A 72,089-nucleotide genomic window follows, 5' to 3' on the forward strand; every position below is an offset into this window, starting at 1 on the left:
GTTGAGCTGCACGGACGGGATGGACTGGTGAAACAGGTCGCTGACGGAAGCGTTGAACACAAACGTTCCATTCTGCAGGCGTGCGAGGGACATATCGGGATTGGATGACTGCCCTTCTTCAAGATGAATATAGAGGATCTCGGCTTCGGGCTGAGAGGGTATGGGCATGACCGGCTTGGGTTGGTCTGATGAGGTTATATGGTCGGTGGGGTTGAATATAGTGGAGTTAGGGTTGATATAAGTGGAGCTGAGGGATATTTGGTTGATGCGGGGAGCAGCATTGTGCTTTGGCAGGGAGTTGGAAAGGATGTTTGGCTTTTGGGTTGGTGGAGGTGGAGCGTGGAAAGTCCCTTCATCTATGAGATCCTGAATCGCATGTCGGAGACGGAAACAGGAGTCCGTAAGATGTCCAGCCCCTTGGTGGTAGGCACAATAAAGATTGGCTTTGAAGTTAGGTGTAGACACCCCAATCTGGGCTTCCAGATTAGTTTACTTACGGTTTTTGATTCCCCGATGAGGAAATGGATCAAGAACACCCCGGGAATGATAGTGTGTTTGAGCTTTGAGTGTTTGCAAAACCCTTGAACCTAACCTAGCCTAAGCCACTTCAAAAACCAAAAACCCCGCTGATGCGCGCCAGGGCGCAACCATCCCGCGCCAGGGCGCACCATCGCTCGCCCGACTCATTCCATCACGCGATAGTCAAACTGCCAGGTGGTGGTCAACAGTCAAAGCTTGATCGTTGACCATCGCGCGCCAGACTGACTCCATCGCGCGATGGTCAAAGCTGTCCCCATCACCTTTATCAGCTGGGATGCTTAGCCACCAAGCAAACCTCAGCCAGCCTCGTGGACTGGCTGAGCTCCACTCCTTGCACCAACCGGATTTATCACCATCCATCCCTATAAATACTCCCATTCTTCTTCCATTAAAGGGGTTCAAAAAAATTGATACATGAAGGGCTAGAAGATCCATACACCTTGGGTTCCAAAAATTGAAAGGCTAAGCACAAACTCTAGTGCTTTTCTTCCAAACTAACAACCCTCCATTTTCACACTTCAACCATCCAAGAACAAAGCTTGTTCTTTGCTTCTACCACTCAAACTCCTCAATCAAGCCTTCAAACATCAAAGTTCAAACACCTTTCAAACTCAAAACCGAAGGTATAGCTTACCTTTGTTCTGTTTTCTGTTCTGATCCCTGAGGGGGGCTGACAGGGCCAAGGCTGGTAATCAATACCAGTTCTGGTCCTAAAGCTGACAAGGTTTCAAAAACCGTCGTGGTACGAATCAGCGCGCGACGGACCCACTCACGCGCGCGACTGTTCTAGTCTGTGCTCGCTAGTCCGCGTGGGGATTGGTTCCTACTGTTTTGTGCTTTATTATGTTATAGATCACTGTTAAGCATGATAAAAATCAGTTTACTGCTTTCCTTAGTATAAACTGTTAGTCTTAGTTCAATATGAGTTTTTGCTGTTTTGGAGAACCCAGAAAAGTGTAAACCAAGCACTGGTCTGGTTGCGCCAGGGCGCACCATCGCGCGCCAGACTGGCTCAGTCGCGCGACAGTGCGCCAGGGCGCATCCTCGCGCGCCAGACTGGCTCCGTCGCGCGATAGTATGCCTCTGACCAGTGAGTGGCCTTGCACGGGTAGCTTAGTTTTAGGTCATTATTTTGTTCCCACACTGTTTATGGGGTGCTTTATTAATTTGTAAGGCTTTACAGCTTTTAAACTGTATATTATGCTGCTATATGAACTGCGTGGTTTGTCCTGGGTGTGCACTGGTCCTTCCAGAGCCCAGATGGTTTGAGAATAAGAGCTGTGGGTTTGAGCTCACCGGCGCGCGCGTGTCTTGGAGTTGTGCGCGCATGAGTGAACAGCATGCAGTGACTTGTTCAGTGCATGCTGGTTTCTTCCTGCGCACGTCACTCCAAAACAGGGGCCTCCCAGTTTGTTTAAACTCCCACACCAATCTGTTCTCATCCTATACTAACTGCTCATGCATGCTATCCATCACATCTTGCAAACATGTTACAGTTTTAATCCCCGATTAACTGTTCCCCCACCCTAATTGGCTAAAAAATTGATTAATCAAACAGAATCGCAAACAAACATTTTTGCAAATGCCTAAGTAGAGACCGATCTCCGGATTGGGCGAGAGGGGTGCCATAAAACCCTTCCCCTCTCGTAACCTGCTCCCGAACCCAGATATGGTTATGACGGACTGGTTCCTTAACTTTTTCAAAATAAACAGCGCAGCAAGTGCTTCGAAATACGGTTCCTTGGGTGTCGGACCTTCAAACCCGAGTGGCGACTCTGTATTTTGCGAGCGCTTGCTTCCCCGCTTGCGCTCCCTCGATCTGGGCCCTTGCGTTTTCGGAATCCGGAAATTCCGAAGGGCATGCTGCCCACATTAGGTGAAGGGTTCTTAGGCAGAGGAGTTGGGTCGAGAGGTTTCAGATGCCCTGACTGGATCAACTTCTCCATAACAGACGATAATGGAGCTTCAAATGCAGAGAAACTGCGGGGCTGATTGCGGGGCCGGTTATTTTGAGGGGCTTGCACCTGGTTAATCTCAGCGATGCGATTGGTTGCATTGGAAGAGGAGGCGTTAGTGCCGCTGGCCGCTGTGCTGGAAGATGTCCCACTGCCAAACAACGCTTTGGTGTTCCCTGAGTAGACCCGAGGCTTTGATTTCGGAGGGTTAGAGGACTCCCCTCTCGACAGAATCCCACTTTGTAACGCATCCTCGATAGCCATACCGGATTCGAAGAAAGTATCAAAGTTCGAGGAGGCTTGGACAAGAACCAAATGCCTAGCATAATCGGGCTGAAGATTGCGGGAGATGATTCGGAGTTGATCTCTTTCGCTCGGGCGATCGGTCATCTGAGCAGCCTTCGTCCTCCATCTTTTGACAAAGTCCGCGAAGGATTCCTTAGCTTCCATTTTTGTGGACTTAAGCTCTCGGGTTGTCATCTTGAGTTGGGAGTTGTAACTATACTGCGAAATAAACGCAGCACCGATGTCTTCCCACGTCCTCCTTTTAGCGATGTCAAGCGACAAAAACCAGTGAAAAGCGGGTCCCGAGAGAGTCTGAGGGAACAGCTGGGACATGGCCTCGGGCTCAATAGCCAAGAGTTTCATGGCAGCATGGTAGCCATAGAGATGAGTCTTCGGGTCACCACTCCCATCAAACTTGGTGAGATCAGGCATTTTGAACTTGTCGGGGAGCTTAGCATTGGGATACAAGCAGAGGCGATCTAAATCAATTCCCCCGGCGCTGATCTTTTCGGATTTGGACACAGATTCCTCCAGCTTGACGATCTTTGCCATGAGAGCAGTCATGTTAGGATCCAGAACAGGTCTTGCCACAGCGAGATTCAGATTCGCTGCCTCTGGGTGAGCCTCTCTCGGGTTGGGCTGAATTATGATCCGCCCTGCATGGTTGGGGTCTTCAACAAAGATTGGCTCCGCATGGTCGTCCTCATCGACCTCGCCTCCCACTTCTGCAGCGGCGGAAGACGAGTGTTGATAAGGTCATTGAGCCTAGTGAGATTTGCATCATTCTGAGCACCCCTTTGCTGCATGGTGGCGATGCTGTTCTGGATGTTCATGAGTATGGTTTCGAGACTCAGTGGTTGCGGATGATCTGCCATAATGGAGGTTCCGGATGAACTTGACGAGGACGAAGAGGTTGGTGACGCCGGAGATTCAATTTCTTGGATAATTGACGGTGATCCTGACTGTAAAGCGGCCAACAAGGAGCACGGAGAGTCTTCCGTTGTGACTGACTGAGGTGGCAACCTGACTAGCCTTTGAACCGAATTCCGATGCAAACATTCCCAAGTGGGTTTGGCTTTCTGCCTCGATACTTTCCTTGGTGGCGCAATGGTTCAGAATCTTGCTTTGCTTGGCTGTAAAAAAGGTTCGATAAGGGCCCTGCAGCAACCTTACTCTAAACAAAAGACTTTAAAGTGATAACACAGCCATCGTCGTCGGTGTCGCCCCTAGACTCTAAGACTACAGACGAGTCTATCTCATGATGTTCGGACACTGCCAAAATCCTTGGATTTCTTTTCGAGAGTGTATCCTTGTTTGAATCGAATAACACTAAAAGATGTCAAAAATAGTCTAAGCCTTTGACTTTTCCGTTCTTTGAAGTTTCAACTTTGAACTCGGAATAACTCGGGGTGGATGACGTGATACCTTAACCGGGGCGGCGTAGGCGACACAGTGCCATAGCCTGAGCGGTGTACGTGCTACGCACGATAACCAGGGTGGTATAAGCATCACGACGTTCTCTCCGTCGTTCCTTGTTTTCTATTTGAAACTTCAATTGGGATATGGACAAGGACTTAGAAAGTTTTGATTTCCCAAAGTCTTGCTGATCCTAGGACTTTTGAAAATTTGATAACACGCACCGTCAAGATGCATGACTCTTCATCGGGCCTAGCAGTGTCCTAATAAGCATAAGACAGACTCGAAAGAGAAAGACAACCTAGAAGCCGCCCTAAACATGCCCCTACGCAAAACGGTATGTATGTACAGTGCATGCGATAGGGAAAGCAGTAACACATAGACAGTATATGGGGGTTAGATGCAAGTAATCTTACCCTGTAGGTACCTATCCTAGTTTGGAGAGTTCTAATGCTTTGTACATGCAAAGGCTGGTTTTGGCTTGTAACGCCTCGGACTAAGGCCAAAGATATACCTCCCGTTGCCCGCGTAATCGCAGAGCAACAGTCGAACGGTAGAATGACCTATCATCGTCGGAGGTTGTTGGTCATTCGGGGTCCCCGGGCTCCGGTAAACCGTGCCGGATTGCCAAAACGATCCAACGAGGCTTATCCCACATCGATGCAAATGAGAATGCTAAAAATTGATTTAATGGAACAGAATCACAAATTCGCAAATGTCTTTTCAAATTTGGCTCACTTTATTTAGTCAATGTTTAGAAGAAACTACACAAGAGAACGATCGGAAAAGCCCCAGATTGGATTGGCCGGACACAAGGTCCTGTTAAATCACCATTCCAACCTTCGGCAGGGCGAAGCTCACCGTTTCGACAAGCTTTTGTGGGATTGTTCTTCAAGTGTATTAAAATCTAAATATAGACCAATATTGGTTTGATCCCCAGCAGAGTCGCCACTGTGGGCAGCGTGCCCTTCGAAATTTCCGAATTTCGAAACGCAAGGGCCCGGATCGAGGGAGCGCGAGCGGGGAAGCAAGCACTCGCAAAAATACAGAGTCGCCACTCGGGTTTTGAAGGTCCGACACCCAAGGAACCGTATTTCGAAGCACTTGTCGCGCTGTTTGATTTGAAAAAGTTAAGGAACCAGTCCGTCATAACCATATCTGGGTTCGGGAGCCAGGTTACGAGAGGGAAAGGGTTTTATGGCACCCTTCTCGCCCAATCCGGAGATCGGTCTCTACTTAGGCATTTGCGAAAGATGTTTGTTTGCGATTCTGTTTCATTAATCAATTTTTAGCCAATTAGGGCGGGGGAACAGTTAATCGGGGATTAAAACTGTAACAGTTTGCAGGATGTGAAAAGATTTGGCATGGATGGGTGAGATAACAAGTAATAAACAGAATAAAGTTCAAAACATCGATCATACATCAAGGCAGTGGTGTGTATGATTTTGGCACGAACAAACAGCCAGCTTGCATGCGTGAATCCATCTGCATGCAAGCAAACCGTCGCGCGACAATACCATACACTCGCGCGAGTGTTGATGCTTCACCAATGGTTTGAATTTCACCCCTTTCTGGGCTCTGGAAGGACCAGTGCTCACCCAGGTGCAAACCAAGCAGTTTATAAGTACTTGAAAGTAAACAATATTACAACGGACAGATGGAAATATTATGGAAACACGACCCCTAAACAGTGGGGGTGTCTAAACAGAGGCCAAAGCCAAGTTGCTCATGCAAGGGCAGTCCCTGGAAAACACAGAACCGTCACGCGAGGGAGTGATACACGCGCACGATTGTTCAGACTGGACTTCCAGGAATTGCTTTGCAGGCTTAGGGCTCTAAGACATATTCCAGAGCATCCCAAGAGCATTCCGAACGAAGAGAAGTTATAAACTAAGCTAAACTGTGATTTTTAGCATACAAAGCAGCGAGCTAATACTTTTAAAAGACTTGAAAGTGACTATGAACACAACAAGAAACTTAAAGACCAGCATCCCTTCCCCACGTGGTCCAATCTCACGCAGACAGACCTGTCGCGCGAGTGTGTGGGACCATCGCGCGAAAGATTGCTTGGTAACGGCTCTTGAAACCTTGCTAGCTTTAGGGCCAGAACTGGTATTGATTACCAGCCTTGACCCTGCCAGCCCCCTTCAGGGGTTCGAACAGTGAACAGAAAAGTATTATACCTTTGCTTGAGTGTCTTGGAGATGGCTTGAATGAGGTGGTGAGGCTTGGAGGGTGATTATATGGGAGTGAGTGTGGTATGGGATGTTTGTGCTTGAGCTTTCCTTCTTCTTTCTTGGAGAGAAATTGGTAACCCCTTGAAATGAAGCATGGGGGGGTTTTTTTTATAGAAGAATGGGTTGATTGGTGGCTAGACAAGGCCATGTAACCAGCCAACAAGGCTGGTCACAATTGCTTGGTGGAGAACTGGGGTGGCAAAGGTGATGGGAGAATGGGGGTTGAGGTGGTGCAAGGGGAGCCCCCCAGAACGCTGTTCAGTCGACGAAACGGGGTCACATAGGCCTGTAGCCCCCTGACCACCACGCAATCCGGGTGAAAATGACAGGTGTTGACCATCGCGCGAGACAGTGAGACCATCGCGCGAGGGTCAAGCTAACCCCGCGAGGGTCAATAGTCAAAACTTTGACTTTGACCACCACCTGGCAAATGAATCATCGTGCAAGGGTCCCAGTGTGTCGCGCGACTATCAAACCCAAGGTCCAGGTTTTGATTCAAGGGTTTTAGGGCTAAGGATGGGTTCTGCGTACACCAAACTCAAGCCATTCCAAGTTCTCGAGACTGTTTTTGACCTGATTCATCCTCGGGGAAACAAGAAACCGAAGAACAAAGTAAAACGATCGGGAAATCAGATTGGGGTGTCTACAAATGCCATTTTTTCCATTCGAATAAGCCCGTAGGAAGTCCAAATTCATTTTTAAGCAACTTTTGGTCGTTCAGGCACCTCGTGCAGGTCATGTTACGTATTTATGACTGTGTGGAAGTGTCAGTTTCACCGGTTCACTTAAATTTGAATTTTTGGTACCAAAAGTGTCATTTTTCCCATCAAATGCCTCCGTGACTTGTCCGAATTCAATTCAACCAAGCTTTTAGTCATTCGAGAAGTTCATACAGGTCATGTTATGCATTTGTGGCTGAACGGGAACGTTGGTTTCGTTAAAACGACAAATTTCAAGATTTTAGGCACAAAATTCGCCGAAATCTCAATTAGAAAGGTGTCATTCCATTCTCCTACTTATTTTCTTTCAAGCTAGACTTTGATGGGCAATTTGTTCTAGGTCTCGGAAGCATTGTCAATGCAAACTATCAAAGGACTACTCGTAATCTATGAGTTACGCTATATAGCAAGCAAATAATCAAATAAAGTGTAATTTTCATATCCCTCCTTTGAAACCCATGAGCCAAGGTGCGAAATTACATGTCCAAATGAAGTACGCTAACTACCGGGGCATGAAGGCCCAACGTCAAAGTCTAAAAAGGGGCAAAACAAGCGCCCAAAAATCAAAAGAGGGCATGCAAGCCCAGCTAGTACCCCCTGCTCCTATGATCTACGAGGGTACGGAAACCCAATATCAAAGGAAAAGACAGTAAAGCAAAAGAAACTTAAGTCAAGGCTTCTTCCTTGCTGGAGGCTCATCGTCATCATCGTCACCGTCATTGTCATCGTCTCCATCCTCTCCATAAAGAGACCCCAAGCGTGATGGGTCTGGCACAACCGCCAAAGAGCTGGAAGTGTCCATGCTTTCGCCATCATCCTCCTCACTCTCCTCATCTTCTTCGCTACCCCATGTCTCCTCAACCGAATGCCCTGCAGCCCTCTGACTCATCGATGAGGTGATCGCTCTCTGAGAGCTCCTTGAAGATGCCGCCAGAGTGTCTTTCGCCCTCTTGCTCTGCCTCTCGCGACCGGCAAGCCCACTAGCCTAAGGAGGAGGGCCCTGCATGAATACATAATAATAGTTTTAGAAATAATAATTTAGAAAATAAAAAGAAAGAGGGGGAAAGAAAGCAACGCTAATAATAAATAATACCTGAGTCGAAGGGGGCTCATTCGGTCGTCTCATAGGCAGAGGGTGACTTGTAAAGATTCATTGCAACATGTTCACCATAGCAAGCATTCGACGATGCGCCATATCCACTCACTCCACCAACACCTGAAAATTGCAAGTTTAGGAAAAAGAAATGCGTGGACCTAAATAATTCAGCCGTGATCTGAGTTATACCTGACAAGTAATTGGCTCGAACGGCTCCCTGACTGGGGCAAGTTGATCACTCTCTGAGCCCCCGAAGGTGCCATCACCTCAATCTCCCATAACAACTTGAGAAGACCTCCAATCACTTTGGCATCACTTCTGCAACCTCGAGCTCTCTTTGTGGCATCGCCCTGACCCTTCTTCTTTCTCTCCACTACGGCAGCATTGAACCTGACCTACCGAAACTCTCCAAGCCTAAGAGGACCGGCCAGATTCCTCTCTCTCCAAGCGGCATAGTCCTCAGTAGGACGTAAGTATGGGGAAAGATCAGTCTCCAGCACTGTAAATCTCTCTAACTCTATAGCAGTGTACACCCAAGGCCATGGCAAGTAGGTCTGCGGTGGAGCAGGCACCTGGAATGTCGGCAAACAAATCGACTGCCGAGTCTCCCTCTCTCCAAAGTACCATTGCCACCCATAGGGTGACTCTAGCAACACTCACCCTCGAGTGACCGTGCTAGGTAGGGCTCATCAAGCCCGTCCCAGAGGTCCTAGTGCACCCCTGACAAGGAAACCAATTAAATGCTAGTGATCAAGTTTCAAACCCCTTTTTTTCTTACATCAATTTCAAACAAAGTCAATAAAGCATTCTTAACTTACCAACACGCCCGTCATCCTATCCAAGAAAGCTCGGTAGGCATGTAGCTTAGCATCTTTGTGCTTCTTCAATTTGTTTGGAAGGCAGTAGCGCAAAGCTCGAGGCATTGGATGCTGATTGGGTCCCCTAACCTCCGGAGGGTACATTCCCAATACCACGTAGGCCCAAAGCTGCAAATTTTCAATAAAGAATATCAATACAAAATCAATCAAATGGCGAAAGTTGCAAAACCAAATAAGAATGCTAAGTCAATTACCTCCCAAACTCTCCAATACCTGCTAGTTGTGGTATAGACGCCTTGGGAAACATCTCCCATAAAGTTATAGCAAGCCGAAAGCGCGCTACCGCCCCAATCAAAACGGCTAGCCATCTGCAAATGCCGCAAGGCGTGTAAAAAGGACACTTGTATTCGGCTACGTCTGTTTGGAAATAAGCACGCACCGAAAAGGTACAGCAAGTAAGCCCTGCCATTTGCTCGGCTTCCTCATCACTGGCTGGATCATGGTTCCATCGCCATCTCAAACTTGTATAGATGATTTAGCCATTCTCCACTTTGGGCACAAAACCCAAGAACCACTACAGCGCCACGTCGTCATCAGCAAGGCTCGTGTCAAAAGGGATCGGGTCACTACCTACCTTCAAACCTGTAATTGCCGCAAAGTCATGCGGCGTGACCGTCATCTCCCCATGTGGAAGGTGGAAGGTATTGGTGGTATCCCACCACCGCTCCGCTAAGGCTGTAAGCAACCCGTGGTCATTCCGAACAGGTGTTGTCAAAATTTGAATGAATGTCTCAAATCCCGCAGCATACACCAACCCTTGAACCACGGTAGGGAGCTCATTATAGAACTCCAAGGACTGAACTGACCCTCCAAAGCTGGACAATGTTGCTCTTTGCATTAAAACGAATAAGTTGTCAATCTCAACTGCTTTTGAGCATGCAAAACTATTGGTCTTACAGGAGGCATGATAAGTGTTATTAAACTTGGAAAGATCATGCAAAGGCAACCCTTTTGAATGATCTTTTTAGGATAATGACGTTTATCGCTCTTCATTAATTTGATTATTTCTTTTTAACAAGCGTATTGTATGTAAATTGAACGCATGCTTCGATTAATATACAATAACTTGATAAATTGAAATTGACAAAGTAAGATCAAAGGAAGTACCTCCAAACAGCCCTCCCTCAAGTGAAAGGTCTGGTCTCGTAAGACCAAATTTTTGTCAAAAATATTCTGAGTCGGCTTATAAGGATCCAGCATTTGGGGAACAAAAAAGTGTGCTCTCGGTGCACACGTTGCTGGATTAAAAGCCACCCTCACGGCCTTTTGTGCCTCTTGCATTATTGACACCCTCGGCACAATTTCGGCCCTTGTGGCCTCCTGCTCAAACTCCTTCAACACCTCGTTTCCCTCCGGCTCCGTACGCCGTAACAACTCTTCTCGCTTTGCTTCCCGTGCACGAGCCTCAAACACCATCGCCGCAATCCCTGGCTCCTCAAGCTCAGCCTAAAAAACGTCCTCGTCTTCTACAAACTCCTTGTAATCCAAAGGAGTGACTCGCCGAGTTGACTTCGCTCCCAAATCCCCAGCTGGCCTGTCAAAAATGGGGACCGGCGTCTCAGCATCCTCCATAACCATCGGGGCTTTCCCCGTTTCCTCTCGGGTCTGCCCCAACATCCGTATTACCTCAACGACATCAACCTCAATCTCGGCCACCAGCTCGTCGCCACTTTCGTCGGTAATTATCTTCTCTGTATCACCACCACCAACACCGTTGTCACTCTCTCGCATTGCAATTTCATCCAAAATATTCCCAATCGAGATTCTGAGAGAATTGATCACAAGATGCCACGGAGGCCACTTACCGTCAACGAAACCGGACCCAACCGCTGTGCTCAGCGGGACCTTGGTGTAAACACCTCCCAAATGGGGCATCGCCATACAAATATCCTCTATTTCCTCAATTCCACTTCATAAACCAAGATCGTGGATATTCCCATGGCTACGAATATCTTCACAAAATAGCTGTCATCATTAAAATAGAGTTGCCATCTAGTTTATAAAAACTAGGAAAAATAGGTAGAGATTCGGGGTACGGGAGCCAAGAGTATGATAAGGGGAAGGTGTTAGGCACCCCTCTTCACGTAGTCATGAGACTGGCCCATAATCGTTCGACATATGATTAATGCTTGCTTTATTTAATTCTAAACATGTAAACTGGTTTTAATCCTTTAAATAGTTAATGGTGAGCCAAGATAGCAATGAAAGCATGCAATATAATAAAAAGGAAAACGATAGGCTGTCCCAGAGAATGGATCCCATGGCCGGTGAATGGATGTCACGGTCGCAAGATCCCATTAGATTGATGTACCGGCTGTGGGAACAATGTCCCAGCCGATTTTCTTCCTCACACCAGAATACGAACAATTTAACAGGAAATCAATACACTACGATTAAAGTACAGAAATAGAAAATGAATCAAACCATAGGCCCCTAAGCCTCACCACCTTGATCCCTCAATAGCTTGATTACTTCAGATTGGGGGTGATTGACTGATTTGCTTCTCAAAACCCTAGGGTTAGGGTCTGTTCTTCGGGGTTTGATTGCTTGGGATGCGGTTACTCACGAGGAATTAGAGCTTTTGTAGAGAGGGTATGAGAGAGTATTTTTGCATAGTTTCGTGACTAGAGAGGGTGTATTGTGTGTTTTATATAGGCACCAGATGACATCACTCTAACCAATCACAATGCACTAATTAAATGGGAAGTATATAACCAAAAGATCTCTTCTCAAAATCTCTTTTCGTAGCCTTAAAGAATTGGAGAATGGCTGCTAGGGTTTTGAGCACGGATCAAACAATTGACAAAACGTTCCAGAATCTTGAAAAAGGACGATCTAGCGGCCGCCAAAAAGATCTAGTGGCCGAGGGATGCATCTCGCGGGTGAGGAATCAATCTCTCAGGGAGATTTTCAAATACCATATTCCACGGGTGAAGGATAGAAGTGCGGGCCGTGAGATAGATCTTGCGGCCGACAAATGGATTTTCCTAGGACGCTGTATTTCTATCTGAAAGGCTATTTGGCTCTGAATTGGGTCCTCTGAGTGGCTAAAAATACTCACCAAAGTCCTCAGGTTTACGAAAAGTCAATCAACAATCACTGTACCCATTCATCAATGGGATGGTCCCCAAGGTGGAACTTGAAATAATCGTTAGGCCAAATTGGGGTGTTTACACTCGGGTCCCGCCTCTATCGTCGCCGCCACCGGAGCCCACGGCTTCTTCCTCGTCGCCGCTGTTGCAACCGTTGGAGTCCCTCCGAGATCTAACTCTTCTGAAATCAAAGGGGACATCACGCCCATGTTCGCCGTCATCGTTGGGACCCACAGTTCCACTCTCGCTGTTGTCGGAGCGACAGGCTCCTGTCCTGTTGCCTCCTTCCCTGCCACTGTACCAATTGGAGCCCCCAATGGCTCCGACACCTCTGTAGCAGCATCGAGATCTGTGCCCGAACCATGAGACTTGTTCGATTGCTCCATAGTTGAGAATTTGGCAAATGAGAGAGGCCGAGAAAGAACAGAGAGATTAGGAGAGATGAGAGAATGAGAGAGGGTGAATGCCTTTTGAAATTCTAGTGCTTTGCGTGAATGAAAAGAGCCCTAGCGTGAGGGTGAAAGGAAAAGGAGAAGGAAAGAAAAAGAAAAGAAAATTGTTCGGTTGGAACAAGCCAAGAGCAAAAGTCCCCGCATTGGGCATGATCTTTCAAGGGACATGAAATTTTTGAACACCCTAGCATAAGGGTGTTTTAGGTCAGTGCCAAGCATTTTTCTGACGTCCAGGAGTCTTCTAAAAATGCAGGAAGCATTCAAGTTGCCAAGGCTTGTTCAGTTTTAATTCGATCATCCAAAAATCAAATGAAGTAAAAACAATTGTTCGATAATAATAATATAGGAATTTCATTGAACCATTTCGATTTTACAAAATCTGGGCACCGTGGCCCTCCTACATTACGAGGCACGAAGGCCCGATACAACGAAGCAAAAAAAAGGAAAGAAAAGGCAGAAAACGAAAATAAGAAAGAGGGGACTGTCTCTATTCCCCTCTTCTCTTAATCACTATCGATATGGTAGAAGATGTCAAAAGCAACGTTGTCAACCTCATTGCCTCCGCCATCCCCCAATCACCGGAGTTGGTCCCATCGCTAGCATCGTTGGCTGCGTCCGAACGGTCATCCGAGGCATTCAGATTTCTGTCACCGTCTTCAGCATTTTGCTCGCCGTTGCGGCACCCCCAAACTCTAGGTCGAGATCATCCTCCACCGCATCAAAAGCCATGTCTTAGAGGTTGAAAACCGCCTTTCGAAGGGTTTGGAGGGACATGAGAAGTGAGGCAATGTGGATATTGATATGAGCAATCTCTTCTCGGAGGATTTGCACCTCTATCTCCAGAACCGCCACACGGGCCCTGACATCCGCCATTGAAAGCAAGAAGAAGGGGAACTCAGAAGAACTTTTCTTAAAGAAAGGATGGTGAATGTTGAAAAAGGAAAAGCTCCTTAGCCTTTAAAGGTGTTTTTCGGACGTTTAAAGCGTCATAACTGTGCACAGGAAGGGAAGAGGCATACCTGAAAAGTGGCAGTTGAGATTTTAAGACCTGGGAACTAAAACGACTCCCCAGCACAAAAGACTTGGTCCCTAGTGCTAGGAACCATGCTCATAAAGAAATGGGTCTCGGCCTGCCTTGCTCTCTTTTGGGCCACCATTGGTCTGGAAATTATTCTCAAGGGTCCAATTGACTTTTAGGCCAATTTCAAGTTCAGAACTCAATTTCTATTAAGAGGGCCCGTCCTGTCTCTTGATTAAGAGAAAATTCAAAGTTCAAGGGTCCATCCCATTTTCTACTAAATTCAAGGGTCCATCCTGTTTCTGAGATTTCAAGGGTCCATCCCATTGTCCACTAACTTCAAGGGTCCGTCCCATTTCTAATCAAAAGTTCAAAGGGCTCGTCCCGTCTTTGATTCCAAGAATTCCTTAGCATAGAGAATTCTTCTGTGAGGGTTCACCCCACTTTCAATCTTAACTGTGAATTGTTCAAACTCAATTTCTACTGTTAGGATCCGTCCCATCTATTTTCTTGCATTGCAACACTATCATGAATGTAGCTTTGTTTATTTGCATTTGCCCCAATGAACTACGCAGGTCTGATCCTTACAACGGGATATGTAGGCAGCTCCTCGAACACGACCTCATGATTACTTATTTGCTATTCGGTCTAAGGGTTTCTAGGATGTTCTATTGGGGTGTCCTAATCTTTGACACATACTCGTATCCCACCGTGGCACCCGAGTAGTCGCCAAAGAGGGACAACTGTAGACACCCCAAATTGAGACTCCCCAAAGTACCTTAGATCTCCATAATGATACGGGATAAAACCATGAATTTGAAGGCTTGATCAATGAGTTTTGAGCATCCCAGAACCTGAGCCCATCAACTGCCCAGCACAAGGCATCAAGTGCCTAACACAAAGCACCAACTGTCTAGTGAAAAAGAATCCAACTGACTCTCCAGCGCTGGACATTAACTCCTCAGCACCGGGAATCATTTTCTGTTACTGACAGCTCTGATAGCTGCAAAAATCTCATCATGACCCTAAAAAGCATATAGCTGATTCTAAGCCTGCACAGATGTTCCCCCTCTATTTTTCCCTATAAATAGAGGTGTCTAAAGCCATATTCAGGGATCCCACTACACAATACAATATACAACACACCTCTTTTCATCCTTGAAACTCCTTTCTCTCTCTAGAATATATATTTTGGGTTTTCTTCATATATATTTGAAGAAAAATCTGAAATGTCTTATATTTGAAGAGAAAAATCCCATTTCTATCCCAAAAATCTACATTTCTTCAACACCCCACCATAATAAATCCCCTTTGTCATTCATCAACTCCAAACGACCCTTAAATCCTCCAAACCAAAGCTCAAAGTCTCGTTCAAGCATTCAAAAGGTAGTAAACTATCTGCATTTTTGGTTTCTATTCATCTGAGGAAACCAGAAACATAAAGAAGGGCTACGAACGGGCTAACACGATCGTGGCCTTTTCATACAAAAAAAAAATGTAGTCACGTGTCCTTTGCGCTGGGAGTTACTCCCCAGCGCTGAGCATTGTTCTCTTGGACTTGCTGATTACTTCAATATCAGTGAAGTCTAGGGGCTTTTACGTCTATTTCTAGCCTTTATTATTTGTTTTCCATTCTTCTTAACATCGTATTTTAAGTGTTTCATTTAGGAATACCTCAAAACATCCTCAAAAAACCATTATTCATGCATTTTACCAATTAATCCACTGTTTGGATAGAAGAAGAAAACATTTTCAGAAACTGATCTGGACAACTGCTTCACGCTGGGCACTGATACCCCAGCACAAAGGAGTTGTTTCGGAAGTTGTTTTGCACTGGGCACTAACTCCCCAGCACAAAGGAGTTTTTCCCATCTTCCGCAGATTTTTCAACAGTTCACATTCATTTCACCTATAATATGTAACTTTCTGTTCTATTTCACTCTTGTATATATTGTACACTCCAACACATGTCTACACTGCACATTTAACTTGCTATGTGTTTAAAAAGTTAAAATATAAGCACTTTTCAAAATCCCACAAGTATTTAGTAAAGACTGGTCCTTGTATCGGGCAAGAAGGGTGCCGAACTTAAAATCTTTGGGTCATTTTCAAACTCGAATATCAGTTTCAAGATCTAGGTTTCTCGGGTGGCAAAACATTTTACAAAAAACCCGGGTAGCGACTCTTCAATTTTTCAATAAGTCCAAAAGCGAGCGCATGGGATCCCTCCTCTGAGAAGGCCTTTCAGGCTCTGGTAGCCCACAGAATCTGATGCTTTGACACGGTCCCATATTCCCTTTGTGACTTGCTTGAACCATCAAAAGTATGAAAGAGGCCTTAAAAATGACAAAACAAAGGCAGTAGCTAATTGCTACAGTCTGCTGCAGAACTGCAGTAGCACGCGCGTGTCCAAGACCAGTGCGCGACACTGTAGACACGCTCGCGAGAGTCCAGGACCTGCACGTGCAATTGTAGTTTTGCTGTAGGTGCCTTTGTTTGACAAGTCTTCTTTTTAAGGGAATAAAGCCTTGTCACCATTTCACACGGCTTGCACACGGTTTTAATAAGTAGAGTGGAGTGTCCTTGCATCTAACGTGGTAAGACACCATGGCATTGGCTTTTAACTCCAGCACGTGAATTGTGGTTGATATTTTGAGGCTGTTACCTATAAATTCGAAGTGCTAGCAACATTGTAATCACATTCCATACTCCAGAACCAGAGCTCGCCTAGCTTTCTCAATGGATAACCCTCTGCTAAACTTGCTCGAACATTGTTTGACGCTGTTTGGGGTCGTCAATTGGGCAAACTCTCGATCATATGGTTTGGCTTCAATCCGAGACCTTCAACATGTGGGGCTGCGCCCTAAACTCCTCAAAGCCGGTCTCCGATTTTAAGATCCTGGCATGCATGTCTTTCGGTTTGGCAACGACAAGTTGTTCCCAACCGTTGAAGAATTTCAAGCTTATCTTTGAGGCTTTACCTCCCATGTACTCGTCGTTCCTCCACTTCAAGAGAGAATGGCAAGTCTTTTTTTGACCACACTCGACGTTTCTTTTCATGAGCTAACGACAGCTTTAGTCCATGACGACGAACTTGACATTGTGCGCCTCATCGAGTTATACAGCCCGGACGGAGACTTGGAGAACCATGCTGTGCAGTCTCACTATCGATTTTCTCTTTCAATCTGTGCACCGGTTGCCTATATGCTAGTCTCTGCCAATGGGAGGGTTAGCTCTAGCTTGGTGAGCATTGTTTCTCGGGCTTGTAAGAACATAATACCCCTAGTCCTTATAGAGACGATTATGTGCTTGGATTTGGTCAGTACTGGCCAGACAGATACGTTCAGCGGCAATCCACTTCTTCTACAAGTAAACTCACTTAGCTCACCTTTTTCCAGCTTTCGCACTTTCTCATTTTACCTCGACACTTAGCTTAGGCTGCTCCTAGATCTTTACTTATTTTTCCGCTCAGGTTTATCTAGCTTCTTGCTTGTCTTTTCACTCATGAAGCTATGGCTTTACGACAAGATCAGATTGCTCGAGGCGCCCCAAGCGGGTTGAGACAACTTCCCCAGAAGAATCTTTCAGAGACCAATGCAGTTTCCTGAAATGGAGCTAAAGGGTTGGTATGAGTTTCTAGCCTAACTTCAGCCTGAGGAGGTTGTTTAGAGATGCCCTTGGCTATACTTGCCCAACATGGCCATTCATTCTGCAGTCTTCGAAAGAATGGTGATTGCTGGCTTGACAAACTTGGCCTTTTACATTCCCGGTTGCATACTCTGCCAATTAGGCCTTGGTCAAGGACAGAACCATGTTGGAATCGAGGACTTCTGCATTCCCAACTCAATGCCCAAACGCTACACGAATATCGGAGTGGTTGGAGTAGCAGAGAGCTCAAAGGACCTAACCCGAATTTCAGCACAAGTCTGGAGAGCCGCTATAGAAAGTGGCTAAACGGAGAAATCAGAGCAAGACAAAGCAAAGACTGACCTCTCATAGACCTCGCTGTACTTAGAATAAGCTATGAGCCACTAGGCCTCGCAAGCATTTTGTTCTATTTTTCATGCTTAAAATATTTTAAGGCTTTTATGCTTAACTTGTGTAATAGAAGTAGTAGTTTGCAATAAAGTTGAAAGATGGAGGGTTTCCCCTTCTGATTCTCCAATAAAGCTTGTATTGTTCTCAAACCTTCCCGACCTTTGATGTGTACCAAAACGTCAACCATGGATCAAGTTGATAGATTATGATTGAATCTAAAGGAGAGATTGCCTACATATCCGTTTTTAAGGAATCAGGTCAAAATGTAGTTCGGGCCAAGGTTCACTCGTGTATTTTACCTCACCTTTTACGCTCTAACTTTTGCGTAGAACAGCCTTTTAAGTTTTTGGTCTAGCGAGCTTTCGACTATTGCCTAGTCCCCCTTCATAGGTTTTTAGTCTAGCAGGCTGCTTTAACTTTTGCTTGGAACCGCCCACCCTTGGGATTTTTTGCCCAATGAGCTTCTCTCAGGGAAAAGTAGCACTTGTGTTGATCCAGTTTAACCAGAGGATTGAAATCATTGCTATTGAGATCAATAAGTTTGGCTGCACCCTAGACAGAATGGCTTTGATAACTTGGGGCTTAGCGCACTTCGATCGAAACTTCGTATGAGGAGCGAACACCAGAGAATAGATCCCCTTTGTAACCATATCCCCCTCGGCCAGGTCTCTAAACTTCACCTTTGGATTGAATGTGGGGGCAATCCTTCATTGATACCTTTGAACATGGTATGAGGCCCGGAGCCTTTTGAGCTTTTGCTTTATGGTTTGGCATTCGGTAGCAAGGGGATTCGATGCTCCACTATCTCAAGATCAATGCTAGGCACGTGCTTGTGAGACCATGCAAAGACATCAACAAACTCTTTGAGTAAGTTTAACTGAGCGCGATGCTTCTCTAGGGATAGCGTTGAACCAATTTGAACTACCCAGGGGTTTACGTCATCTTTCAAGTTTATTGAAATTACTTCTTCTTTAAATAGGCTAAGCATGCCTTTCGTCTTCCCTTTTGGCGAGGGAATACATTTCCTTAGGGATGCTCCCATCGAAATTTATCCCTTCGTCATCAGGGTCGACATAGCTTATATAAAAGCCAGCGAAGTACTTAGAAGCAAGATAATGCATATCATAAAACCTTTTAGGGGTTTGCCAAGTGCAGTAGGAGACACAAACTGAAATAGAAGCTACGAAATGGAGGGCCCAGAGGCACAAACTTTGACGCAGAGCTAGACTTAGACAGACTCAAAAGACTTCCTTTTCAGACTTAGAAGTGTCATCAATGCAAGTTAAACGCAGTTTGAAAATGCAATTTTTATAGCTACTCTCGGCATCCATGATAACAGAGTGTCGGGCCCAGGCATCAGTACTTCAACCTCCTCAGCATCTCCGACCATTCATCAGCTTTGTCCTCCATTCTCCATTCTCCAACCTACAGCCATCATGTTCATGTCTGGTTCAGACGGGATAGTTACAATGGGTTTGGGTTGGCTTTTAAGGATGATATAGAGGGTTGAGTCAAATATGGTGGAGCTAGGGTGGATTTGAGTAGAGGTAGGGTGGATTTGAGTGGAGATGATGGATATCTGACCAACTTGCGAACCAGAGTTGTGTTGAGGGAAGGAGTTGGAGACGGCATTGGCTTTTGATGGGAATGGGGCTGGAATGGTACCATTATCGATGAGATTGTGAATGACATGTCGGAGGTGGTAACAGGCATTGGTGGAATGGCCAAGCATTTGATAGTAGGTACAGAAGTGGTTGGGGTAGTTGCTGACAGGGAGAACCTCAGGCAACAAAGTTGGGGTTAGAGGCCTGATGGAACCAGCATCGAGGAGCTTCTCATAAACTAAGGCCAGAGGTGCAGGGAAGCACGAGAAAGTCCTTGGTTGGTTCCAGCGACTGGATTGAGGATTCAAGGTGGAACCTTTGCTTGCTTTGCAGCTGCACAACATTGCGCCATCAATAGGATGCACTCTTTTGCCTTTGGGGTTGATTTCATTGTCGCGCATATCTTCCCTTTTGGGATTGACTTCGGATAGGGATTCAACATCCTCCTTTGGATGAACTCTAGCCTTATGGAATTCGGCCAGACTTTTGAACATGTCTTTTGTACACAGCTTGATTCTAATCGCAGGAGTGTGGTAGACTTGTGGAGGTTCTTTGATTAGTTCCATATCCGGTTGCGGGACTATGGAGGTAAAGAGGTCAACTAGTATTTGCCACAGATCTAACATCTGAGTCATTTGCTTGTCCATTTTGTGACCCATTTCCTTTATAGTCTTCTTCAGCTCAAACAGCTTTGTTTGCCCTGCCATTTTGAATTGATCGAAGAACATGGTATGGCCTTGGAAGTAATGGTGAACCTGCTGGTGATGCCGCTGTATCTGACTGAGTGACAAGCCTTGCAAGCCTTTGAAATAGCCCTAGAAGACATTTCCAAGCGGGTTTGGCTTTTCAGCGCTTTCTTTCTCAATAAAATGGCCTAAAGCTTTGGACTAGAAAGTAAACAAGAACTCAGTGGGGTTCCTGCAACAGTTAGATGCAATGCACATGTTGTCGGTTTCCTCCTAGACTCTACAATTAAAAGACAAGTCTGTCTCATGATATTCGGATGCTACCAGAATCCTCAGAATTCTTTTGACAGTGTATCCTTTCTTGATCAACTAACATAAAGAGATGTCAAAATAGTCTAAGCCTTCGACTATTCCGTTCTCGAAGTTTCAACTTTTGGAGTCGGAACAACTTGGTGTAGATGACGTGATACCCAAACTGGAGCAGTGTAGGCGACACATCGCCATTTAGCCTAAACGGTGTAAGTTATTCGCATTGTAACCAGGGCAGTATGAGTATCACAGCATTCTCTTTGTTGTTCCTTATTTTCTATTTGAAACCTCGATTGGGTGTTTAGACAAGGACTTAGAAAGTCTTGATTTCTCAAAGTCTCGTTGATCTAAGAACTTTGAAATTCGATAACATGTACCATCAAGATGCATAACTCTTCATCGGGTCATAGCAGCGTTCTAATAAGCATAAGATAGACTTGAAAGAGAGACAACCTAGAAGCCGCCCTAAACATGCTCCTACGCAAAACGATATGTATGTACAGTGCATGCGATAGGGAAAACGATAACACAGAGACAATATAGGGGTTAGATGCAAATAATCTTTACCCTGCGGGTACCTGTCTTAGTTTGGAGAGTTCTAATGCTTTGTATATGCAGAGGCCAATTTTGGTTTGAGAGGGTTCCTCTGACTAAAGCCAAATATACCTCTTGCTGCAACGCGTATTGCAGAGCAATGGTCAAACGGTAGAATGACTTATCATCATCCAAGGTTGTTGGGCATTCGAGGACCCCGGGCTCTAGTAAACTGCGTCAGTTACCCAAAACACCTCAACGTGGCTAGCCAACATCGATGCACATGAAGATGCCAAAAGTTTGATTAATGAGAAAGAATCGCAATGCTTGTAAAATGCCCTTTAAAATGTGGCTCACTTTTATTAATCGATACTTGGAGAAAACTACACAAGCGAACAATCGAAAAAGTCCCAGTCAAGATTGGTCGGATACGAGGATCCTATTCAATAACCATTCTGCTCTTCAGCAACGCGAAGCTCACTGTTTTGACAGACTTTTACGGGATTGCTCTCAAGTGTATTAAACTTGAAGTATAGACTAATGAAGAAAGACCCCAGCAAAGTCGCCATTATGGGCACACGCCCCGAAAATCGCATTGGGATAAGCGGGTGCGCCTTTTTTTAAAGCACAGCGAAACGCTCAATTTAGAGTTGCCACTTGAGTTTGAAGGTTTGCCACCCAAGGAACCGAAATTGAAACGTTTTCCACGTTATTTTATTTGAAAAGGCTTGTAGACTGGTTCGTCGTCACCTTGATATCTTAGGTTCGGGAGCCAGGTTATGAGAGGGGAAGGGTTTTAAGGTACCCCACTCGCCCAATCCGGAGATCGGTCTCTACTCGGGCATTTGTAAAACGTTTGCGATTCTTTCTCATTAATCAATTTTTAGCCAGTTAAAGCGGGGGAACAGTTTAGGGGTATGAAAATTGTAACAAGTTTGCAGGATGTGATAGATGACATGCTCGCTTATTGAAACAATTAGTATAGGATGTAAACAGACTCCTGTGACAGTTTTAAACAAACTGGAAAGCATTGATTTGGAATGTCGTGCGCAGGAAGAAACCAGCATGCACTGATCAAGTCATTGCATGCAGATCTAACCTGAGCGCGCTACACCATTACCTGCGCGTGCTAGTAGGCTTAAACCCACAGTTTTTATTTTCGACCCTCTAGGCTCTGGAATGACCAGTGCACACCCAGAACAAACCACGCAATTTATTGGCAGCTATAATATTTAGTTATAAACAGTTGGAATGGGCTCAGAGGCCACCAAAAGAATAAAACACCACATAAACAGTGTGGAGATAAAAACAAAAGCTAAGGCCTAGTTACCCATGTAAAGGCCAGCCACTAGTCTGAGATGAACCAGCGCGCGCGGATCATTCACTGTCGCGTGCAAGTTTAAGCTGTCCAACCAATGCTTGGTTTTACATGTTTTTGGGTTCTGGGACATGTCCAGAAAGACCCCAGGGGTATTCCATTGCAGCAAAAATAGATATTGAAAGACAACTAGCAGCTTCTAGCAAGGAAAACAATAGGCTGGTTTTTTACATGCTTGTAGTGGTGTATATGTAGATAAAGACATAAAAGAGCAAGACCCCAAGCCGCAAGCGAGATCTGCGCGTGCAACTCTGCTATGGACTGGCGCGCGCTGGTCCTTGCCACAACGATTTTAAAACCTTGCCAGCCTTAGGGCTAGGACTGGTATTGATCACCAGCCTTGACCCTGCTAGCCCCCTCAGGGATCAGAACAGAATGCAGTTCAAAGGTGTTATACCTTTGGTTATAGGGTTTGAAAGATGGTTGAGCTTGAGCTTGAGGGTTAGATGGTGGTTTTTGATGGATGATGGTATTGGTGTGTGGAGAGTAGGTGTGGAGCTTGTTAATGGCTTTCTTTTGCAAGAAAGAGATGAACAAGAAGCTCGGTATTGATTGGGATAGTGTAACTTGGTAGCCCTTTGGAAGGAAGAGTAAATGGGGTATTTATAGAGGATGGATGGATATAGGAGAGGAGTAACTAGCCAAGTAATGGCTGATTTGGCTTGGCAAACAAGTCCTCTCCTTCAATAAAGGTTGATGGGAGGTGTGTGAGAGAGGGGGGGAGGGACATCCCCCTGCCCTGAGATCACCCCTCAGACAAATAAACAGGGTCAAAGAAGCTCCAAAAGTCTTGTGATCATGGCAAATGTAGGGTGGAAAACGTGATGGCACTACCTCTGACCGGCGCGTGCGAGTGTTTGACCTACGTGCGCGGGTCCAAGCAGTACCATGCTGGTCAACGGTCAAACTTTAACTGTTGACCAACATGTGGCACTCTGACCAGGGCGCGCTGGGGTTGGACCAACGCGTGCAAGTAAGGTTCTGGCTTTTTGAAATTGGTTGGGTTTAACAGGGTATCAAACACTCAAAACTCAATCATGCTATCATTCCCGGGGTGCTCTTGATCCATTTCATCATCAGGGAATCAAATACCATCAGTAAACTAATCTGGAAAATTCTGATTGGGGTGTCTATAATGGGTGACTCACTCTGGCCAATCAAGTGCACGAATCAACATGGAAGTATAGGGCAACAAGACCTCTAATTGGGAAGTATTTTCATAGCCCCGAAGTAACGTTTCACCACTAGGGTTCGAGTTCGAATCAAACGAAGACAGAACATTTCAGAATTCTGGACAAAATGATCAGGTGGCCGCCCAAAGGATATGGCGCTGAAGAATGCATCTCGCAAGCGAGAAAATAATCTCTCTGGGAGATTTTCAACCACCATATTCCATGGGTGAAAGAAAGAAGTAAAGGCCAGCACATCAATCTAGCGGCCGGCAGATCAATTCAACTAGAAAACTGTATTTCTATCTTAAAAAGCTTTTTGGCTTTGGATTGGGTCCTCTAAGTGGCTAAAAGTACTCAACAAAGTCTTTCGGATTACGAGAAATCAATCATCAATCATGTTCATGTTCATCATCGAGATGGTCCCCAAGGTGGGACTCGAAATACTCATTAGGCCAAATTGGGGTGTCTACAACTTTCTAGAGCTATGAGCTAAACTTAAATGTCTAGGTCAAATTTTCCTTCAGCCACTTTTTTTTTTTGGGGTCATTTTAAAAGATTCCTGCGGAAATTCTAACCCCTCCTCCTCATTCTTGTTCAAAGGTAGGATATGTGATTTCTTATGAAGGATATCTATACATAAGAGGTTTCCTACTATCACAATAATGTACAAAACATGCTCGCGTATTACTTTTTTTTTTTTAAACTATTGAATGAGATGTTATTTTACAGCCAACTATTAAACAATGACACATTATCGCATTGTGTGTATATTGTTTTGGATGATTTTGTGTTGATAGACTTTTTCCTATACATTAATGTGTGTATTATTGTCTCTTAGGGAAAAAAAAGAAAAAGAAAAAAGAAGCCATATATATAGAAACACAAAAAAAGAGCGAAAGAGTATCGGTAATAGTGGTGTAGCTAGAAATTTGCACTAATGGGGCACAATCCATACAAGCGACTTTGCTGTGAAAAACAAAAAATTATCTGTCTCCTTTTTACGAACATGACAAGGCTTGATTTTCTATTGCACTATTTCTTTAAGAAATATTTTTATTCGAAAATTGTTTAACTATTGGATAATCTTAAAATAGCTAGAAAGAAAACATTTAAAATAATTTTATCTTGCAGATAAATGTACAGGTTCCCCAAGTAAAATAATTGAATTTTTAGGTCTAAATGAAGCATCTTCTACACAAAAGAGAGAGGTCTTACTGATATATTTAGAAAGATGAATAAAGAAATAAGGGAGGAGGTGAAAAAGGAGCCTTGCTTAATTTGCACTTTGTGATATGATAGTAATCCAATAATTATAATTCCATAAACACGTAAATGGTGGTTTGAAGGCAAAAGTTTAGTGAATGGAGGCCTGCTTGTGAGTAATAAGTTATTCATTGAATTTGAAAAATTGTCAGGTGGTGCCCAAACACTCTTTTTTGCTTTTCCATCACATATTTATGCGGGATTCATATACATTTTAGTCTTGAGTCTCACATTTATATGTGTTGGAGAAGAGCATTGGGATACCATGTGGCGGTACCCCAAGAACACTCAATGATTTTTCACTATTCGAACATGATACACTAAAACTTTTAAGATATATATATTTTAAAATGCCAAAAAAATACAACAAAACCATCCAGTGGGCAGGGTCGGCCCTAGGCATAGGCCCATCAGGCGACCGCCTAGGGCCTCCCGTTTTGGGCCCAATAATTATATTAGGCCCCAAAATAGCTGAATATATTAAATATTATGTATGTGAAGTGGTAAGATGCACGGGCAGTAAGCATAGAGTAACGAGTTCGATTGCCTCTCCTTTTTTTAACACCAGGAGTTTAAAAAATGGTTTCAAAATGTCAATTTTGAGATTTGAACTTGCTTCCTTGGTTTCTGGAGAAATGGTACAACAACTTATCCACTGAGCCACAATTCTTACTTCCTTTATTGAACAACTGATTTATATGTCAACATATAAAAGGCCCCATTTTCAACTACCTCCTGGGGCCTCGCAAACTCAGGGTCGTGCCCTGCTCTTACTGCCGGCCCGGATGTCTGGGTTTGTAACGCCCCGAAATTTGGGTACGTTAAATAAAACATTTTATTGAAATAAAAACTGAGTCTGGCTCTTTTATTACAACAAAAACATGAAAAGGAGTACTTTTATTACAAACGGAAGGAAACTAAGGCTCCTAATCTACAGCTCCGCTTGTTCTTCCATCACAGCTAGCTCCTCGGCTCCGAAGGCTTCCAAGGTGTAAAGCTCGCCCTGCTCATCTATGAGATCTGACATATTATACCCGCGTCGCCACCGGTATAATATGCCAGGGTCACCAAAAAGGCAACACCGTGAGCCAAAAAGCTCAATAGAACTATCCAAACCCTCTAACCCTTAACTTATGAACGAAGAACATAATAACAACAATTCCACTTAAATCATGCATATAGTCCATACAAATATTCGATTCTACAATCCTTACTTGACTAACGTTGTGTTCATTACTTGGACTTATCGTAGACCGTGTTTTTACTTCACTTTCCTTTTTACCCAAAAACTCCTTTTTAACTCACCCAACCTCGGTTCCGCCGCGCCGGTTTCCCGAGTATCCTCACAATGGTTCCGCCGCGCCGGGTTCCCATTGGCACACAACCGCATTGGCTCCGTACCGCGGATAACCAAGCACACACCCAACCTCGGTTCCGCCGCGCCGGGTTCCCGAGTATCCTCACAATGGTTCCGCCGCGCCGGGTTCCCATTGGCATACACACACACAACTCACATAATGCACCCAAAACCGGTCATTATGTAGTTTCAAAATATTTCCTCCCTCGGATACACATTTTTATCTTCGTTAACACACCCTAGGTGCCATGTCTCTATTCTCTTGGTTTTCGTGTCACGTTACATACATAGACTCCGTGGTGTAGGACTTTCCACATAACGAGCATTGATAAAATTAAGATGAATACAACAATATTATCCAACTCTTGACCACATAACATGTTTGAATCACAACAACAACATCATTCATCCCACTCATTTTTAAACAAAGATAACCTTATCTACATAAGCTTTAATGAACAAAGTTACTTTCAAATGAACTTATTTTTGAGTTATGATACAAAACTACTTATACTTAGGGATAGAGATAAGAAGTTACTACCGGGATGGAAGTTAAGGAAATCCTACCTTGCTTCTTGGCGGTAGTAGTTGGCTAAGAAGATTCGGTCGTCGGTTTTGGATTTCGGCGGCGTAACGGCGTCGGTTTGCTTCGAAAGGAAGAGAGTTGATCTTTTCTCTTCCTAGAAACAACTTTCTAACTAACTAAGCTACTTTAAAAGATCTAACGGTGGTTTTGGGAGGTGGTTTGGTGGTTTCTTTCAAGAACACTCAAGAACTCAAGAAAAGAAGAACTTTGGAAGCAAGAACACTAAGAAATTCTAGAGAGAAGTTGGAGCAAAGTGAGAAGGTGTGAGTTTAAGCTTGGAGTGAGCTTCTATTTATAGGCAAGGCTCTCCCTCTCTCCCTCTTTGGCCGGCCCCTCTCTCTCTCTCTCTATGTCACACTTTATTTCACATGTCATGCTTTGATTGAAAGGTTGGAAGCTAAATTGGTAGGCTTGCATGGCTATGTTAGTCCTTGGATGGGATTCTTGGAAGATTTGTTGCCATGGAGGAGACATTGGTACAAGATTCATGGCTTAAACAATTGAGTTTTGTACAATGGAGGTTAATGGGGTTAAGATTTGGCTAGGAAAGGAATCACCAAAGATTTGAAGTACTTTGAAAGACTAATGTCACACATCAAATCCATCTTCTTCTTCCTTCCTCTCTCTCTCTCCCTCTCTCTCTCTCTCTCTCTCGGCCTCTCTCTCCTCTCCTCTCTCTCGGCTGTCTCTCTCTCCTCTCTCCTCTCTCTCTCTCTCCCATGTACTAGCTATATATGTATATATATATGTATGTACTAACATGTAAGGATACATTTAAACAATAGGTACTTTTGGTACTAAGGGCAATTTAGTCTTAAAGGGTCAAGATTTTCCCCAATAAACAATTATAAAGTACGAGTACTTTAATTAATAAAATAATGTACTTTTGTACTCCCGGGAATCTTAACAAAATATTAGTTTAATGGGTTAAGTACTTTGGTTGAAAGATGAGCCTATTACCCAATGGTTAATAGAATCCCTAATGGTTATTATCCAATGGATAATAAGGTACGGGTACTTTAAATATTAAACTATGTTTTGGAAATGACTACATGTCCTTTTGTAAAATCCCATGGTTATATATATATATATATATGTACTTACCAAATAAAATAAAGAGAATGCTTTTGTCCAATGGGTAAAGATTACCCTAATGGTTATTATCCAATGGTCCAAGGTTACTTGGGTACTTTTATTAGTAAAGTAATTTGAAAAGTACTTTTCAAAATAATTATAAATGTCACTCATAGTACTTTGCTAAAATCCTTCAAAATCCTTTTAATATAAAGAAATGGGTTTCTTTTATCCAATGGATAATAATTCCCCTAACATCTATCGTCCAATGGATAAAGAATAAAACCAAAATAATAAAAGAAAATAATTAAACAATTACTAGTCTAGGGTTCAAAAGGTTCAAAAGGTTCAAGATGGGCAAAATGGTCCATCTTCGGTTAGGGAAACGTAACTAGGTGACTTTCTAGTTTGGTTACTCCATCGAGCCGGTTAGAAGCTAACTAGGCTTGCTAGGTCGGACTAAGTAGTCGAGAAACGATTCTCGAGGGTCCAAAGTGTGATTAGGGTTTCTAGTCGAGAATTACGATGATAAGGCGATCGATTGCTTAAATACAAACCACAAGAAAATCAAATAAGAACATCAACGAGAAATTAAGAAATTTCAATAACAACGAGATTTTTATTGCACGAAAAATCGGAGTTGTTACAGGGTTGCCTAAGCCCGGTCCTAAGTTTGGTTGTCCACATACTATAAAGTTATAAAAAAATATAAAGAAATGTACACGTAAAAAAAAAAAAATCAAAGTTACATTTTGCTTTTTGCTAGCTTGAATTACCTCGAAAAATAAAATCAAAATATGAACCCAGTTATATTGCTTTATAATTATCACAATCCGATTCAAAGTAAACAACTTCGATCTCCTTGCATTTCTTGTAGCAAATTCTTTGATTAAGTCATTGTACTTTAACTTATTAATATACTCATTTTCAATTGAGATCATAGGTAATCCATTTAATCTCTCGTATGACATGATTGTCCATAGGTATGTTTTTACAGACTTCAACTAAGAAAAATTTGTTTCTGCCGAAGTAACTGTAACCGGAAGATTAAACTATATATATTCAATAAGAAATCACATACCATTTGAAACCTACCATCTTCTCAATAAAAATTTAATCAAACAATTAAAAAACATAGTTGAAGGAAATTTGAACAACTTAATTAAACTAACCCTCGAAATATTACACTAAAATCGTTTTTAGCAAAACAACCTACTAAGGTTAAATTTAAGTGAGTAAGATTTATCAATATAGACATTTTAACATCTATGTCAGGTATTGTAATCAAAAGAAATATGAAAGTAAAATAGTTTGACCAAAACATAAAAAAAATTATTACAACAAAGTTTAATTTATGAAATAAACCCTTCAACTTCTAATACTAGAAATCGCATGAAAAATTTGAACCAAAAAAAAATAAAATAGTAGGAGGTTTATTAAAAAATAATAAGATGCTCTATGAAATTAGACAAAGATGAAGGAAGGGTACCTTGGCCAGATCAAAAACAAGGAAAGAAGGCTCCACGGCGTGAATCGAACCCATGCATACGCGAGGGAGAGACACGGCCTTCCCACTTGGCCAAGGGTCCCATTCATTATTAATTGCGCTAACTTAAATATTTAATACCATTTCACGGTTTTTTTTGTTCTTTTGGTTGCCCCGTGGTGGGGGGTTGTCCAAGCCCGATGATTTATTGGGCTTACCTCGGAGCCGGCCCTGCCTTCTCTCTCTTTCTCTCTTGATTTGATGGGTTCATGGGGAAGATAACCTAGAGTTTTGCTCTTGGTGGAGGGTGTTACGGACGTTTGTGTTTGGATAGGACTTGGTGTAAGAATGGTGGAGTGTAGGAATTATTAGAGTTTGCATGCCTATGCATGTGTATGTATGTATATACTGTATTTATATAGATAAGCATGTTTTTATATATTATGGTTTCTAAGTTTGGGTAAATTAGCTAGATTTAGACTTAAATAATAAAACAATTTAATTAAACAATAAAATGTTTAAATTGATTTATGAAAATTAGGATCGTTACAGTTGAAAATATTTATGGACGGCTGAAATAGATTACTACTTGTGACTTTGCACTTTGCTCACTACAGGGTCCGTCTAAATTTGTAGTCGTACATTTTTTATGTCTTATTCATGTGAAAAACACTTTTTCATTCCTTTCATGTGTAAAAAAATATATTATGTTGATGTAAACCAGTTGAACAACGATAAAAAGTCTAGATGGTAAAGAAAATAATGGAGTAAAAAAATCAAATACCTTACCACACATATATAATATAGAAATGTTAGCATAAACACATATTGCATGAAATGCAAATTTAACAAAACTAAACAAAATATGTGAGATTGCTTGTAACGTCCCGATTTTCGGACACGTTAATTAAATCATTTTCAACTGATTTAATAATTCATAAAAACTAATTTAAGAAATAAAACTTATTAAACAGAGTTGAGCAGCGAAAATCTCAATTACTAAATTTAAATTTACTTAATTGTCTTACAACTCAACAAAATAAAACAAAGTTTGACATGTAACGATTCTAATTTTGGCCTTAAATTTATATATATATATATATATATATATATATATATATATATATATATATATTGTTAATTAATTAAACTAACAAATTTACTCGATTATTTATTTTATAATTAGTTTCATTATTTATTTAAATTTCATAAAAATCAGTAACTACTTTTTGTTCAACAAATATACATACACATACATATAAATAATTCTTTTCCCTACACAAACCTAACACTACGTACCCATCCCAAAATTTTAGGAACCATGTTCCCTCACTTCCTTATTTCTCTCTCTCTCTCTCTCTCTCTCTCTCTCTGCCGAGCCACCACCCCCTTTACTCCATTTTTTTTTTCACCCACTACTCCTCCCCATCACCCCACTCTTCTCTCCATTATAAACACCTCCCCCTCCCAATCCAGAAAATTGAACATTAACACCCTTCACACTACCACAGAAATTCAAAAGCAAGGAAAGGAAAAAGAGAGAGAGAATCTGAGCTCCGGCAAGGGAGGTCTGTAGGAAGAATACGAAGTGGGTTTCGGTTCTACACTCACCCAAACCCAAATCCGCGCTACACCAACTGTAGCACGGCCCCGAGCACCTTCGAACCAATTCCCAATTATCCGAAGTCAGCCCCGGCGTCCTGTTGCTCCGTCGTCTTCTCCGATTCTTTTGTAGTTGTCCGAAACAGTCCAAACTAGTTAACCACTTTTTCGACCGAAACCAAGGTAGAATAATCTCCTCCCTACACTCTCCTATGTATATTAAGTATTTACATATTGGATTTAATGTTCCGGAGTAAAAGAAATCGATCCAAATGACGGGCGGCCGGAACCAGTTGGTTCTCTGGTTTTTCGGCCATGGACAGTGCAAGAAACGTGATGGGTTTTGAATTAAGAGGTTAATATTACACTTGCCCCCCTGCGATTATCCTAGTTTCAATTTTTGCCCTAAACCATGTGTTGACTTGTGTTTCTTTTTACCAATACTTATACATTTTAATGTTTAGGTTGACAGATGCACGTTATTACTAAACTGTCTTAGTGCTCTTCAAAAAAAAAAAAAAAACTGTCTTAGTGTAATATTTTAGTTAACATTTATGTAAGTATACATCAGCTAAAGTTTATTATAGTAATCATGTTATAATTAAATGATAAAATTTAATTACCAATGGAGAATGGAAATAGGAAATAGTACGTTATTGTATTTAGAATAACTATAGATATATATATATTTTTTACATCTTGTTAATAATCAGTAGGTAGGCTTGTGTTAATAAAATGATAATACTATGTAAATAAAAAGGGGAGAGTGGGTTTAATTACTAAGTACAACGTTGAGCGTAATAAATTAGTTAGTGAAATATTATCCTTTAGTCTAGTACTTAATTAGAGAGAGTTTATTTATGAACAATAACCTACTAAAGTAGTTACGGCTTTCATCTCAAAATTAAGGACTTATAAAAATTTCTTTCTTTAAGTTTGTTAATTTTTACTAAGTTAGAGGAAGAGTTCAGTGAGTAGAATTTATAACTTATATAAATAATAAAGTCCACCTAGACTTTTTTTTTTTTTGACTTAAAGGTACTGTAATGAAATTGAGAGGCCGTAAATCAATAATTTCACACAATATCTTAAGGAGCTCTATAAAATACAATTTAATTTTGTTAGTCTATAAGAGTTGTTTTAAAAGATCCATTTGGTTTATGAAATTACTAACAGCCCTACGAAAGTGGATAAAAACTATAACTAACTTACCTTAGAAACAAAACTTTATAATTCAAAATGCGCACTTCGGCCCAATCCAAATCCAGTGGGTGTTTAATTATTTGCACCTTTCAATTGTTATATTATTGTCTCATTGAAATATATCATGTTTGAGCTGTTGTTGATTGCATCATGTGGTACATGTTAGAATGGATTTAGATTCACTAGGTGGTTACGAGCAGTCACTCACGTAGACGATGTTAAGTAAATGGAAATTGGTAAAGTGTAGAAAGTGTGAGTATGTAGATTATGATTCGAGCCATGGCTATGGCAAGGGTAACCAATGGGGCCCTCTGTTGAAATGGGTAACCAATAGGGCCCAGTGTTGAGAGATGTTGTGGCGCTAATGTATAATGCGCCATGGGAAAAATTCGCTTCTTTTGTTCATGAGGGAATAGGTCCTATGAGATGGTTATAATTGGTGGTAGGTGTAACGCCCCGAATTTTGGGTACGTTAATGAGGCATTTATTACATAATAAAGAAAGTCTGGCTCATTATTACATCATAAATACATCATAAGTAAAGGGTACATTTACTCAACAAGGGAGATAGCTAGGGTTCCTAACTACTGCTCCTCTTGCTCCTCCATTCTGGCAAGCTCCTCTGCTCCAAAAGCTTCCACGGTGAACTGTTCGTCTTGAACATTTACAAGGTTTGACACATCATACCAGCGTCACCACCGATATAATATGTCAGGGTCACCAAAGGTAACACCATGAGCTATAAAAGCTCAGCAGAACAATCTCATATCCGCTAACCCATAACTTATAAACAACAGGTTATACAATCATCGATTTCCACATGATACATATATACACAGCTAACAATGACACATCCATATTCGTTAATCAACTATCGTTGGTGTCCAAGATTTTCTGAGTTTCTCCTACGCGACTCATCTTAGACCGTGTCAACATTTACACATATCGTTCAACCTTTCCAAAAATCATTTTTGAACAAACCCAACCTCGGTTCCGCCGTTCTGGGTTCCCGAGTATCCTCACAATGGTTCCGCCGCACCGGGTTCCCATTGGCACACAATTGCATTGGCTCCGTACCGCGGATAACCAAGCCACACTCCCAACCTTGGTTCCGCCGCGCCAGGTTCCCATTGGCACACACACACACACACAACTCAGATAATGCCACCAAAATCGGTCATAATGTAGTTTCAAAATATTTCCTTCATCGAAAAACACATTTTCTTTCATTAATCACACCCTAGGTGCCATGTTTCTACTTTCTCGGTTCTCGTGTCTCGATTCCATGCAAAGACTCCGCGGTAGGACAAAAGTAAGCATGAAACATTCTAACAAGATCATCCAATTCTATAATATACCACAAGTAACACAATCGATTCTTGTATACAAACTCATACTCCTTGAAATATCAAAATACGAATACTTTGAATCACATGGTAACGTTTTAACTTTCGAAAACCGTTCTTTCTTAGAAATTAAAAACGACAACGTTATACTTGAGTAAGTAAGTAAGTAAGGATTTTCTTACCGTTCTTCTAGGCGGTAGTAACGGCTTAGGCGGTCGGACGGAGTAACTTCCTACGGTATGCCTTCGGGTGCTTCGAAAGAGAAAGGTTTCTCTCGAAACTAGTTCTTAACCAAGCTACTTAAACTTTTTGGATCGAAAGGGTAGTCGAGTGGTGGTTTAGTGGCGGCCTAGGATGAGTTTCTTGAAGAACCTCAAGAACACTAAGAACAAAGTAAGAACAAATTAGAACACTAGGATTTTCTAGAGAGAGAAGTTACTAGGTGAAGGTGTGAGTTGAATGAGAAACATGGGGTGCTATTTATAGCCAAAATCTTGGGTTCTCCCTCCCCTCTCATGGCCGGCCCTCTCTCTCTCCAAATCCTCCATGGATTTGCTCCATTAAGTTGTCAAATCACATCACATGTCATGCTATGCCTTGTCCAATCATATCTTAGGTGTAAGGCTATAGAATCAAGTAAGATCTTTAGGCTTTTAGGTGAATCTAGGTAATTAATACCTAGGTCTAGCTTGTAGTCAAATCTTAGGCTAACAAAGGCTAGGATTGTGTCATAATGGCCTATCAATAGGTTGTCAATAGGCAAATAGGCTTAGGGCTATTAAGTTGCTTGGAGTGTACTACACACTAGCACACACCTCACTTCCTCTTTCCTCTCCCAACCGGCCTCCCTCTCTCTCTCTCTCTCTCTCTCTCTCTCTCTCTCCCATGCTAGTATACACACACACACATATATATATGTATACAACTAAGTACAACTACAATTAAGTACTATATGAATCTTTCTAGATTGCATGTACAAGATTCCCTCATTAAAGAAATGAAATAAGCACATGTTTAAACTATAATATTAAAGTACAAAAGAATCTCAAGGTACAAGTTAAATCTTCTAGTCTTTCAAGTACAAGTCAATTAAAGAATGACTAATGGTATTAACCAATGGGTAATAATTTCCCTAGCGGGTAAAGACCAATGGATAAAAGAAGTACAAGTACTTTTATACTTAAAATAAGATTTCTTAAAAGACTACATGTCCTATATGTACTTTAAACAAAATATAATAATGAAAAAGGTTATTATCCAATGGACAAAAGTTACCCTAACATTATGGACCAAAGGATAAAGAATAAAGTAAGTTTGATGAAAAAGTTTGAAGTGACAAGGTTGGCTTCTAGGAAACATGGTACAAGATTCCCTAGTCACATCGGTACTTTATTGGTCATAAGACTCTATTACCCAAGGGTCACTAACTTCCCTAACGGTTATTATCCAATGGGTAAAGGATCCAAGGAACTTGGTAATTGGTTTCTAACTAATCGGTTTAGAATCTAGTTCTATGTGCTCGGCAAACTATTGAGCCAATGGTTAAAATTTAGGGACGAAAAACTAATTATCACGAAATATCGGAAATATAGAAGGAATATAAAAAGTAAAAATAAAATTCGAATATTTAACGAAATTTTTATTGACCAAAATTCAGGGGCGTTACAATCTATCCCCCTTAAAACAATTTCGTCCCCGAAATTGGCGCGCGCTAGGTTTCGAATAGGTGAGGGGTAAGGTTAAGGAACGAATGAAACACCTAGGACGGTTTGGCACTACACAGCTACTGCTTAGAGGCTTCGGCAGGTGCTAGAAGTACAGCGTTTCAGGCATCCCTCATAATCCTCTGCATGTTTGTTTGATCGAATCACCTTCTTTTACAAGATGGAGGTTGAGTTGGTTCAGCCGTCGAACGACTCGCCATGTAATACGCTCTTGATGAAGTTTCCATCCAACGCCAAATGCAAAACTTCTACCAAATCATTATGCGGGCTAGTATCCCACAAGCATTCCTAGTACATCCTTTGTACATCTGCTCCTTCGACTGGGTCTTGAGCTCCTTGAGTTCAGCAGGGCCATTTGGTATGGCGCCATAGAGATTGGTGCCATCCCCGGTTAAAGGCCTATAGAGAAGTCTATTTCTCCTTAAGACGATAAGCCAGGAAGTTTTTCGGGGAAAACATGGGCGTACTCGCACACGACGTGTTGTAATCCCACTTCCATCCTATCGGCTTCTCCCAACTGGAAACTAGCGGCCATCCAAGTAGTGGATTCTGCCACCTTGATCTTTTCGTCGCCAAACTCGTTGTTCGTCTATCCCCCTTAAAAGGAATTGAGTCCCTTCTAAGGTATAAGCTGTCGCCAACCTTTGATGGCAGTCTATGACCGCACGACGTGCTGATCGCCAATCCATCCCCAGGATTACGTCAATATCCGCCATATTGATCATTTTAAGATCGCAGATCAGGCGCAAGTCAGCTACTTCTAGTTCGCACTCTCTACACATTAGACTAACAGCTATACTCCCCTCCTCAGCGGCGATGTTATCTCAAAACATGCACTTAAGGGTCCTGTTTCCAGTGCTAGTGTGGTTACGTAGGCAGTAGCGGTAAAAGAATGCGATGCCCCAAAATCAAACTAGGCTTGCACGCAAGCACTATAGAAGCGTACCTTAGATCACCGATGGATCGTGCTCCTGTTTTCTTTAGTTTGTAGTGCGAAGATACGCCCTCCAGTATCTTGCTGGTCTCCCATGGGCTAGTTTCCTTCGTTCTGCCCATTCTGCTGCTGCAATGGGCCTCTAGGGTTTTGCTTCACAAAATCGACCTGTTCGGGTTGTTGAGTTTTCTGATTTCCAAAGCTTCCATTCCCTCCTCTTTGAAGTTGGGGGCAGTCGCACTTATAGTGTCCCATAGCCTGACAGTTGAAAACACTGAACTGTCGCTATGTCTCTACCACTTCTCTTTGGTTTGCCACTTTCAGGGTTAGCAGTTCTCCTGGGTCGATTGTTCTGAGATGGGGTAAAGGGTTTGGTGGAGTAAGGTCCACGGTTATCGCTGAGGGTTTGGGTGCGGATTGGTCCACCAGTGCCGTCAGTAGCTTTCCTCCATCGGGTTTTGAAGTCCAATTCCTTGCTCTCTAGCCGAAGTGCACACTTCACCACTTCAACATAGGTGGCGAAGGCTTGAGCTACCACAGCCTTTCGAGCAGTCGTCAGCCCCCACTCGAACCTTCTGGCTTTCTTGTCTTCGGTCAGTATGGAGGTTAGGGCGTAACGGGACAGTTCCTCAAATTTGGCTGCGTACTGGGTGACGGTTAATGTTCCTTGCTTGAGATTCAGGAACTCTTGTTCCTTGGCCAGGCGAAGGGGTGTGGGGAAGTATTTGTCAAGAAACAAGGCCTTGAACTGGGCAAAGGTCAAATTGGCTATGGTATGGGTGGCCTCCATTAGGTCCCACCAATAGCGGGCTTCTCCCTTCAACTGGTAAGTGGTCAGAGCCACTCGATCTCCATCCTGGGTAATTCCGAGGGTTCTGAGGATCATCTTGACCTCATTCAGCCATGTCTCAGCCACGACAGGGTTGGTGTCTCCGTGAAAGGTCGGAGTTCGGCGTTTGCAGAACTCGTTCATCGCTCGGGCTCGGGTCATAGGTCCGTCATCGTGGTTTTGGTTTTGGCGGTTGGCGTTCACGGCGGTCACAAACGCTTGCACGATTTGGGCTAGGTCGGGGTTCGCGTTAGAGGGTTCTCCGTTATCGTGTCCTAGTCCACCGCGTCGGCTCACCATCTACAAGAAATAATCGGAAAGGGAAAGTTTAGTCTACCAAATCGATTTCCCTTTAGTAAAAGGCGCTTCCTTCTAAGGTCAAAAGTAGTCTAACAAGAAGTATGCAACGGTACTCTTTTAAAAATAAAGCATGTTTTTCATAGATAAGAACATCATACAACATAAGCATAGAATTCTACTACAAGGCAAGTAGAGACACGAGATTTTTCCTAACACAAGTTGAAAACGATCCTAATCCTTAACATCCTACATTCCGAAGGATTACAACGGTTACTAGATTTATTCCAGGTGCGCCTAAGTAGTATCCTTGGCCTTCACAGATCCTTTGGGGTCTCGTCCTCCTCGAGACTCCCTTCATCCGCAAGGTTTTCTTCCTCAGTCACCTCATTGGCGTCCTTATCGCCATCGATTTCTTCTTCCTTAACTCCAACCTCAAAGTTCTCCATCAGGGGTAAGACACCGAAATACTCATGGAAAGCAGACAGGATAGGAAACATTTCCGAAAACCAGGGGTCCTTTGCTGCACTCTCTGGAAATCTCTCTTTTCTGCAAGTACAGCGGCCACAAAGTCGGGATCTACCAGTTTCTGGGCTGTCAGGGTTTCTATGGTATTTCTGGGTTGATAGGCTTCGGCTAAAAGATCAACTAGATGTCTCATCTACAAGAAAAAGTTTCAACCTCAATTAGGAATATCCCACGACAGGGTAATCACTTAAGAAGATTTGAATCTATGTTCCACTTTCGATTCTTGATTTAAGTCATCATCCAATTGTTCAAGAATTCCCAGCTCGGTGGTACTGCCAATTTCCACACCTTGCTTCAATCCGAAGATTGTTTTGTCAGAATTCCACCCAATTTGGGACGGTAAACTTAAACTCAATTCACGTTTGTGCAACGGTCAAACTTATCTCATGGTTCTACCCATTCTACCCATGGCCGAGGTTTTGAACCTACAGCTCTGATACCAAGTTGTAACGCCCCGAATTTTGGGTACGTTAATGAGGCATTTATTGCATAATAAAGAGAGTATGGCTCATTATTACATCATAAATACATCATAAGTAAAGGGTACATTTACTCAACAAGGGAGATAGCTAGGGTTCTTAACTACTGCTCCGCTTGCTCCTCCATTCTGGCAAGCTCCTCTGCTCCAAAAGCTTCCACGGTGAACTGTTCGTCTTGAACATCTACAAGGTCTGACACATTATACCAGCGTCACCACCGATATAATATGTCAGGGTCACCAAAGGTAACACCATGAGCTACAAAAGCTCAGCAGAACAATCTCATACCCGCTAACCCATAACTTACAAACAACAGGTTATACAATCAACGATTTCCACATGATACTCGTATACATAGCTAACAATGACACATCCATATTCGTTAATCAACTATCGTTGGTGTCCAAGATTTTCTGAGTTTCTCCTACGCGACTCATCGTAGACCGTGTCAACATTTACACATACCGTTCAACCTTTCCAAAAATCATTTTTGAACACGCCCAACCTTGGTTCCACTGTTCCGGGTTCCCGAGTATCCTCACAATGGTTCCGCCGCACCGGGTTCCCATTGGCACACAATTGCATTGGCTCTGTACCGTGGATAACCAACCACACTCCCAACCTCGGTTTCGCCGCGCCGGTCTCCCGAGTATCCTCACAATGGTTTTGCCGCGCCGGGTTCCCATTGGCACACACACACACACAGCTCACATAATGCCACCAAAACCGGTCATTATGTAGTTTCAAAATATTTCCTTCATCGGAAAACACATTTTCTTTCATTAATCACACCCTAGGTGCCATGTTTCTACTTTCTCGGTTCTTGTGTCTCGATTCCATGCAAAGACTCCGCGGTAGGACAAAAGTAAGCATGAAACATTCTAACAAGATCATCCAATTCTATAATATACCACAAGTAACACAATCGATTCATGTATACAAATTCATACTCCTTGAAATATCAAAATACGAATACTTCGAATCACATGGTAACGTTTTAACTTTCGAAAACCGTTCTTTCTTATAAATTAAAAACTACAACGTCATACTTGAGTAAGTAAGTAAGTAAGGATTTCCTTACCGTTCTTCTAGGCGGTAGTAACGGCTTACGGACGATAATCGGCGGTCGGATGGAGTAACTTCCCACGGTATGCCTTCGGGTGCTTCGAAAGAGAAAGGTTTCTCTCGAAACTAGTTCTTAACCAAACTAAAACTTTTTGGATCGAAAGGGTAGTCGAGTGGTGGTTTAGTGGCGGCCTAGGATGAGTTTCTTGAAGAACCTCAAGAACACTAAGAACAAAGTAAGAACAAATTAGAACACTAGGATTTTCTAGAGAGAGAAGTTGCTAGGTGAATGTGTGAGTTGAATGAGAAACATGGGGTGCTATTTATAGCCAAAATCTTGGGCTCTCCCTCCCCTCTCATGGCTGGCCCTCTCTCTCTCCAAATCCTCCATGGATTTGCTCCATTAAGTTGTCAAATCACATCACATGTCATGCCATGCCTTATCCAATCATATCTTAGGTGTAAGGCTATAGAATCAAGTAAGATCTTTAGGCTTTTTAGGTGAATCTAGGTAATTAATACCTAGGTCTAGCTTGTAGTCAAATCTTAGGCTAACAAAGGCTAGGATTGTGTCATAATGGCCCATCAATAGGTTGTCAATAAGCAAATAGGCTTAGGGCTATTAAGTAGCTGGAAGTGTACTACACACTAGCACACACCTCACTTCCTCTTTCCTCTCCCAACCGGCCTCCCTCTCTCTCTCTCTCCCATGCTAGTATACACACACACACATATATATATATATATGTATACAACTGAGTACAACTACAATTAAGTACTATATGAATCTTTCTAGATTGCAAGTACAAGATTCCCTCATTAAAGAAATGAAATAAGCACATGTTTAAACTATAATATTAAAGTACAAAAGAATCTCAAGGTACAAGTTAAATCTTCTAGTCTTTCAAGTACAAGTCAATTAAAGAATGACTAATGGTATTAACCAATGGGTAATAATTTCCCTAGCGGGTAAAGACCAATGGATAAAAGAAGTACAAGTACTTTTATACTTAAAATAAGATTTCTTAAAAGACTACATGTCCTATATGTATTTTAAACAAAATATAATAATGAAAAGGTTATTATCCAATGGACAAAAGTTACCCTAACATTATGGACCAAAGGATAAAGAATAAAGTAAGTTTGATGAAAAAGTTTGAAGTGACAAGGTTGGCTTCTAGGAAACATGGTACAAGATTCCCTAGTCACATCGGTACTTTATTGGTCATAAGACTCTATTACCCAAGGGTCACTAACTTTCCTAACGGTTATTACCCAATGGGTAAAGGATCCAAGGAACTAGGTAGTTGGTTTCTAACTAATCGGTTTAGAATCTAGTTCTATGTGCTCGGGAAACTACTGAGCCAATGGTTAAAATTTAAGGATGAAAAACTAATTATCACGAAATATTGAAAATATATAAGGAATATAAAAAGTAAAAATAAAATTTGAATATTTAACGAAAATTTTATTGACCAAAATTCAGGGACGTTACAGTTTCACCATTCTAACTTTGCTGTACATCCAGGAAGTACGAAGATGTACCAAGATCTCCGTCGTCAATATTGGTGGAGCGGAATCAAGAAGGATGTAGCAGCTTACGTGTCCACGTGTCTCACTTGTCAGCAAGTTAAAGCTGAACACTAGAAACCTGGAGGAACACTTCAGCCATTACCTATACCTGATTGGAAGTGGGAGCACATCACTATGGACTTCGTCACAGGATTACCTCGATCACCTAAATCCAACACTGCCATCTGGGTAATTGTTGACCGATTGACCAAATCAGCGCACTTCCTCCCTTTACGCATGACAGATAGCATGGAATCGTTCAGTAGACTTTACATTCAGGAGATTGTACGACTACATGGGGTACCAGTATCAATTGTATCCGACCGCAACCCACGCTTCACGTCAAAATTCTGGCAGTCTACAGAAAGCATTGGGAACAAACCTTCGTTTGAGTACAGCTTTCCACCCACAAACGGACGGACAAACTGAAAGGACGATTCACACCCTAGAGGATATGCTCCGTGCCTGTGCCTTGGATTTAGGTAGAAATTGGGAGCGTCACTTGTCGTTGGTCGAATTCACTTACAACAACAGCTATCAAGCCAGTATCGAGATGGCTCCGTACGAAGCCCTATATGGACGACCATGTCGATCGCCTATCTGTTGGACCGAGCTGGGGGAGTCAAGCCTATTGGGACCAAAACTTGTTAAGGAGACAACAGAAAAAGTCAAAATCATCCGCCAACGACTTTTGACCGCTCAGAGTCGACAGAAAAGCTATGCTGACAAGAGGACCAGACCACTGTCCTTTCAAGCTAGAGAGCATGTATTTGTTAAAATCAAGCCAAAACGAGGAGTTATCCGATTTGGAAAGAAAGGGAAGCTATCACCCCGGTATATCGGACCATTTGAGATTTTGGAGAAGATTGGAGAAGTTGCCTACCGCCTAGCCCTGCCACCATAGATTGACAGAGTTCACAACGTTTTTCATGTGTCTATGCTTTGCAAATACATGTCACACCCCTCCCACATACTCAACTGGGAGGAGATCACACTTAACGATGACACGACTTTCGATGAACAACCGGTTGAGATCCAAGATTATAGTGAGAAGAATATTCGTGGCAAGACGATCAAACTTTTTAGGATCTTATGGCGGCATCAGGGTATAGAGGAGTCAACTTGGGAGCGAGCCGATACTATGCGCACCAACTACCCGTATCTGTTTCCTCCAGAAGGTAAATTTTAATTTCGAGGACGAAATTATTTAAAGGGGATAGGTTGTAACGAACCTAATTTTGGCCTTAAATTTTTTTAATATATATATATATATATATATATTGTGTTAATTAATTAAACTAACAAGTTTACTCGATTATTTATTTTATAATTAGTTTCATTATTTATTTAAATTTCATAAAAATCAGTAACTACTTTTTGTTCAACAAATATACATACACATACATATAAATAATTCTTTTCCCTACCCAAACCTAACACTACGTACCCATCCCAAAATTTTAGGAACCATGTTCCCTCACTTCCTTATTTCTCTCTCTGTCTCTCTGCCGAGCCACCACCCCCTTTACTCTATTTTTTTTTTCGCCCACTACTCCTCCCCATCACCCCACTCTTCTCTCCATTATAAACACCTCCCCCTCCCAATCCAGAAAACTGAACATTAACACCCTTCACATTACCACAGAAATTCAAAAGCAAGGAAATGAAAAAGAGAGAGAATCTGAGCTCCGGCAAGGGAGGTCTGGAGGAAGAATACGAAGTGGGTTCCGGTTCTACGCTCACCCGAACCCAAATCCGCGCTACACCAACTCTAGCACGACCTCGAGCACCTCCGAACCAATTCCCAATTATCCGAAGTCAGCCCCGGCATCCTGTTGCTCCGTCGTCTTCTCCGATTCTTTCGTAGCTGTCCGAAACCGTCCAAACCAGTTAACCGCTTTTTCGACCGAAACCAAGGTAGAATAATCTCCTCCCTACTCTCTCCTATGTATATTAAGTATTTACATATTGGTTTTAATGTTCCGGAGTAAAAGAAATCGATCCAAATGACGGGGCGGCCGGAACCAGTTGGTTCTCTAGTTTTTCGGCCATGGACAGTGCAAGAAACGTGATGGGTTTTGAATTATGAGGTTAATATTACACTTGCCCCCTGCGATTATCCTAGTTTCAGTTTTTGCCCTAAACAATGTGTTGACTTTTGTTTCTTTTTACCAATACTTGTACATTTTAATGTTTAGGTTGACAGATGCACGTTATGACTAAATTGTCCTCGTGTAATATTTTAGTTAATATTTATGTAAGTATACATCAACTAAAGTTTATTATAGTAATCATGTTATAATCAAATGATAAAATTTAATTACCAATGGAGAATGGAAATAGGAAATAGTACGTTATTGTATTTAGAATAACTATATATATATATATATATATATATATATATATATATATATATATATATTACATCTTGTTAATAATCAGTAGGTAGGCTTGTGTGAATAAAATGATAATACTATGTAAATGAAAAGGGGAGAGTGCGTTTAATTACTAAGTACAACGTTGAGCGTAATATATTAGTTAGTGAAATATTATCCTTTAGTCTAGTACTTAATTAGAGAGAGTTTATTTATGAACAATAACCTACTAAAGAAATTAAGGCTTTCATCTCAAAATTAAGGACTTATAAAAATTTCTTTCTTTTAAGTTTGTTAATTTTTACTAAGTTAGAGGAAGAGTTCAGTGAGTGGAATTTGTAACTTATATAAATAATAAAGTCCACCTAGACTCTCTCTTTTTTTACTTAAAGTTACTGTAATGAAATTGAGAGGCCGTAAATCAATAATTTCACACAATATCTTAAGGAGCTCTACAAAATACAATTTAATTTTGTTAGTCTATAAGAGTTGTTTTAAAAGATCCGTTTGGTCTATGAAATTACTAACAGCCCTACGAAAGTGGATAAAAACTATAACTAACTTACCTCAGAAACAAAACTTTATAATTCAAAACATGCACTTCGGCCCAATCCAATCCAGTGGGTGTTTAATTATTTGCACCTTTCAATTGTTATATTATTGACCTTTCAATTGTTATATTATTGTCTCATTGAAATATATCATGTTTGAGCTGTTGTTGATTGCATCATGTGGTACGTGTTAGAATGGATTTAGATTCACTGGGTGGTTACGAGTAGTCACTCACGTGTAGAAAGTGTGAGTATGTGAGTATGTAGATTATGATTCGAGCCATGGCTATGGCAAGGGTAACCAATGGGGCCCTGTGTTGAAATGGGTAACCAATGGGGCCCAGTGTTGAGAGATGTTGTGACGCAGTGTTGAGAGATGTTGTGACGCTAATGTATAATGCATCATGGGAAAATTTTGCTTCTTTTGTTCAAGAGGGAATATGTCCCATGAGACGGTTATAATTGGTGGTAGGTGATGTCCGACCCTAATGTACGATGCGTCATGGGATGACTCGATCCTCCTGTTATGGTCTTAAGTGAGAACATGCTAGATACATAATTTAGGTGCACTCACCTAGGACCCTGGTTGTAACGTCCCAAATTTTTGGGTACGTTACAAAAAAATAATTTTTATTGAAAACTGAAATAGAGTCTAAGAGTTTGGCTCTCAAAGTCTTACAAGAGTACTTTAAAACAAACAAGGAGGGAACTAGGGTTCCTAACTACTGCTCCGCTTCTTCCTCCATCCGGGCTAGCTCTTCGGCTCCAAAGGCCTCCAAGGTGTAGAGTTCACCCTGTTCGTCTATGAGGTCTGACATATTATACCGGCGTCGCCACCAATATAATAGGTCAGGGTTACCAAAAAGGCAACACCGTGAGCTACAACGCTCAACAGAATAATCCAAACACTCTAACCCTTAACTTACAACAATACATCATATAGTCAATAATTTTCACATAGTGCATGCTTATCTAGCCAAATTAACTAACAATGACACATCCGCATTCGAGATTCAATCAACGTTGGTGTTCAAGAGTTATGAGTTTCTCCTACGCGACATTTCGTAAGTCGTGTCTCATTTTCCTCATTTCATAACCCATTCATTATTTCAAAACTCGTTTTTAACACACCCAACCTTGGTTCCGCCGTTCCGGGTTCACAAGTATCCTCACAATGGTTCCGCCGTCCCGGGTTCCCATTAGCACACATTGCATTGGCTCCTCTCCGCGGATAACCAAGCACACACCCAACCTCGGTTCCGCTGTTCCGGTCTCCCGAGTATCCTCACAATGGTTCCGCCGTCCCGGGTTCCCTTTGGCACACAAAACACACACCACACAATGGTCTACCACGTCCGGCCACATTGCGGTTTCCAAAACATTTCACCCTTTTCAAAACACGTCTTTTCATAAACCACACCCTAGGTGTCATGTTTCTACTTTCTCGATTTCCGTGTCTCGTTTTCATGCATTGACTCCGCGGTAGGACTTTTCACATAAACAAGCATTTATAGAATACTCAAAATGAATCCAACAAGATCATCCAATTCTATACTAGTTAACATGTTGAGTTACCAATAACGAACATCATGCATTTCATATGTTCCCAACAAAACATAACCTTATCTACTTTAAATAAAATGATCAAGGTTACTTCCTAATGAACTTATATTTAGAGTTAGGGTACAAAACTACTTTATACTTGGATAGTAGATAAGGATAACTACCGTTCTTGTAGGGAGGTATTCCCGAGCAGATACATTTAGTTACCAAACACGTGATGTTTGGGAACACGTGGTAAATACGACTGGACTTATCGCCGAGCAGTTCGGTGAACAGCGATATGGACCAGTGATATGAGAAGTCATGGCTATAAATAGACTGTTCGGTTATGATACAGCCGAACAGATGATGTAAAGAACCTAGCACGTGATACGAGTGATCACGGGTTGAAAGCAATGCAATCGATATCCGAATAAATGGTACGTGGAACCATAGTTTGAATATAGACAGGACAGTCATCATGCTAAACAAGTGTTCGGCAATATGGACCAGTGACATGAGAAGTCAATGGTCCAGGAAGGTTGTACGGGCTCAAGGACCAGTTACATGTGAGGTAACTGGTCCAAGCCGTCTGTTCGGCTATGAGACGGCCGAACAAAGATGGAACTCCAATCGAGAGTAGGAGCAGAGAGAATACTCTGGAAGATTCCAGAATAGTCATGTCTCATATAGGGATAAAGATCCCAAGAATATAGGATCTGAGAAAGATACCCAACGAGTATGGGATGTTCGGCTCTTAAAGGAAAAGAATCCTAAAAGGACTCTTTTCCATAAACTGATAAAGGAAACGAGACTCCTTGATATCCTGGGTTTCCTATACGAGTTAGGAATCCTATGGCAATAAGGATGCTTGGACAGCAAGCATCCATAAATCTATAAATATGAGGAAAACCTAGAGGTGAGAGGTACGCAATACGTTGCATTATTATTGCTTTCCTACTGATAATTAGGGCTGAGTTTTCTAGTACGTGATACTAACAAAGGCATCGGAGGGCCTTTGCCACGAGAGGCAAAGGTGCACTCACCCCCTGTCTATTTTGCAGATTAGGGTTCAGACGTCGAGCTAGGGTTCCGGTGAAGAGGCACGAATAAGCCGTTGCAATCCAATTGATCCGAAGCGTCAATTGTTTTCATCCCCCTACAATTGGCGCCGTCTGTGGGAAACGAAAGAATTCCCTTTTGAAATACGACCATGGTGGAAGTAACTCCAGCAACGCCGCATGAACCAAAAGATGTGTTAGATGAGGGAAGGGACAAATCACCACCTGGGGCTCCGAGAAAGCCCCAGGGTGGGCACAGAAGGAACACGAGTAAGGACCGCCCCCTTACCGTGCATCATAACTCCAAAAATAGAGGAGATGGAGAGACGGCTTCGAGATCCACGAGAAGGAGTAAATCCCATCAAAGGGATGAATCGATCGCGCACTCCAGGAGTGTGCACCATAGTGACGACGTTCTTGATAGGAAGAGGCAAGAAGTCGAGGAGTATGCTCGTCTGATTAAAAAACGAGAGCATGAGATCAGAGAATTGGAAAGAATTAGGGAGCATCCGGAGGATTCTGGCCTGTCTCGAGGAAATTCTAGAGGCAGTAGGTATGCTGTGGTACAATACAGAAAAGATCCTTTACGAGGAAGAAGGAGCAGAAGTCCTGTCATAGGGCGTCATGAAGCTTCTCCACGAAAAAGGGGAAGAAAAAGTAGAAGCCGAACACCAGAGAGAAGGACTTCTTCACGAAAAAGGAGGAGCAGAGACCGGAGTTCTACCCCCGAGGAAGAGGACACGAGAAAGCATCATCGAGACAGGTACGAGAGACCTGATGCTGATTGGGTCAAGACTTCGGCCCACAAGTCAAAGGAGCAAGAGGATGGGACAGCGACTGCACGAGAAGCAGCACGCAAGGCCCTGAGTAATATTGCAGCCTCTCCCTTTACGAAGAGGCTACAAGAAGCAAGGTTGCCGAGCAGAGTGAAGCACGGTGCATTCGTACTTTACGAGACAAATACGGATCCCGTAGCTCACATACAGCATTACCAACAGGCCATGTTTATGCATGAGGGGGATGATTCCATCTTGTGCAAGATGTTTCCCTCCAGTCTTGGCAAGGTGGCTTTATCCTGGTTTCATAAGTTGGCCCCACGATCCATACGAGGATGGAGGCAGTTGGCAGAGGAATTCACTGCTCGGTTCTTAACGAGCAGAAAGGCCCCAAAGACTTTTGAGAGTCTTTCCACCATGAAGCAGGAGGAGAACGAGCAGATCAGGGATTATGCAAAGAAGTACTGGGAAACTTTCAACGAGATTGAAAGTTGCAGTGAAGAGTATGCAATTGCTACGTTCAAAACTGGTTTGCCTGTTCGGGGGGAGCTGCGCCGTTCATTGAATAAACATCCAGTAGCCACCTTGGCTAAATTGATGGAACGGATAGAGCAACACGCCAGAATGGAGGATGACATACTCCGTGAGGATGGCAGGACGGTTGCCGAACAGCAGAAGGCACCTGCCAAAAAGGTGGATAAGCCAGAACCCAAGTCTTACAAAGACAGAAGGGAGTACGGGCAAGCTAAGAAGGAGGCATACAAGGACAAGCAAGCTCCTGACCCCAAGTCCTTCTTTTCTATCACTACGGTTTGGAAAGAGCCAATATACAGGATTCTTTATCGAATAAAGAATCAGCCATATTTTAAATGGCCCCCAAGTCTAGGTGGAGACAAAGATGCAAAACGTGCTACGAATCAGCACTGCAGTTATCACAAAGATTGGGGCCATATGACCGAGGATTGTGAGGTATACAAGAGGCACCTTGATGATTTGGTCTCTCGGGGCTATCTCAAAGAGTTTATCCAGGAGGACCCTAAAGAGAAAGGGAAGGCCATGGAACTGGGTTACGAGCAACACCCTAAAGGCGTGATCCATATGATACATGGGTTGGCTGCACCTTATACAAGGAGTGAGGTGAGGCTGTTGCAAAGACAGGTCAAGCATGATCAGCACGTGATGCGGTTGGGAAACAAGAGAGGGCGAGAGACTAATGCATGCAACGAGAGCATGGCATTCAGTGACGATGATTTGGCGGAGGTCCAAATACCCCACAATGATGCATTGGTCGTAACCCTACGAGTTGGGGAATACGACATCGAAAGAATTCTAGTGGACTCGGGGAGCTGTACAGAGGTGTTGTACTATGATGCATTCAAGAAGCTGGGCCTGGCCCAATCAGACTTAGAACAATCAACAACACCTCTAATTGGGTTCGGTGTAGGAGCAGTCTGGCCCCTAGGAAAGGTGACTTTACCTGTTTGGGCTGGATCTGTGGTGTTAAGAACAGACTTTTTGGTAGTCGATGTCCCATCTTCCTATAACGTGATTATAGGGAGGACATGGTTGCACAAAATGAGAGCAGTCTCCTCGACATATCACCAGATGGTGAAATTTCCAGGATCAAATGGGATTGAAGTCCTTAAAGGAAACCAGAAGGTAGCACAGCAATGCTTGATTTCCATCATCAAAACAACCCCAAAGGTCCACCATGTTCTCACACTAGAAGTACCAGATCAACCAACCATCGAGGATGTTGGGAGAAGCCCGGCTGAAAAAGTGGTTGAGGGCCTGGAGAAGATTCAGATCAACGAGATTGATCCTGAAAGATATTTTTTGATTGGGAAATCATTATCAGCAAACGAAAAGGCTGAGTCAATAAGATTTCTAAAGGAATATATTGATGTTTTTGCATGGGTGCCAGAGGAAATGCCCGGGGTGGATGCAGACGTGATCTGTCATCATTTAAACATTGACCCTTAACACAAGCCGATCATTCAGAAAAAACGAAGGGCTGCCGCGCAGCATGTAGATGCAGTGATTGAAGAGGTCGATCATTTATTAGAGGCCAAGGCAATACGTGAAGTCTATTACCCAGAGTGGTTATCCAACACTGTTGTGGTAAAGAAGAAGAACGGAAAGTGGCGTGTCTGCGTGGACTTCACAGACTTGAACAAAGCATGTCCTAAGGACAGTTTTCCTTTGCCTAGGATTGACCAATTGATTGATGCAACCTCTGGCTACGAGCGAATGAGTTTTCTCGATGCATATCGAGGATATCATCAGATTGCTATGTTTGAACCTGATCAAGAGAAGACTTCGTTCATCACACCACGAGGGTTATACTGTTACAGTGTCATGCCGTTTGGGCTGAGGAATGCTGGGGCTACATACCAAAGACTTGCAACCATTATGTTCAAGAAACTCATCGGGAAGACTTTGGAAGTTTACATAGATGATATGGTGGTAAAGAGTCGAGAAAAAGGAGGGCATATTTCTGATCTGAAGGAAGTGTTCGAAATCCTGAGGAAGTATAAACTGAAACTCAACGCCTCGAAGTGTGCGTTTGGAGTTGGTTCAGGAAAATTCCTGGGTCATTTGGTAACTTTGAGAGGGATAGAGGCAAATCCCGATCAGATTGATGCCTTACAAAGACTACAGAGTCCCAAAACTACCAAGGAAGTCCAGAGGCTGAATGGGATGGCAGCAGCACTTAACAGATTCATCAGCAGGTCAAGCGACAAATGCAGACCCTTTTTTCAGTTATTGAAAAAAAGGGAGGGATTTGAATGGGGAGCAGAATGTGAACAAGCTTTCCAGGACCTGAAGAAGTACCTGGCCGAGCCCCCACTGTTGTTAACTCCACAGCCTGGTGAGTCTTTAATTCTGTACTTAGCCGTTTCCGAGCATGCAGTAAGTGCAGTCTTGTTGAGGGACTTGGGGATCGAACAAATCCCCATCTATTATGTTAGCAAGACATTGTTGAATGCGGAGACGAGATATCTGCCTTTAGAAAAACTTGTCCTGGCACTTAGGACAGCAACCAGGAAATTGCCACACTACTTCCAAAGCCATAAGGTTGTGGTTTATACTGAGTATCCATTAAAATCACTGCTTCGAAAGGCAGATTTCTCGGGACGGATCTCGACATGGTCCGTAGAGTTAAGTCAGTATGATCTCGAGTATCAGCCACGTACAGCAATTAAAGGCCAGGTATTGGCTGATTTTGTGGCAGAGTTTTCCCCCACTGTTGCTCCCTTGCCTCCTACGAGAAAGGAACAGGCAGCTAAGACATCATCCTTGAAGGATCAACCCGTAGCCGAACAGGATCCCAAAGAATGGAAGTTATTCGTTGATGGATCAGCGTGCAATACTGGTTCTGGAATTGGAGTTGTCCTCTTTCCTCCTCAAGGAGTTCTCATTGAACTCTCTGTTCGGCTTGGATTCAGTGCATCGAATAATGTGGCTGAATATGAAGCACTCTTGGCTTGGTTAAGAAGTGCGAAGACCCTTAAAGCAGAACGGGTCAGGGTGTATTGTGATTCCCAGCTTGTTGTGAATCAACTGTCCGGCGAGTACGAGACTCGGAATGAAAAGATGGTAGCCTACGTGCAGGCAGCAAAAGACTTGCTTGATACCTTCGAGAGGGTATATATCGAGCAAATAAGTTCTGGACAGAATGCTCATGCAGATTCTTTAGCTTGGTTGGCTGCAGCAGTACCAACAGAGTTCAAAAGAAGGGTGGCAGTAGAATACCTAAATGAGCCTAGCATTGGGAAGAGTGTAGATTTGGTCTTGGACGTGAACCAAGGACCAAGTTGGATGGACCCAATCATGGAGTTCTTACGAGATGAGATACTCCCTTCTGATAAAAAGGAGGCCCACAAGATAAGGGTCAAATCTGCTAGGTTTTGGCTGTCCCCAGAGGGTAAGTTGTATAGGAAATCCTTTACAGGTCCCTATTTGCTATGCGTACATCCTGAGATGGTACAGAAGTTCCTTCATGAAATCCACGAGGGAACATGTGGGAGCCATGCTGGAGGCAGATTTATTGCCCACCGAGCAATTACTCAAGGCTACTGGTGGCCGCACATGCAAGAAGATGCAAAGGTGTATGTAAAGATTTGTGAGAAATGTCAAAAGTTCTCACCAATGATTCGAACCCCCGTCGAAGATCTGGTGCCATTAACAAGTCCCTGGCCTTTTGCTCAATGGGGGATGGATATCGTGGGTCCATTGCACAAAGCAACTGGGAATCGAAAATTCCTGCTTGTTGCAACTGACTATTTTACAAAGTGGATTGAGGCAGAACCACTGGCCAAAATCACTGAGCCTATGATAGAAAGGTTCGTGTGGAAAAGCATCATCACTCGTTTTGGGGTCCCTTATTCATTGATTACAGACAATGGATCCCAATTTCAGAAGAAATTCAAGACTTTTTGTGCCCAATATGGAATAAGAAATTTTTATTCCACCCCAGCCTACCCTCAGAGTAATGGGCAAGCAGAGGCATCCAATAAAACTATCCTAGATGGGATAAAGAAGAGGTTGGACAAAGCAAAGGGAAAATGGCCTGATGAGTTACCGTTAGTTTTGTGGGCTCACCGAACAACGCCTAGGAGGTCTACGGGAGAGACCCCCTATTCGTTGGCATTTGGAACAGAGGCTGTCATACCTATGGAAGTGGGTCTGCCGACCAACAGGACAGCTCTGGTTGAAAGTGGAGGCAATGACAGGGCCCTTCAAATCGAGCTTGACCTTGCCGAGGAGAGGAGAGAAAAAGCCTTGGTACATCTTGCTTCTTACCAAGAACAGCTGATGAAAAGCTACAACAAGCATGTTCACCCTCGAGAATTTGGTGTTGGGGACCTTGTGCTACGAAAAGTGCTCGGCAACACCAAGGTGGCTAACGAAGGCAAGCTGGGGGCCAACTGGGAGGGCCCATATAGAGTAACTGAGATTATAGGCATAGGAGCCTATCGATTGGCAGATTTGGATGGTGGTCCAATTCCAAGGCCTTGGAATGTTCATAATTTACGAAAGTTCTTTGTTTAGAAGTATTAAATCCTGTTTTGGATTTACACTACGTGATTGTGTGGGAATTACGAATATAATTCCTTTGTTCTAGTTTTGATTATTTTCTAAAGGGTACGAGTAACGCCCTCTTGCGTTTTACATATTATGAATAAAATCACTTCTTTTAACTAACTGTTGTGGTATTTAAATACGAACTACGAGTTTGGTTCTCCTTATTCGTATTGGGGAGCAGGGTATACCTTTTGAGTATGTGAAACTTGGGTATACATTTGAATGCAAGTATGAACACACTTGTATGTCTTTTCTTAAAGTACGTGATACTTAGCAAGTATGAAAATACTTGTGTGTTTTCTTTTAACAAATACAAGTACGAAATACTTGTATGGACGTTCAAAGTACGAGATACTTATATGGTGTTTTAAGTACGTGATACTTGAGAACCTATATTGGCTTGACTTAAATGTAAGCCACATTTAGTTCAGTACGTGAAACTGAAACACAAGTACGAAACACTTGTGTGATGTTCTAAATACGTGATACTTAGGCGATTTTGTGTGAGTACGTGATACTTAACAAGTATGAATACACTTGTAAAGTACTAAACTTAAAACAGTGCGAGACACTGGGAAACAAATGTTTTTAAGTACGTGAAACTTAAACAACATTAAGTACGTGAAACTTAACAGGCGTGAAAGATTTGCTAAAAAGTACGAAATACTTATGCAAACGAATGATACGTAAACGGTACGACATACTTAGATTGAAAAATTGCATACGAACAGTTGCAGCAACAAAGGACGCCGAGCAAAACATAAGGTTATGCCACGAAGGGCCGAATACCTGTGTTAACAAAGTATTTAAACTGAACTGGTGCCTCACAGGGCCAAAGTATGCTTATGGTCACGCAGGACCAGCAACCAAAACAATTCTTATACTTACCAAATCAATCCACATTCTGGACCTCTGAAGTATCAGTGTTGATCTCAGTATCAGCACCACCCTCGACTACATTCTCTTCCAAGTTGATGGGCTCAATAGGTACATCCCGAGCAGGAGCTTCAGTAGGATCCACATCCGTGGGGATATCTTCCTCAGCATTGGCAAATTCTTCAATTTGCCGTTCAAAGTCTTCCTCTGGATGACCTGCTGGCTCTGGAGTGTCTTCAATGTTTTGAACACGGGTGCTAGGCAGCTCGTTGTCAACCCAGAAGGGTGAATCCTCAGCAACCCCTAGTTTTGTCAGACAGGTTTCCCAGCTGGCAATCCAGACCTGGTCCTGTAAAGCTGGCATCTGTTCCACGTAACTGGCAGTTGTGGCATCATAGCCCTTCTGGTAGCCATCTTCATATGATGCTTTTTTGGTGTTATCGATCTCCAACAGTGCCTGATTGAGCCCCTCCTCAGCAGCTCCAAGTTTGCTTTTGGCCTCAACGAAGTCTGCTTTGGCTTTGTCTCTTTCCCTTTCAAGTCTAGTAATCGTACGAAGTAGTCTGGTATTGTTGTTCAGCAATGTGATCCTCTCATTATCAGCATCTTCAAACTTTTGGCCCAACGAGACCATCTTTTGGATGAACTGACAAAACACCGAATAGAAGATAATGAGAATATCCATGGTACACGAAATATGCACAAAGACTTATGTGGAAAAAGTTAAGTCACATTACCTTAATACCACTGACAAGTCCAGTGGCGACAAGCCGATCAGGAGTAGCTTCAGACTCCTTCTGCATATCCATAGGGAGCAGTAGACCTTGGGCAAGGGCAAGTGCTGTCTCCGAAGAGCTGGCACTGTCCCCAATGTGAACAGGCCGATCACCCCTAATGAGATTAGGGGTCCAGCTTTCGGGAAGCACTGGAGTACTCGAAGAAGGGGGTTGTTGGACTACAGTAGTAGTTTGGTTGAGAGGTTCTCCAGTCTCTTCGCTCCTGGGACGTTTGTCCCGATGAGCATCGGTAGCCTCAACTGGACTATCTTCCCGAGGAGAAGATGATGATCTTGCAGATCCCCCCCTATTGCGACGTGAACGCGGGGGAGGGGCGCCAGTTGATGCTACCCTATTGGTAGCACCTCGTCCCCGTGAGGAGACAGTGAGTAACGAGCTGAGGTTGATGGGTTGGTGTGTCATCGTACCTGAGGTTGGAGGTGATCGAGAATATCCGGATGAGGACGACTGACTCGTAATTTGGTGAAGAACGGGTTGTTGTTCGGCAATGAGTTGCCTGCGGCGTGATCTCCTGAGTACCACACGTGTTTGAGGTATACCGTCAGGAATAACAATATCACCTGACTGGCCGGCAAGAGTGACACCACCAGCTTGAAGCCTTGAACTGTGTGGTTGGGGAACAGTGGATGTAGACGCGGCACTAGTGCTGGGATGGGCGAGTCTTCTGTCAATGACCCCTCTATACGAAGGCTCGTATCCCAGCAGTATATTAGCGTCTCGACCCCGACCAGCTGTTCGGGTACCTGGTTCTCCTGTATATTTTAGTATCCTGTTAATGTCCCCTGCTCGGACGTAGCTCGGCTCACGTCTAGGACGTTTGTTAACGTTTTCAGCTGCAAGTTTCAAATTGAAAAACCAAATTTAGTTCATAAGAAAGCTACGAGAAAGCAGTAAATGAAGAAATTGCAAAAGATAAAAAGCAAGAGCATACGTGGATAACCCCATATGTGGGGGCAATGGAGCCCTATCACTTGGCCATCTTCCCCTAAGGGCTCGAATGCTCCAGTCACATAGAGGAAGTCGATCTCGTGGTCACGAGCAGAATCTGGCAGATTGAGCACGAAGCGCTTTTCTGCCCTTCTAACTTTGAAATAGTAGGTATTATAGTCAGGGTTTAGTACAATACTGTACCACCACTGAATATCCCAAATTCCTAACTGGGTCCCTAGAATCCTATTCAAAGCTATTACACCCATTATCAGCCTAAAGACATTTGTTGATACTTGCATGGGGGTGAGTCGATACCAGTTTAGGATCTGACGGAGTAGTGGGTGAAGAGGAAATCGGACCCCACCTTCGACGATGGCCACGATAGGGATGCACATTCTATCCCAGGAGCCACCATCCCTATCTGCTCCTAAAGGGGCGAGTTCGAGCCCCACATTATCAGGGATACTATACTCAGACCTAAATGCTGCCATGGCAGTTGGGGTTTCACAGAGTTTCCTAAACTTACTGGGTCTAGGAGGGGTATCACGTTCATCCGCCATGGATATACTCGAAGAAAACATAAATGAAAGAATGGGCGTGATTGAAACCCTAGAAGTGACCACAATCTGAGAATGAAATCTCAGATGAAAACCTAAGCAGAAGAAATGGAGTTGGAACGAGAGTCTTACAAACGATACCGTGATGAATTCTTGGAGTGCAATCGAATTTGCAGATGGCGGCAATGGCAGATAGCGGGATGCTTTCGCCTGGTTTTTAGAGAGACTGAAAGTTCGAGTTCTGGGTAAAAGACCAGACGGAGCCCTTTCAGGGGTTTAAGGGTGAGAGACGGAGACGAAACGTCTCCTCTCACACCGTTACAGGAAAAAGTAACGGAAAGCAAAAACCGTTCTGACGCCGTTTCATAGAACGTCAGTTCGAAGTTAATGCTAGGCATACGAAAACGTGCCACGTGGAGTCGTTTACCCCGAAATGGTATAATGACATAGGCGCCAAAAGGCATCAATGAAGTATTGAAATTATGACTGCACGGGATCAAAAGAGTTTGGTCTAGATAGAATTCTGTTTCTAAGCGTCATATATTACCCCCGAACAGTGGTAAATACATGAAGCTGGGGAGCAATTGTAGGGAGGTATTCCCGAGCAGATACATTTAGTTACCAAACACGTGATGTTTGGGAACACGTGGTAAATACGACTGGACTTATCGCCGAGCAGTTCGGTGAACAGCGATATGGACCAGTGATATGAGAAGTCATGGCTATAAATAGACTGTTCGGTTATGATACAGCCGAACAGATGATGTAAAGAACCTAGCACGTGATACGAGTGATCACGGGTTGAAAGCAATGCAATCGATATCCGAATAAATGGTACGTGGAACCATAGTTTGAATATAGACAGGACAGTCATCATGCTAAACAAGTGTTCGGCAATATGGACCAGTGACATGAGAAGTCAATGGTCCAGGAAGGTTGTACGGGCTCAAGGACCAGTTACATGTGAGGTAACTGGTCCAAGCCGTCTGTTCGGCTATGAGACGGCCGAACAAAGATGGAACTCCAATCGAGAGTAGGAGCAGAGAGAATACTCTGGAAGATTCCAGAATAGTCATGTCTCATATAGGGATAAAGATCCCAAGAATATAGGATCTGAGAAAGATACCCAACGAGTATGGGATGTTCGGCTCTTAAAGGAAAAGAATCCTAAAAGGACTCTTTTTCATAAACTGATAAAGGAAACGAGACTCCTTGATATCCTGGGTTTCCTATACGAGTTAGGAATCCTATGGCAATAAGGATGCTTGGACAGCAAGCATCCATAAATCTATAAATATGAGGAAAACCTAGAGGTGAGAGGTACGCAATACGTTGCATTATTATTGCTTTCCTACTGATAATTAGGGCTAAGTTTTCTAGTACGTGATACTAACAAAGGCATCGGAGGGCCTTTGCCACGAGAGGCAAAGGTGCACTCACCCCCTGTCTATTTTGCAGATTAGGGTTCAGACGTCGAGCTAGGGTTCCGGTGAAGAGGCACGAATAAGCCGTTGCAATCCAGTTGATCCGAAGCGTCAATTGTTTTCATCCCCCTACAGTTCTTCTTGGCGGTGGTCGGCTATGAAGATTTGGTCATCGATTTTGGAATTCGGCGGCGTAACGGCGTCGGTTTGCTTCGAAAGGAAAAGAGATGCACTTTCTTTTCCTAGAAACAATTTTACTAACTAATGTGGACTACTTTAGAGATCTATGGGTGGTTTTAAGAGGTGGTTTGGTGGTATTGCTCAAGAACTCAAGAAAACTAGAACTTTGGAAGCAAGAACACTTAAAATTTCTAGAGAGAAGGAAGACCAAAGCTTGAAGGGGTGAGTTTGAAGCTTGGAGTGGCTTCTATTTATAGGCCAAGACTCTCCTCTCTCTCTCTCTAGCCGATTCTCTCTCTCTCTCTCTCTCTCTCTCTCTCACACTTTTCTTTCACTTGTCATGGTTGATTGAAAGGTTGATGGGTGAAGTTAAGGCTTGCTTGCACACTAACCACCTAGTTTTAGGCTTGCATGGCTAGTTTAGTACATTGGATGGAATTTTTGGAAGATTTGTTGGAAGGAAAGGAGACAATAGTACAAGATTCTTGTGTTAAACAATTGAAAGATGTACAAAGGAGGACAATGGGGTTAAGATTTGGCTAGGAAGAGTAATCACCCAAGATTTGAAGTACAAGGAAGATCAATGTCAAGGTATACATCACATCCCTCTTCTTTCTCCTCCTCCTCTCTCTCTCCCTCTCTCTCCCTCTCAGCTCCCCTCTCCTCTCTCCTCTCTCTCTCTCTCTGTCTCTCCTCTCTCTCTTTCTCATGTACTAGCATATATATATATATGTATATATATTACAATGTGCAAGAATACAAATAAAATAATAAGTACTTTTGTACAAAAGATCAAAGTAGTCCTTTAAGGTCAAGATTCTCCCATAAAATTAATACAAAAGGTACTAGTACTTAATTAATATAATAGTGTACTTTGTACTCTAAGGAATCTTAATAAAAGATTAGTTTAATAGGACTAGTACTTAGTTGGTAAGACTAACCTATTGACCAATGGATAATAAATCCCCTAATGATTAATAACCAATGGGTAATAAAGGACGAGTACCGTAAATAATAATTTAAGTCTTATAAAAAGACTACATGTCCTTTTGCATGAGGTAAATACACATGTGTGTGTGTGTGTATATATATATATATATATATATATATATATATGTACTTATATTTGGAAAAGCTATTGTCCAATGGGTAAAGATTACCCTAACGGTTATTGTCCAATGATTAATGGTTACTAGGGAACTTTTTAAAGTAAAATAATCAAAAAGTACTTTAAAGCAAATTATAAAAGTCTTTGCTCAAATCTTTTATTGAATCTTTTTAATATAAAGAATTGGGTTTCTATTATCCAATGGATAATAGTTCCCCTAACTTTTATCGTCCAAAAGATAAAGAATAAAACCAAAACAATAAAAGAAAATAATTAAACAATTTCTAGTCTAGGGTTTGAAAAGGTTCAAAAGGTTCAAGATGGGCAAAATGGTCCATCTATGGTTAGGGAAAAGTAACTAGGTGACTTCCTAGTTTGGTTGTACCAACAAGTCGGTTAGAAGCTAACTAGACTTGCTAGGTAGGGCTTTAAAAGTTAAGAAACGATCCTTGAGGGGCTAAAGTGTAATTAGGATTTTTAGTCGAGGAGTATGATGATAAAGCGTTCAATTGCTTGAATACAAACTACTAGGAATCAAATAAGAAAATCATCGAGCAATTAAGAGAAATTAAGAAATTTCGAATAACAAAGAGATTTTTATTGAATGAAAAATCGGAGTTGTTACACTGGTATAGGATAAGCAAGAGGAAGGGTGGATTCATGAGACGGTTGTAGTTAGTGGATGTGGGAGGAAAGGATCTCATGGAGAGGATCCTTAGATTTCATGTAAGATGATGGATAGTAAAGAAAAAGATGATGTGCTTTTATGTCGTACCTGCAATCATTTGTTATATCGTTGATCTGCTAACTGTAGAGTAAGGGGTTAGTAGGGTTGGGATTATCTACTGAGTTTCAAAACTCATTATGGTGCCGTTGGGCTGGCGTTTTATGCCAAGCAATCAAGAGACCGAAGAGCAGAATCCTCTTCAAGATGATCAGTATCAGGGTGAGGACCTCCCAGCTGAGGAAGAGGAGTTTGTCGAGCCTTGAATGTCTTACCCTTAGAAGCTCTGTTAATTTAAAGTATTGCTATTTGAATTTCCAAAAGTGTTATCACATTTATCAAACTCTGTTTTATTTCGTTGGGTTGGAAGACAGTTAAGTGTTTTTGAATTTAGTATTTGAGATTTTCGCGCTAAACTCTGTTTAATAAAATTTTGTTTCTTAAATCAATTTTATGGAATATTAAATCAATTAGAAATGATTTAATTAACGTGTCCGAAAATCGGGGCGTTACATGACAAATGTGATAACACTTTTGAAAATTCAAATAACGATACTTCAAAATAGCAGAGCTTCTAAGAGTAAGGCATCCAAGGCTCAAAAAACTCCCTTCCTCAGCTGGAAGGTCTTGACCCTAGTACAGATCGTCTTGCAGCAGATTCTGTTCTTTGGTCTCTTGACTACCTGGCATGAAACGCCAGCCCAACGGCACTATAATGAGTTTTGAAACTCAGTAGATAATCCCAACCCTACTAACCCCTTACTCTACAGTTAGTAGTTCAACAATATAACAATTGATAATACACAAAAGGTACAAAATAATAGCACATCATTCAGGGTCATCATCGGGCCGGGCCCGGCCGGGCTGACCGGGCTTTTTCTTTTTGGTGGGCCGGGCTACCTAACATAAATTGAAGCCCAAGCCCGGCCCATGGGCTAGCCCAATTGGCGGGCCGGCGGGCCAACGGGCAGGCTTAAATTTCCTTGGGCAAAACTAAACCAAGGGAAAAAAGAAAGGGTTTTGTGGGATTTTGGGCTAATAGGCGGGCCCGTTGGCGGGCTTTTGGGCGAGTACCATGGGCGGGCTGCCGGGCCGAGCCTACGGGCTGGCCGAGTAAAAATTCATAGGCCCGAGCCGGCCCATTATAAACTACAGGCCGGGCCAGCCTGCCCGTTTTACGGGCTCGGGCCGGGCGGGCTTTGGTCGGGTCACTGGCCTTCGGACTAAATGATGACCCTTACACATCATTCTTTTCTTTACTATCCATTAACTTACATGAATTTTAAGGATTCTCTCCACGAGATCATTTCCTCCCACATCCACCAACTTTGACCGTCCCATGGAATAACTTTCCCTTTATTTTTTTTGCACCAGGGTTTTAAGCGAATACTACCAAATTATGTACTTAGTCTGGATTCGCCTACAACCATAATAAAGGAACAGCTCACCAGGACAACTCAGCATTAGGGGTCGCAATTCTTATTGCCAGGATCCTTTACCATCTCCTAACTCTACACACTGGGTACTTTACCATACCCTTAATCTACACATTTGGTCCTTTACCATCCTTCACACACACACTGGGTACTGTACCGCATTTAGGATCCTTTACTGTATCCCAAATCCTGTACCCGGAGTCCTTTACCATCCTCCACACACTCTGAGTACTTTACCATACTCGGGGTCCTTTACCGTTCCCCAACTCAACTAAAGGTACTTTATCGTACCAGGGTCCTTTACCGGCACCCAACATCCTCAAACAACCTTACCATATTTATCCTTTACATATTCACGTCTATGTGTTCACTACTCAAAACCACCCATGAACTTAAGTCCATTCTAGCATGTACAACATGATATAATCAACAACAACTCAAATACGATACATTTCAATGAGACAACAATATAACAAATGATAAGTGCAAATACTTAAACACAAAAGGGGTTTGGATTGAGCCGATGCCTTTTTGAATATTTAAGTTTTATCGAACAAGTATATATTCTTATTAATTTTGAGGATTTTCATTAGTATTTTCGTAACTCGTAGGATATTTATAATCTGGTGAATTTAAGAATCTTAGTGTTACTGGATTGAAGTCTATATTTGTTCTATCTATCTATCTATTTACTGTTTCTTTGTTTCATTTACCAATATACCATTTGGTTCTAAACTGATCAACTTTTCTTCCTAACAATAAGGTAAGTTACTGTACAGTAATACATTTTAATATTAATCACAATTAATAACCAAGGCATGTTGGTCATAACACGCATTTATCATCCTAACATTAAATGTAACAACAATTGGTAAAATAAGCCAACACATAGTTTAGGGTCAACTTTAGAACTAATGAAAACACAGGGGGGATAGCTGTAATTTTAGTACATCTTCTTTTAAAAAAAAAACCGTGCAACAGTGGTTTCTATTTTTCATTTTCCAAAACAGAGCATATTTTGTTTCTTTTAGTTTCAATGCATGAACACGATGTTCTCCATTATAACTCGTGAAAATCAATATATAAGGACTAAATATACTTAGGGGAAAGTAGCGGAGCGATTAATCTACCTTTAATCCGCACAAAATGATTCGATGGAATCCGGTGGGTTTTCGTTTGGCGGCAAAAGATCGGTATTCTAACAGCAACTTTGGACTAGAATAACTTGAACAAACCTCTGCTGTTTTGGACGATTCTTGTGTCTAACGACGATTCTTGTGTCTAACTCAAAGATCTTGAAACGCTCTACAACTTTCATGAAGAAGTCTAAGCCCGAAAAACATTCAAACTAGGAGAAAAGTGGAGGTTTTCATAAGTCCCATGTGCTGTCTGGAAACAGAAATCTGAAAATTTCACTGAACTTTGGACGGCGATATCTCCATCAATCCTTGACCGTTTTGGGTGATTCTTGGGTTGAAATCGAAGCTCTCGACGCCCTCTACAACTTTCATGAAGAAACTCAGGCCTAAAAATGCCATCCACAGGGAAGAACAGGCTATGAACAGAGGTACGTGATATAGACGAAAAACGAAATTGTGTGATCCCTCTTTTCTTGTTTCTGTTTTTGCAGTGGACTAGGCGTGTTGTATTATGAGAGAGGAGTGGGATTTTGAGGATAAGTATGGAGGTGATGGAATGCGGGAGGAGAGAGATATATGGTTTAGAGAGAGTTTGAAGGGGAGTGGATAAGTGAAAAGATAGAGATAGAGGGAGAGATAGGTGAGGGATGGGTAACCAAATCCCATAAATTGTGGAATGGTTACTAATATCTATTTTATAGATATATAGACACACTTATATATATAGTTACAAGCTAATTAATAATGTATAAGCTAAACTAATTTTAATCACCAAAAATTAATCTAGGTTCTAGTTTAATCTAGTTACACTTTTAAATAATTAATCGATCACTATAGACTATTTGATTAAAAAAATAATTTCTTTATTCGAAAAAAATAGGACAAAAATCCGGGTCGTTACATTGCTTGACAAGATGGATAGTAATTACATGTCGGTTCAGACATTTTTCCCACCTGTATGTGAAAGGGGTGTGGCTGAGGTGTGCCACACCCGATGTGTCCCTAGCACCTCTAATTTTTTACTTGGGGTTGGGTTGGTCTCTCAAACATGGCATGACGATGGCAGAGTGGCAACTGAGTTTCTCACGTTCATAATCTGTTGCCGTTCCGTGGGCACTGTTGATCCTGCTGCTCCACCCCACCAGACCTAAATATGGAGATGGTCAAGACTTTACCAATCAGTGGCAGAGACATATGGCGACTAGAAAAGCCCCCACTAGCAGGTCCGACCCTGAGTTTTGCCAGGCCCCAGGCAGTAGTTGAAAATGGGGCCTTTTATATGTTGATATATAAATTATTTGTTCAGTAAAGGAAGTTAAAATTGTGGCTCAGTGGCTAAGTTGTTGTACCATCTCTCTAGAACCCAAGGATGCAAGTTCAAATCTCAAAATTGACATTTTGAAACCATTTTTTAACACCTGGCCTTAAGAAAAGGAGAGGCAATCGAACTCGTGACTCTACGCTAACTGTTTGCGCATCTTACCACTGTGCCACATTAGCATACTTTTAAAATGCTTCACATACATAATATTTAATATATTCAGCTATTTCGGGGCCTAATTATTGGGCCCAAAACGGGAGGCCTAGGCGGTCGCCTGATAGGCCTATGCCTAAGGCCGGCCCTGAGAGAGAGAGAGAGAGAGAGAGAGAGAGAGAGAGAAAGGGAGAGAGAGAGCTAAAAAGAGAAGGGGAGAGGGGAGAAGGGAGAAGGGTTTTGATCTTTAACCATCATTTCTTTTTCTTTTTTTTGATAAGTTTTAACCATCATTTCTATCCATTGGGTGTGTTGTCAAATTTTGATAGGATAGATGTAGAGAGAGAGATATATGGATATAGAGTGAGAGAGGGATTATGAGGAAAGAGAGAGAGAGAGAGAGAGAGAGAGAGAGAGAGAGAGAGAGAGAGAGAGAGAGAGAGAGAAAGAGAGAGAGAGAGGAATTCGAGAGAGAAATGAGGGAGAGGGGTCCTGTCACCTTATTGGATCCGTGGTGTGTATTAGTCAGGATCCTATAAGGAATCCCTTAATTATTAAAATGCGGACCTCCCATTTTCCGATCAAATTTTGATGATCTGAACCATTCAATGTGTTCAGAACGTGATTTTAAGAGTTCTATCGAGAAATCAGAAAAAAATAGACCAGTAAGTGCTTTATTCGAGCAGTTTTTTATTGAACTGTTCAGTGAAAACCGCTCGGATGAAGTACTTTCTGGTCTTCTTCTTTTTTTTTGCTGATTTCTCGCGGGATCCTTAAAATCATAATCTGAACACATTGAACAATTTGGATCATCAAAATTTGATCGGAAAAGGAGAAGTCCGCATTTTAACAATTTAAGGGATCCCTTATAAAATCCATGGGGGGGGGGGGGGGGGGAGGTGGGGTTGTGTGTGTGTGTGTACATATGGAGAGAGAGAGAGAGAGAGAGAGAGAGAGAGAGGATCTTGTCACCCTAGACCTAATTAAACCCTAGACCCTAGGTACATTATCCAAATATCTAGGAGAGAGATTGAGAGATTTGGAGAGAGAGAGAGAGAAGGAGAGAAGGGTTTTTGATTCATACAAAATCATTATTATCCCTGGGTGTCTTGTCAAAGTGTGCTAGGATAATATAGAGAAGAGAGGTAGATATAGAGTGCGATACACACACACACACACACACACACACACACACACACACATATATATATATATATATATATATAGAGAGAGAGAGAGAGAGAGAGAGGAAGAAGATAGGTTTTGCATGAATTGTCTTACACAAACATCATCATGCTCATCCTATATTACCTTAGTATGTAGCTTTAATGTGCCTAGCTAGAAAGAGAGAGAGAGAGAGCGCACTACGGGTAGAAGGAGAAGGAGAGAGGCTGAGAGAGGAAAGAAGGGGCGGGGGGAGGTCATGGCCTATAAATACCCCCTATCTTGCCAATTCCTTCCTTCCAAACCTTCCTCATTTCATTTCCACACTCATTATCCATTTAGCAAGAGTACTTTAGAGAGAGAGAGAGAGAGAGAGAGAGTAAGTGTTACTAAGAAAAGAAGTGATGCCGCCTATGTACTGCCCTTACTGAGATGATTAAGTAAAAGGTTTTGGGACAAAGGGCACCCGGTATTTTTGTCACCTTGGATAAGCTAACGACACCCCCAAGGGTAGGTTTCACTTCTCCAGCTGCAAGGGCCTTCCTTATCCCCCTCTCCTTTATCCTTTTCCTTCTCCCCCTAACAAACACCATCTTCCTTCTCCATCCCCCTCCCTTATCCAATCCCCCTCCTTCTCTTATCCCTCTCCCTTATCCTCTTCCTTCTATCCATTTTTTCTAAGAGAGACAGAGCACTTTGGTGGGAGAGACAAAATGCATTTTAGTGCGAGATAACATCTTGGGAAGGAGAAAAAGAGGGGGAGGCCACCATCGCGCGCTGCTGTCAGAGTTCCCCTCCCTATTGCATCCACCTTTCATCGCCACCTTCCTCGTTTTTTCTCATCTTCACCGCTTAGACTTTGGGAAGCAAGTTAGATACGCTCTAGCCCAATAAACTTAGGCTACGTTCTTTTAAACTTATAAGTTTGGAGCTTATTTTGATTTTTTTTTTACTTTTTGTAACTTTTTGTTTAGCTTTTTAACGTAATTTTAGGGGTTAATCATTCATCTCTATGAGACGAATCAAAAAAGTATAAAAATATGGACAAATGTTGAAAAAATTCAAATAAGACGGCACTTAAGTTCCAAAAGACAATTGTTTGATATTTTTTTCTTCTTTAGTGATATTTTTTTTGCTTTTGGTCATGATTTTGTACTTTTTAGATTCTTCTCGTCGAGACGAATGATTAATCTAAAAAAAAATCACACAAACCTAACAAAAATTCAGAAAAGACATACAAAACACATAAAACAAAAAATAAGTTAAGTTTAGAAAAACTCAGCCTTACTCCTTTAAGGTCATATTTAATGATTACCTTGAGTTCTAATTGTGCTATGAAACAAAAAATAATAATAATAATGGAATCCCTGTGAAAACAGTGAACTGCACAACAATTTTTCTCCTGGACAGGCAGTCAGCCACTCGACCCTGCGACTTCTTACCTTGCAGACGCAGCATTATCCGTCCAGATAGATGTGAACTGCACAACTTGTGACCTTAGTCCCGATGCAATTTTCAACGAGCTATGATTTTGCGGCAGTGTAATGATATTTGTAGTTAAGCCCCACATATAATCGGTTAAAATTTATGATGCATGCTACACATTTACCGCTTTTGATCCCCTTTGCATGATTCTCAATGATAGGGTGGTGGTGTCTCCTCCTGAGGATGTTAAGAGATTAGGGCAATCAAAATGGCAGAGATGCATTGTTGGTCATTTTTTGGATTAAAAATTAGCCTTCACTGCTGTGAGCAGCATTGCTATGCGTATTTGGGCTAAGTTTGGGATCCGTGAAGTTCATTCGAATGAACAAGGGTTCTTCTTCTTTTTTTTTGAAGGGGAGAAGTTCCGCTAAATACTAGAAAGGGGTCCATGGCATTTCAGGGGTAAGTTGCTTATTCTCAAGCGTTGGCATCCCCATCTCAAGCTGGAAAAAGAACAGTTGGCTACTATTCCTCTGTGGGTTCACTTCTTCAATGTTCCATTGGAGTTATGGACTGGTCCAGGGCTCAGTTATGTGGCTAGCTTGGTTGGCGGGCCATTGTATGCTGATTAACAAACTGAATCAGGGTAGCGGTTAAGTTTTGCTAAGATCTGTGTGGAGGTGGATAGTTCTGCTTCCCTTCCTAGTTCTTTCGATTTGAAGTATGCAAATGGAGATATGGTGGAAATTAGGGTTCAATACCCTTGGAAACCTATGATGTGTTCTGATTGCAAGATCTTTGGTCATGGGAACTCTACCTGTCCTAAACAAACTCCTCCTACGGAGCAAGGGGCTGTAAAGCCTCAGGTGAATTTTGGAAAACACGTGGCTCCTGGACATTCTACATGGCAGGTGGTGGGTACTTTAAGGAAGGACACTTCTGGGCTTGTGGGCCATAGGCCTCATTCTTCCCTGCAAATTGCTCTTCCATCTACAAGCCAACCTGTTAATCCTGGTTCTGTTAAAGGCACTCCTTTTTCGACCAAGGGTAATACTGTTGTTGAGCATGCTGTCAATATTTTGGATACTGCTTTAGATGAAGATGCTGCCCTGTCTAAGGGTACTCCTCCAAGTAGTTCTCTTGGTAATAAATATGCTCTTAGTCTAAGGGAAGCTGTGCTTGATGGTACTAAGTCTGAGAATGTGGTTCTTCCTGATGATCTATTTGATGTTCCCCCAATTGGGGGTGGTTCTTTGGTAGCTGAGATTGCTGAAGATTTTTCAATTGCTCCGCCAAAGTTGTCTACCTCTCCTCATGAATCTGTTCCAAAAAAGGGTAAAGGGAAGGGTGGTGGTAAGGTTCCACCTACTGGGGGGGGAAGGAAGGTGAAGCGTTAGCTTTCAAGATTGCTAGTTGGAATATTGGGGGTTTGAATAACCCCTTAAAGCAGAAAGAAATTAAGTCTTTTGTTTTTTCGCAGAAGTTAAATTTTTGTGGTATTTTAGAAGCTAAGGTCAGGAAGGAAAACATTGATGATGTTTGTAGTCGTTGTTTTCCTAATTCTTGGAATTGGCTGGAAAATTCTGGGAATCTTAGTACTGCTTGAATTGTGCTGGGTTGGGATCCTACTATTTTGGGGATTCATTTGCTTTCTATTTTTGATCAACTCCTGTGTGTGCTGACTTGTTTGGATACTTAAAGGATTTGCTATATTTCTGCTGTGTACTGGGCAAATTCTTTGATGGATAGAAGAGTCTTTTGGGCTACCATGAGGTCTTTGTGTTCTTTCATTGGGGATTCTCCTTGGCTTCAGTTAGGGGATTTCAATGTGATTTGTAGAAGCTCTGAACGTTTGGGGAATTTTGATGTTACAGCTGCTGCTGAGTTTAGGCAGTGTTTGTTTGACATCAATATGGAGGAGCTAACTACCCAGGGTCCTTGGTTCACTTGGACGAATAAAAGAGGTGGAGCTGGTGCTAATATGAGTAGGTTGGATAGGGTTGTAGTCAATGTTGGTTGGCTAGTTGCCTTTCCTAAGTCAAAGGCTTTGGTACATGCACCAGGTATCTCTAATCACTACTAGTTATTGGTTTATGTCCTTCATGTGGTGCCTTGTAAAAAGATTTTTAGATTTTTTAACTACTGGAGGAAGCATCATTCGTTTAAGGAATTGGTGGGTTAGTCTTGGAATCAACCTACTACTGGATCTGCCATGCTTAAGCTTTCTCTTAAACTTAGAAGGTTGAAACCTGTTTTGCGGGAGTTGAATACTCAATGTTTCTCTAATATCTCTGGGAGGGTCATCGTAGCTCGACAACATCTGGAGTATGTGCAATCTCTTTGTTCTCAAAATTTGGGGGATGATAGTCTTCAGATTCAAGAGCAGGTAGCTCTTAGGCTGTTCATGGAGCTTAGTGAGGCTGAAGAATCTTTTAAAAGGCAAAAATCTAGAGTGGCTTGGCTAGCTCTAGGTGACAAGAATACAGAGTTTTTCCATCACAAGGTTGCTAGTAACAGGATGAGGAATAAAATTTTGAGTTTGACTAATGCTGAAGGGGTTAGATCGGAAAAACCTGAGGAGGTGCAACAAGAAATTCTTCAGTTCTACAGGGGTCTGCTTGGGGAAAAATTTCATAATAGACAAGATGCTAAGGGCTGTTTACAGGAGATTATAAGGAGGAAAGTTCCTGCTTCTATGCAAAGCGACCTTGTTCAACCTGTTTCTGGTGATGAAATCAAGATTGCTTTAAAGTCCATTAAAGGAGATAAAGCTCCAGGACCCGATGGCTTTTGTTCTAGTTTTTTTCAACAAAATTGGGACATTTTGGGTAGGGTGTGGTGGATGCAATCCTCCTGTTTTTTGAAAAGGGTCATATACTTAAAGAATCGAACTTTACAGCTCTAACATTGGTTCCCAAGTCCTCAACTCCTTCTACTATTAGAGAATATAGACCCATTGCCTATTGCAATGTGATCTATAAAGTGATTACCAAAATTCTGGCTAATAGGATGCAACAGGTGCTGCATGTGGTAGTAAACCAATCTCAGTCAGCGTTTATCAAAGGGCGAAGTATAATAGATAACGTTCTGCTTATGCATGAACTTATTAGAAATTATCACAGAAATGATGGGGCTCCTAGATGTGCAATAAAAGTTGACTTCATGAAAGATAACGATTCCGTTGATTGGGACTTTCTGCTTGACACAATGGTGGCTATGGAGTTTCCTGCTATCTTTGTTGGATGGATTAGGGAATGTATTACTACTCCTAAGTTCTCTATCATGATTAATGGGGGCTTAGTAGGGTACTTTCCTGGAGCTCGTGGCCTTAGGTAGGGAGATCCTATCTCCCCATACCTGTTTCTTTTAGTTATGGAGGCTTTTTCATCCCTTTTATAAAGGAATATAGATTCTGGAGATTACAAGTTCCATCCTAAATGGTAGACTTTGGGGATTTCTCATGTCATATTTGCTGATGATCTTTTCATTCTGAGTAGTGCTCATTTGGGGTCCTTGCAGATTGTGTTGAAGTCTTTGAGGGAATTCTATTGCTTTTCTAGGTTGCAACCTAACTTGCTTAAAAGTGCCATTTATTTTGCTGGTGTCTCTACCTCTGATAAGCATGCCTTCACTGACCTCTTGGGCATTCCTGAAGAACAACTGCCAGTAAAGTATTTGGGGGTGCCATTGATTAGTACTAGACTCACCTCATCCGACTGTGCGGTGTTGAATGGTAAGATTTTGGCTAGAATCCAGAGCTGGACCCAAAAAATTCTTTCTTATGGAGGAATGGCTCAACTTGTCCAGTTTGTCCTCTTTAATATCCAAACTTATTGGAGTGCTATTTTCATTCTTCCTCAAAAAATCACTAAGGAAATTGAAAGTGTGCTTTGTGCCTTTCTTTGGTCTGGAACAGAGTTGAAGCATTCTGGTGCAAAAGTCAGCTGGTCTTCCTTGTGTGTTCCTAAAAATGAGGGGGGTTTGGGATTTAGATCCATAACCTGTCAATATGAAACACCTTTAGGCTCTCAGTCAAAAGGTTGACACTTTGTGGGTCAAATGGGTGCATGTTTATATTCTTAAAGGTCAGAGTTTATGGGGGATTCCTCTTCCTAATGAAGCTTCTTGGGTAATTAGGAATTTGCTGAAGCTGAGATGTCTTCGTAAAGATTGGATTAAAGTTGTTATTGGTAATGGCAGGGATACCTTCCTTTGGACTGATAATTGCCATCCTTTTGGAGCTTTGTTTCAGCGGTTTGGGGATTCTGTGGTGTCATCTATCATTGATCATGATCGGTGGAAATGGCCTAGGCAACATAATAGGGTTATTATGGACATTATAAGGCATACTCTAGTGGATTTACTCCCTAACCCATCTATTCCTGATAGGGTTGTTTGGACCTTAACCTTGGATGGTAAGTTTTCAGCAAAGTTTGCTTGGGAGGCTTGTTGGCACAGGAATTCCTTTCAACCATGGTATTCTGTTGTGTGGTCTGGTCAGGGAGTGCCTCAATGGAGCTTCATTGTGTGTTTGGCCGTATTGGGAAGACTGTCTACTAAGGATAGGTTAGTTAGCTAGGGGCTGGTGGTTCCCCCTCTCTGTTCTTTTTGTTTGATTGATATGGAATCGCATAGCCATCTCTTCTTTGACTATCAATTTTCTTCTTTGGTTTGGAAGCAAGTCTTGACTAGGAATGGGATTGCTAGGCCTGTTGAGCCTTTAGCCTAGGAGTTGGATTAGGCAGTCCATCACAGGAAAGGGAAAAACTTACGTGACTCTTTGTATAAACTCTCTTTGGCAGCATCCATTTATGCTCTTTGGGGCGAGCGCAACATGAGGATATTTCAAGGTAAATCCAAGAATGAAGGTGAGGGTGCAGTTGCTCTGGATATTTTCAATTTTGTCCGAGCTAAGATTAGCTCTTGGTCCTCTGTTAAGCTTTCAGCTCAAAACAGGAAGTTGTGCGATGAGTGGCTTTTAGATTCTAGCATTTTTGCTATTAACAATCGTTGATGGGTCATTTTCAGTTTTGGCTTTGGGGTGTTGGTCATTGTTTGGCCCTTTGATGTATTGTTTGTATTGGTTACTAGGGGGATGCCCCTGTTGATTTGTTGTAAGCTTTGTACTTGTTTTGGTGAAATAAATCTCTACTTACCAAAAAAAAAACTATAATTTGTTATCTCTTCAGTGATGAACATAGACTAACCGCAAGGTTAGGTGAGGTAGGGTGCTTAACACGTTTCATATTTCGTAACTTGGTTCCTGAACCTGAAATCCCTTGTTATGATGAACTAGTATTCTAATGTTTAGCCGTATGATGACCAGTTTGTTGGGTAAAGCCTAAACACGGGTAGCAATTCCAAATAAGGTAAAGGTGAAACGAATGGACAATGAAGGAACGAAAAAAGCCTACAGGCCAAAAAAGCCCAAATACCCATATCGCCCAATTAGAACATGTGGCGACTCCAAAATAAAGTGCACTGCGATGGGCACTTTTGAATTGATGCGCCACAAAAGCCATGAACAATTAGGCACGCCGCAATGGATGTCTTGTGTCGAATTGATGAAGCCTAAACGGTCAAATGAGATGAAAACCCAAAGCATAACACAATCGTAAGTACACTTCAATGGTGTCTACAACAATCACCGTCCCTTTTGCTTCTTCCCCTTTTGAAATTATATATATTATACAGGTGATGGACCGATGACTTAGCCATCTATAATACTTTTGGTCAGTTGCTCATTTGTTGGAACACAAATCCCTCAACGGGACTCAGGACCTGTAGTGCATCCCTAAAAGTCCCATAAAGGTGCAGTACAGGGTCCCCTACTCCCCCTTTGTGAAGCACTCGGTAGAGTCAAAGTTATTGGATCCTTCTTGTATCATCAAGCATTTGACTCAAAATCTATGGAGGCGCAATTGCAAACATTACATTGCGCAAATATAGATATATTGACTTCATATATCAACTTGAATTCACCTTCCTTTTTTGCTTCGGCAACATGGATTGAACTTCGCTTGGTATGAGTTGAGATAAAAGATGGCGAAAGAACCATATGCTTTCAAATTATGAATGAAATCCATCCTTCTTGGCATGCACTTGACCAAACAACAAGAAGGGTAAACTAGGATGTTATATTGACAACAACCAAGTTCATCAAGCTCACACACCGAGCTGCAACCCTTGATGCAAAAAAAGATCAATCTGAAACATGTCTATAGAAAAGAAAAAACACCCACTCTATGACGCTCCCTTTGGTGTTCTTCAGCAAATACCAGTTGCATCAAACAGATAAAGATATAGATCACTTATGGAGGTATATTATCTATAAACCCTTACTGCCAGGGAGGTCAATCCAATGGAGAGAGAGTTCCACTTCACCACACTCTACATTCCTCAATCTAAGGCATATATCTTGGGCAACCATCCCATCTGTCCACCTAATACAGCTTTCTTCTGCCAAGCAGTTTTGCCTTGATGGTTGCACTCTCGAAACAACCGTGCCGGCTGGAAGACCATGCAAATCCATTCTCATCGCCTCCACAAATGCCTTTACGTCAAACTCTGCATCTCCCATTTTGTCATCTTTGCTGAACGTGTCATGGTCATACACGGTCTGAATTCGGACAGAGACGATGAATACATGAAAAAGGCAAGGTGGATGTAAGGAAAAACAAAGCATATATCATCCATCCATTCCATTTT

General features: G+C 42.3%; 2 protein-coding genes across 3 annotated transcripts in view; both read right to left on the reverse strand.

The window, feature by feature from the left end:
• Nucleotides 1-36,225: 36,225 nt before the first annotated feature.
• LOC131298599 (uncharacterized) lies at nt 36,226-37,113 on the reverse strand. Its single transcript, XM_058324081.1, has one exon. It carries the CDS (start codon nt 37,111-37,113, stop codon nt 36,226-36,228), a length of 888 nt encoding a protein of 295 aa, XP_058180064.1.
• Nucleotides 37,114-71,424: 34,311 nt separating this feature from the next.
• LOC131336462 (protein C2-DOMAIN ABA-RELATED 4-like) overlaps nt 71,425-72,089 on the reverse strand; it is a 9,328-nt gene continuing 8,663 nt past the window's right edge. For both annotated transcript variants that reach the window (XM_058372318.1, XM_058372319.1), the window contains one exon: nt 71,425-72,000. In XM_058372318.1, coding sequence (XP_058228301.1) covers nt 71,710-72,000 — 291 coding nt within the window. In that variant the 3' untranslated portion in view covers nt 71,425-71,709. The remainder of the gene's footprint in view (nt 72,001-72,089) is intronic.

The sequence above is a fragment of the Rhododendron vialii genome, chromosome 8a (genome assembly GCF_030253575.1).
Source record: "Rhododendron vialii isolate Sample 1 chromosome 8a, ASM3025357v1".
Classification (NCBI taxonomy): domain Eukaryota; kingdom Viridiplantae; phylum Streptophyta; class Magnoliopsida; order Ericales; family Ericaceae; genus Rhododendron; species Rhododendron vialii.

Bases quoted from the DNA above. Each gene is read 5' to 3' on its own strand.
- LOC131298599 (XM_058324081.1), bottom strand. From the start codon at position 37,113: ATGGTGAGCCGACGCGGTGGACTAGGACACGATAACGGAGAACCCTCT.